This window comes from Ctenopharyngodon idella, chromosome 11 (genome assembly GCF_019924925.1).
Source record: "Ctenopharyngodon idella isolate HZGC_01 chromosome 11, HZGC01, whole genome shotgun sequence".
Classification (NCBI taxonomy): Eukaryota; Metazoa; Chordata; class Actinopteri; order Cypriniformes; family Xenocyprididae; genus Ctenopharyngodon; species Ctenopharyngodon idella.
The window spans coordinates 21,383,179-21,454,696 of NC_067230.1; the positions used below are offsets into that span (position 1 = coordinate 21,383,179).

Genomic DNA, 71,518 nt, shown 5'->3' on the forward strand with positions numbered 1-71,518 from the left:
AGGTGTCTGTTAGATTTCATTTAAGGCTAAATATACAGTAAAAGTGGATGGTTTCTCTGAACAGCCGTGGATTTTTGAAATGGCATGATTGTAACTGTACCGTCTTATAATGTTGATGTCTTGGCAGGGAGTAATTCACAATATGGTTTGAATTAAAACATGTTTGTGTCCATGCAAATATGTGAAACCTTGGCAAGAATTCAATGTAAACACTCAGGACAAAGACTGAAATTTGGACATTTGGCAAACAAACTGAGCATTTCTGTCGAAATGTGACTGATTCATTCTGATATTGTTTTTATATAAAAGTTTTGTTGCTGACACGTTTGTTTGCCAGATCATTTCTTTATTTTACTCTAAATAAATGACTATTACATTTACTATTATTTTTATTCAAAGTGACTTACATTTTATTCAAGGTATACATTTTCAGTATACTTTCAGTATATCAGTTCTTGCTTTCCATGCTTCCATGTTAGCGCCATACTGTTTTGAGCAACCGGAAGGCAAATGACTTCAAATCTAAATTAAGTTAGCTAATGTTGCTTTATAAAAAAACAAAAATCTGAATAGATACAGTAGATAGAAAGATAGACAGATATAGTATCCACAATCAGCATTGTAGAAAATAGGAAACAACTCTTATTGTGTTCTGTTTGTATGTGACCAAATATATAGTAGATTCTATAGTACTTGTGTAACTGGGATGATTACTGAAGACAATGACAGGATGGTAAACAAGTTACACATGTACAAAACTGTGAATGCTGTGATGGACACTTTTCACAGACTGCGATGATGTGTTTCCACAGTTATAAACATCGCAAATTAGTTTTTCAAAGTTTTTCATATTTTCATTTTTTTTTTTTTTTTTAAATATAATACACATTTATATTGATATATTTTGTTATATTACCTTGTCAATAAATGACAAAAACAAATTAACGCTACTGTGAGGATGTTTCTAATACAATGGCTGAGGGAATGACAGCAAATTTGTTTACCCAAGTTTACCCAAATATGATGACTTCCTCTTATGAGAACTGTGAGAAATGTGGAAGGGGTCCATAGAGCTGAATCATAGTTGCAATAGTTCTACATAGTTAGATAGTGTTTGCACAGATAGTTAAACATAACAAACAAAAACAAACAAAGAGTTGCTGATGCAGGGCTTGTTGCTGCTGTTTTCTTTAAGCTCTGTTAATGATTTCCAGGGATGGCAAAAGCTGTTTGGACTTGCAGTTGAAGGACAATATGATAAGCAGCTGGAGATTGAACCAACAACTAGTCTGAGATGTCCACGTACAACCGAGACCTCAACACATGGCCATGTTAGAAAATAAGCAGCTGTGTAAACCATTATAAACAGCAGTTAAATATAATAGTATATACAGTCTGTAGCTATTGACTCTGCAGAAAGTTGGTGACTTCTGTGCACTGTGCGCCTCAGCATGCACTGACCCTGCTCTGTTATTTTTCGTGGCTGAGTTGCTGTTGTTCCCAATTGCTTCCACTTTGTTATGATACCACTAAAAGTTGACCGTGGAATATTTAGTAGTGAGGAAATTTCACGAATGGACTTATTGCACAGGTGGCAACCTATCACGGTACCACGCTTAAATTCACTGAGCTCCTGAGAGCGACCCATTCTTTCACAAATGTTTGTAGAAGCAGTCTGCATGCCTAGGTGCTTGATTTTACACACCTGTGGCAATGGAAGTGATTGGAACACCTGAATTCAATGATTTGGAGGGGTGTCCCAATACTTTTGGCAATATAGTGTACATACATATTAGGCCTGGGCGATAAAACGGTATCGATATTTATCGACGGTACATCTTATTCGATAACGATAGAAAAAATGTTCGATATAACTCTCGATATAGTTGCACTTAAATGCATTAAAATGTAAACAGACATGAAGTTCGGTTGCATGAACAACTCTCGCTCCGTCCCTGGATCACAAACAGACGCGCTACGAGTGACACGCAAACATGTTGCAGTGGAGTTCAGTTGCGCAATCGCCACGTGAAATCAAAACACACAAACATGAAAATGAGTGCTGTACCTGCCAGCGACGAGGAGATTGTGAATAAAAAAGGACATGTCAGCTCGTCAGTGTGGCAGTTGGTTTCCTTACGTCTTACAGTTGATTTACTTAAAAGATCGTCTTAAGAGAGCAGTTGTCATGTACAGGTATCAACAGCTGCACAAACAGTGTTTTCAACCACACAATATCTTTATTTCTGTTACAAATATTCAAATTATCACAGAAGTACTGAGATAAAACTTTATAGTTCAGATATAAATACTAATGTCTATGTTATCGATCAAAATAGAGCAAATCAGCTTTTGAAAAAAACTCGAACGCGCTGAAAATGACGCATTAATCGATTACATTGTTTCACCACCAGGTGGCGACAAGTGACTGTTAAAAAATTTATTTGACTTGAATCTTTATTCAACAGATTCTTTCAAATACACTGATTCATCCAGTATTTATGGGCGTGTCATTGAATTATACATCCAAACAGATTTTTTTTATTTTTAAAATAATTAATTCAAATATATTTAAAATTTAAAAAAGACTGCAGCAATTAATATTTTGTCAGAACCTCTAGTAAATTACGTTATTTTGTTTAGTTGACATTCAGAATTGTGATCTTGGCTTGAAACAAACAAAAAAAAAATTCTCAATTTATCCAGAATTGTGCAGCTCTAAGTTTCTTTAACACTTATTTATTTAATCTTCATATAAAGTATAAGAAAGATTTGTTTACATTTTATTTAGCTTTGTTTTAAAAATTATTTGTTGTTGGCCTTAATTAAAAATGCATTGGTTAAATTCAAAACTTTTTCAATAATTATCGATACCGATCAATATGAAACATTATATCGTGATCATTTTTTTTAGCTGTATCGCCCAGCCCTAATACATATACACACACATATACATACAGTATCTCACAGAAGTGAGTACACCCCTCACATTTTTGTAAATATTTTATTATATCTTTTCATGTGACAACACTGAAGAAATGACACTTTGCTACAATGTAAAGTAGTGAGTGTACAGCTTGTATAACAGTGTAAATTTGCTGTCCCCTCAAAATAACTCAACACACAGCCATTAATGTCTAAACCGCTGGCCACAAAAGTGAGTACACCCCTAATTTTCCAGCACTGCCTTAACCCTCTTGGGCATGGAGTTCACCAGAGCTTCACAGGTTGCCACTGGAGTCCTCTTCACTCCTCCATGATGACATCACGGAGCTGGTGGATGTTAGAGACCTTGCGCTCCTCCACCTTCCGTTTGAGGATGCCCCACAGATGCTCAATAGGGTTTAGGTACCCTCAGCTTCTTTAGCAAGGCAGTTGTCGTCTTGGAGGTGTGTTGTTATCATGTTGGTATACTGCCCCGCGGCCCAGTCTCCGAAGGGAGGGGATCATGCTCTGCTTCAGAATGTCACAGTACATGTTGGCATTCATGGTTCTCTCAATGAACTGTAGCTCCCCAGTGCCGGCAGCACTCATGCAGCCCCAGACCATGACACTCCCACCACCATATTGACTGTAGGCAAGACACACTTGTCTTTGTACTCCTCACCTGGTTGCCGCCACACACGCTTGACACCATCTGAACCAAATAAGTTTATCTTGGTCTCATCAGACCACAGGACCAGTAATCCATGTCCTTAGCCTGCTTGTCTTCAGCAAACTGTTTGCAGGCTTTCTTGTGCATCATCTTTAGAAGAGGCTTCCTTCTGGGACGACAGCCATGCAGACCAATTCGATGCAGTGTGCGGCGTATGGTCTGAGCACTGACAGACTGACCCCCCACCCCTTCAACCTCTGCAGCAAAGCAAACATCTATTTCCCAAACACAACCTCTGGATATGACGCTGAGCACGTGCACTCAACTTCTTTGGTCGACCATGGCGAGGCCTGTTCTGAGTGGAACCTGTCCTGTTAAACCGCTGTATGGTCTTGGCCACCGTGCTGCAGCTCAGTTTCAGGGTCTTGGCAATCTTCTTATAGCCTACGCCATCTTTATGTAGAGCAACAATTATTTTTTTCAGATCCTCAGAGAGTTCTTTGCCATGAGGTGCCATGTTGAACTTCCAGTGACCAGTATAAGAGAGTGAGAGCGATAACACCAAATTTAACCTGCTCCCCATTCACAATTTGGACATTATAACTTAGGGGTGTACTGACTTTTGTGGCCAGCGGTTTAGACATTAATGGCTGTGTGTTGAGTTATTTTGAGGGGACAGCAAATTTACACTGTTATACAAGCTGTACACTCACTACATCGTAGCAAAGTGTCATTTCTTCAGTGTTGTCACATGAAAAGACATAATAAAATATTTACAAAAATGAGAGGGGTGTACTCACTTCTGTGAGATACTGTATAGTTACCACAGGTTTCCAGGATTTTAGTATTCATTCATTCATTCATTCACTCACTCACTCACTCACTCATTCACTCACTCTCACTCATTCATTCACTCACTCACTCATTCACTCACTCACTCTTTCACCCACTCTCACTCATTCACTCACTCATTCATTCACTCACTCATTCATTCAATCACTCTCACTCATGCACTCACTCATTCATTCACTCACTCACTCATTCCCTCACTCATTCACTCACTCACTCACTCGTTCACCCACTCATTCACTCACTCATTCATTCACTCACTCACTCATTCACTCACTCATTCACTCACTCATTCACTCGTTCACCCACTCATTCACTCACTCTCACTCACTCACTCATTCATTCATTCATTCATTCACTCACTCACTCACTAATTCACTAATTCACTCATTCATTCACTCACTCATTCATTCACTTATTCATTCACTCATTCACTCACTCACTAATTCACTCACTCATTCCCTCACTCACTCATTCACTCGCTTACTCATTCATTCATTCACTCACTCACTCATTTATTAGAATTGTTTTATCTGAGCTAAAGTACAAGTTTTTAAAACAGGAAAAGAGTGTTGTTTTCCAAAGGGTTTGAACTATACTTTGGTGTGTTATAATCACTGGATCATATTTCCTCACCCTGTCAGACGTCATGGACATGATGAGACAACCCCTATTGGGCAATAGCTGGTGTCCAGTTACAAATGAATAAGAGACAGGGATTTATCCACAGTTTGAAAATGTTTAAGTTGGCTTTGTCATATTAATCGAGTTGCAGTTTGGCCTTTGTTTGGTAGAAGTCAACCAATGTGTGTCTAAAGAAAACCTGTATCAACACAAGAACATTTCATTTTAACAAATTATTTCATAGGAAATCTAAGATTTCAGTGTCTCTTAATGTGAAGTAAAAGTATTTATTACATGGCAAGGAGACGGTGAAGAGGACCAGGAGGTGCTCGACACGGAGATATTAAAACCGTACACAAAGCTCACTTTTAAAAGGTGTTTTTCTCCTGAAGGAACATGGCTCTGCTCCCAGATATCTACATTTTACAACGTGAAAGCGTCACTAATGAGTCTCTGTTTCATGCAAAATTCTTGACTAATAAAAAGGTGGGTTCCTTACAGGCTCTATGCATTGAAATAACATTTGAGATCTAACCTGAACTAGCTGCACTAAAAGTATGCATGATATTTACATTTACATTTGAGCTTTTTCACATTTACATTTGATATTGGATATGGATGCTATGGTTTGTTTCTATACTTCAGGGCATGCACTTACAGAGGCTCCTATAATTTGGGCTATAATTAGCATGTTCACATGAGTAAAAAAGGAAATAACATGCTCATATCCTGTAAAATAAAAATAGACTTGCAAGTGCAAATTTGAACTATAATGCATGTGTGCAGTTATACTTACTTTTTTTTGACGGTTATAGAACACATCCGGCACACCAAGGTTTCGTCAAACACTGGTCACAAACTGTTAGATTGCTTTAGTAATTCAGATGTATAAAAGTAAATTGTATTATCAGCTCATGTGAAAATACTGCCAACTTTGTGTTTTGTTATTTTGTTACTCCATCACATGGTCTTTCTGTGATATTTGCTTTAAATTCTCCCCAAATGTGAGGCACCATGCACCCCCTCCGTCATGCATGTAGCTGCACATATGGAACGAGTCAAAGTTTCCATGTGTAGACTTAGGGTAGAGCTGACCTAGCAGCAGTTATTAAGTGGAAAACCTGAGGCAAAGTTTGGAAAGGAAGTAAATGACCTCATAAATCCACAGTATGCCTGTTCATGTCTCTCACACTCATCAGACTGTACTTGTACCATCTTTACAGTGGTCAGGTTATATATACATATGTGAAGTTTTGTTTTTATGTCAGAACCAAGTTTTTTTTTTTTTTTGCTAACTTTCGATAACAATCAGTTATAGGCTACAACTTGCATCATGCAACCTTTTTTAAGCATGTCTAGACATAAAATTAAACCACAGTCAAGTCAAACAAGTCTTTGTCACTGAACTTACTACTTAAAGCCTATTCCATCTGTCATGTAACTGTGGGCAATGTACTTTTTACAGCAGTTAAAAAGAGTTTACAATATTTTTGTTTTATATTATTTAAATTTTTTGACCCACTTATGGAACCTAGGGGTACTAGTCCATTTTAATATAAAATATATCAAATAAACATATCTACTTCACATGTTTAAAGACTGAAGAACTTCCTAGAAGCCATCACAATTTTTTGTTTGTTTGTTTGTTTTCTAGCTACATTACAGTGTAAAACATCCTTATAGCAAAAACGAACATAAGTCTCCCAAGGATGTATGTATTTTCGTGTTAACCTCAAAGTATACTGTATAATAATAGATCTAAAAGCACTAGTTTCAACTCTGTAGTAAAATAAAATACCTTTTTGCAAAAATATGAAACGTCTAAGAACTCACTGTTACGGTGACCTGCTTTCATCCAGTCCAGCAGATGGCAGTAACCTATAACCGACCGTTCACATACTGCATGTTTCTTGTTCCGGAGTTTGCATCATCAATCATAGCAACGAAAACACCGACTTACCTTCATAATGGCAAGTACATTTTACCACTTATTCTTGATAATAAGTGCTTATATTTGAGAGTACATGTTTGTTAGCTCGTTTTTGTCTCGGTTAAGTTTTTTTTGCGGTTAACATTGACTGCAGGGCGTTGTCATTCACGAGATGGCCCATACAGTAGCCAACTACTGCTCGAGTAAATAAAATAAACAATGCCAAATATGTATTTTTTCCCCCCGCAGATTTATTTAGGGATTTCACAGAGCGGCTGTTCCGAAGGATATTAGATATTGAGCAATGACATACAGCTGGTTTTACTGTTAATTTGTCTGTTTTAATCCATTAAGCGTTTATGTTGCAGGCTGAGGTGGAGGAGACGATGAAAAGGCTCCAGAACCAGAAAGGAGTACAAGGAATTATCATTGTTAATGCAGAAGGTATCTGGCAAATGAGAAATGTTGTAGCTATTATTACATATTTTAGTTTGGTTGTCATGTGCTTCAGCAGCAGCATGAAACTGATAAAACAAAGAGATCTTTGTTGTTGTATCTGCAGTTTTCCCCATGTGCTCTCTTTTAATAGGCATCCCCATTAAAAGCACCCTTGACAACGCAAGCACAGTTCAGTATGCTGCTAATATACACCAGTTGCTCATGAAAGCTCGGGGAATAGTGAGGGACATCGACCCTCAGAATGATCTGACCTTTCTTAGAGTTCGATCAAAGAAGAATGAGATCATGATTGCCCCAGGTAAAGAGAAGTACACTTATGTAATGCCAAGTTAGTTATTTAGGTTAGTGGAGTGGTTCTCATATTATTTAAACTGATATATAATATAATGTCCATTATGGTCATACTTTATATTAGGTGTCCTTAATTAATATGTTTGTGTCGTGCATAAAAAAATAAGTACAATATACTTATTGTGTTCATATTGTATTGCAAAGGACTTTTGCTTCTATTGAGATGGGATACGGGTAAGGTTAGGGACAGGTTTGGTGGTATGGGTAGGTTTAAAGGTGGCTTAAGGTGTAAGGGAAGGGTCAACAGTGTAATTATAGATGTAATTACAGAAATCAATTACAGCTGTAATTATATGTATTTTTAAAAATATAAACACAATGGAAAACATACACAATAAGTATGCATTGTATCAAATTATTCATTTAAATGTGAGTACATAGTGGTTAAAGACACCTAATATAAAGTGGGACCATTATTATTATATTAAAACAATCTAACTTGATTAAAATTCTAAAAAGATGATATTTGAGATGCAAACTTTTTTTCTTCAATGATTTTATCAACAGCCCCAGTTCCTTTTAATAATATATCATAGTTAATATATTGTAGCTATGTTAAAGGTTTAGTTCAGCCAAAAATGAAAATTATCCCATGATTTACTCACCCTCAAGCCATCCTAGGTGTATATGACTATCTTCTTTCAGACGAACACAATCAGTTATATTAAAAAATATATTGGCTCTTCCAAGCTTTATAATGGCAGTGAATAGTAACCGAGATTTTGAAGCCCAAAAAAGCACATCCATCATAAAAGTTACCCCAGGGGGTAAATAAAGGCCTTCTGAAGCGAAGCGATGCGTTTTGTAAGAAAAATATCCATATTTGTAACTTTATAGACTATAATTACTAGCTTCCAGCCTATGACGTAGGACTTGGGCTTGAGAGGGTTCCCTCGATCGAAAGCCTATGCATTTTTCCCATAGACCATGGAAAATCGCAAAAAATAAGCTCTGTGTTTAACAAAGGGTTATGACACTTACACGTTTTGTCTATCAAGATAATCTTTACAAGTTAACACAACATTTATACATTTTGAAGCCTAAATAAAGTCGTCAGATATGAAAAGCTGACAGTAGGCTATAAACGGACTACAGCACACCATGGTCGCTAATCATTGTCACCACCACCAAGCTTCCTCAAACTTTATTTAAAAACATGCTCGCTGATGTATGATACTTGGCCAATTTTTTCAAGAGAAATGCTGTCCAAATGTCCTGTTTGTCATGATGACGTCTAAAGTCCCCGCCAAAGGAAGTAGTCCCTTTTAGCAATTTGTTAGCAACCGCCATTTTTAAGACACAATAAAGGTTTAAAAAAATCACAAGTGGGTTATAACTGGTGTGTTTTATGTCATAGATCAAAACGTGAAAATATTTAGAGGCTTTGTTAACCACAGACCTTATTTCAAGCGATTTAGCAAAAAACCATTCAAAAAACCCATTGACTTCGGGGCGATGGAACCGGAGGTCCTAAAATGCTAACTCGCTTCCGGGTTTTGCCTACAAAAACACGTCATCCCTGAGGTACTCTATTCACTCCCGTTATAAAGCTAGGAAGAGAATATTTTTTAATATAACTCCGATTGTGTTTGACTGAAAGAAGAAAGTCATACAACTAGGATGGCTTGAGGGCGAATAAGTTATGGGATAATTTTTGGCTAAACTAACCTTTTAATATTATAATATACAACCCCTGGCAAAAATTATGGAATCAGCACACTTGGATGTTCACCTAGCTTTTTTACTTTATAGCAAATAAACAAATCACAGATATGACACAAATAAAGTTTTGTTCAATAGCTTAACATTCTGGCTTCATGAAACATACCTCAAACAAATTCAACTACATTTTTTTTTATTTTTATTAATGGCATGGTAATAATGGCATGTTCAAGTAGAGGAAAAAATTATGGAATCATATTTTAATTTGCATTTCTAAAACAAATACTGGGTCTAAAAATGCTAAGTTGAGATAATTTTATTTTATTTAAATAAAACCTTAACAGATGAGAGTCATAATATATTTTTGCTGCCTGTCGGCACAAAGCCAAATATGCATCTGGTATTCATCTAACATAAACTGATGATTATGATCATACAGTAGTAATGTATTTTATTCTGTTCTCTTCACAGACAAGGACTATTTCCTGATCGTCATTCAAAATCCTACAGAGTAGTCCTGAATTCTTCATAGTAGAATTGCCATAGTATTTTTTTTCTAAATAATGGCCAAAAGTGTTTCATTTCATATGTTCCAGTAAAGTGAAGTTTATGTAGTAGCACAGTTACATTTAAAGGAAGTTGCTTCCATCTTATTATAAATGTTAAGTTTGTATTAATCTTGCTTACCATTCCGATAATTTGCCTTTTTTCTGTAATTTATTGTTCTCTCATATTCTCTTTTGCAAGTACTCCAGCTTTTCATCATCTATATGCATCAACATGACACTATAACATACTGTACTTGTTTGTGTATGCTAAAAAGGACAATAAAACAATGCATTTCCTTTTATTTATTTTATGCCTATGTATTTTCATATTAAATGGAAAGTGCTCTTCAGTTTGTCTTAATTTAAAACATAATGTTTAGATTTATAGACAGATTTGATTGCACATGAATTACTGGGCTAGTTGCGTAAACTTAGTCACTATATTAAGACTGTGTCTTAAGAACTAGTTTGACCAACTTGCAGTTAACCAAGGGGTAACCAGTGTTATTTTTCCAATTACACCAATCTACCTTTTTATGTAACAGACTTTAAAAAATTAGGACCACTCTTCAAGAAAAGACTAGTCTAAGTGGTTTATGAAACCGGCCCCTGATGTATAATATGTATAATGTTCAAAAAAAGTTAACATCGATTATAAGGGGTTACTAAAACACACTATAGTTATAAAATGTTAATTTACAAGATTAGGATAAGAAAATTTTTAACTATATTGCTATTGCAGGCCTATGCTTAAACTGGGTCCTGTCCCTTTAAATCCTGCTATGACATCACGAACTTTAGTACATTGTCTCGAGCTGTTTTGCTTACAGTGAGTCAGGAGCTCGAAAAGAAGCGAAGTCGACCGAGGATTTAACATATAATAGCTCCTTTTTACCACATTCAAGTCCAGTTATGCCGTCTGACAGACCCTTCAAACAAAGACGGAGCTTTGGTAAGATGAGTTTTATTCGTGCTGTGTCAGCACAAGTCTGTTTGTTTATCAGGTTTGTTTTCTTACCTAGCCTTCTAGCAGCTTAGTGACAGTGTTTACAATTTTTCTATAAGGCTTTAAATGCTCGATAAAGCGATTTTAGCGATATTTAGTGATTAATATAAGATTAAACGACGGGTTTTTATCCAAAACGACAGGGGTCAGTTACTATCCAGTGAGATAGCCTGGCCTAAAGGCCTCCTGTTTAAATAACAACAAGAGCTTTAATCCACAGTTGATTTAGCTGATTTGTTAAAGATCATATATTTATATTGCTGTGTTGTCCTTTCCACATTTGGACTGCCATCCAGCTTTTGGGAAGATCAAAATTTAAAAAAATGTAACATTTATGATACAAATTTTTTTTTTCTCACAATGATACAAGTATTATTGTCTAACAGGTGATATTAAATAAACAAGCAGTCCATTTATGAATATAAATTGTGTTTAATAACAACATTAAAGAAATGGATGGACAAGACAAGATATTGGTGAAATGATGCTGTAATTTGAGCTTTTTCTTATAGTCCAGACTGAGGACAGGGTGTGGGGAGGGAGGGAGGGAGGAGCATAAAACCCTTGCATAATCTTCCTAAACATAACAAACAACATAGATCTGCTGTTTTAAACACATCTGTAAGTGTCCCGGTCAATATGTTCTGCATATGCTCTCATATTTGTCCAGCCTTTGGGATTATGTAATTGACATGACCCTGACATGGGATCAGTTAAGATGACACATTGATGGGGCTCTTACTCTACCCTAATGAGCAAACCGGTTTGAGTGTTTTAGCATTTGACATGCATGTTTTATCCCCAGTGTTGATTGAATTGTCCCAAACATTATGCACTTATGAAAAAGAAGGACTGTTCATTTAACTTCTCAAATACATTTGGGTTACTCCAGATATAATAAAAGTACTAATATCTTGTGAGATTAATTGTGTGGTTCTGGTTTCAGAGCAGTACTATATCCGAAAGTTAGATATTAAACTCTTTGAGAAGAATGAGTTTCATATCTATATATTATCAGTATCTTAAATATGGTGGAATAGAGTAGGGTGTCAAACAGCAAGGAAAAAACACATCAGCAATAATCAATCCTTATTAGTTTCCTATGCATCAATAATGTTAATTACCTGTTTCTGCAAAACAGGTTTTCCTTAAGTAATGCTAATGCAGTGACTGTAGTGTTTTGAGTCATGTCAATCATTTGCTTTTTGTCACATAAACACATCCTAGTATATGTCTTTATCCCTCAGTTTCACAGACAAGGCTTAAGCTTAGTCCAAGACTAAAATGCATGTTTGAGCTGTTTTAACTGAAAGCAACTTGCACTGACATATCTTAAAATATGTCAGTGCCATTGTTTTGTCTCAAGGTGCACAATAGTAATTTTTTTTTCTAAGGCACGTTTATAAAAGCTACTTAAATTGAGCAGGTCTAATCCTGGCTTAGTCTAAGCCCTGTCTGTGAAACCAGGCCTATGTGTTGTAATTAGACTGTTAAATGTGGTTATATATACTTCTTACTGTCTAAACGAGCATACCAAATCTTTTTTTTCTTCTTCTTCTTGTGTTTCAGCTGATCGTTGCAAGGAAGTGCAGCAGATACGAGAGCAGCATCCCAATAAAATTCCGGTGAGAAACTCTTTTGTCTTTTGGATGTCATAAATGAATTAGGGCTGAATTAACATTATTGCTTTCAAGATATTACTTTTGCATGTCAACTTGAGATTTCTTTTAAGATGCCAAGATTTATTACTCTACATTAGTGGTTTTTAACTTCAAATGGGGCCTCAAGATGACTTAAAATGATTTTAAATAAGACAATATTATAAAATAAACTAAAACAACTCAAAATCAATATATTTCTTATTTTAATTTGCCCCCTTTGAAGAGCCACAGTCCCATTGGTCTAGGTAAACATGTATATATGAGGAAACCTGTGAAAGTCATGTAAATTAATAAAATCTTAAAACTCCATGGGCATTTTTATAATGAATATAATTTTTTTTCTATAATTTTTTTAAACCCAACTCTGAAATATTTTATCAAACAACTGGAAAAGTCATAGTTATTGTTGGATTGAATATTTTTGTAAACAGTACTGGAGTAAAAAAGGTTGGGAAGCACTGCTCTAGACTTATTTCAAAACTTTCAAAACACTGTATCAATTTGTCTTGTTAATATTTTTTCTTACAGGTGATCATTGAGAGATATAAGGGGGAAAAGCAACTTCCCGTCTTGGACAAGACAAAATTCCTTGTCCCTGACCATGTTAACATGAGTGAGCTGGTAAAGATAATCAGGTAAACATAATATCCAGAGCCCAATTTTGGATCTTAAAAAATGCTTTTTTTTTTTTTTTTTTTTACGTGTTGAATTATTTTTGTGTAGATTCTTGCCTTTCAGTTGATATCAAGTGAATATGATATCAGTTTTTTGACTACGTTCAACTCACTTTGAGCCGTGAGTCCAATGTGTTTCAGCCTCATCCGGTTTGTTTACTCGTCTGGTGGGGGTTTGACGCAGGGTGGGGGAGGAGAATGCAATGGTGTGCCAGTTTAGAGTGTCCGCTGACCTCGTCATCCACAGGGGATTTCTACGAATGCTTTTAAACTTGAAAAGTGTTTTTCAGTCATTGCACAACATCCACATTCTTTGTAGTGTATATCCTTTGTGTTGTATTATTTTTAAAACAAGACCATAGTGAGCTAAACTTTCCTTTAAAGATAAGCTTACAGCTCAGTGTTGCCTTCCAGGTATTTTAACACAGGCTCAGTCAGATGATCAGACTGAGAACATTTTGTTGGACCCATGCTGTCTGTCATACTTCATAATCCTTGGCTACAAGTCATGGCTTCTTTATTTATAGTTCAGACTTGAAATAATGATTAAGTTATAATAAGAGTTTAAAGCTGAAGTGTGAAATTTCTGCTGCACTATAGCATCACGTTTATAAAAAAACAAAGTAAAAAAATATAGGGATATGAATTATAAGAATATTCCGGGTTCAATACAAGTAAAAGTTACAAGTGCGTAGTCTTTTCTTCTCTATTGTGACGTATATTCAAGTGAAACAGCTTCTTGAGCAAGAAAAAACGATTCTGGGATCGATTGCTGTGATCATTTGAGATGTTTAAATCATAAGTTATACAATCGTTTAAGGGTTTTTATGGCAATGAAATTGCAAAATAGGATATAACTTTACACAAATTTAGTAAATGATTTTTTTTAATATTAAAATCAGGGTACACAAATTGCTTATGCCTTGTGGCTATACAATTGAAACGGTGAGTATTTTAACATTTACAACCTGGCCCCATTCACTTTTATTGAGTGCAATTTGATTTTTGTGGTAATCCATAGTATGCCACAAATGCTGTTAATTGAGCTGAACTTGTACTGAACCCAGAAAATCACTTTAATTTGACTTGAATGTGCATGTTTTGTCATTATAATCAGTTATCAAAATGACTCTTTTCTAGGCGTAGACTGCAGCTCAACCCCACCCAGGCCTTTTTCCTTCTTGTCAATCAGCACAGCATGGTCAGTGTGTCCACCCCCATTTCTGAGATCTACGAACAAGAGCGAGATGAAGATGGCTTCCTCTACATGGTTTACGCCTCCCAGGAGACCTTTGGTTGCTAAGCAGGCCACTCGACCTTTGAGGGAGGGATAGCAGAGGGAGGGAAAGACAGCAACAGGAAGCAGGCTCACCCAAATGTACCCGTTCTTTCTCTCTCCATCATCACTGCTCCTCCCTTGCTGGTATGAAATGAAATAAAACCGTTGATTCTTGTCTGTGACACTACAGTGCAAACCACAGCACTAATGTAAACACTATTCTGACCCATTTTAAACTTAGTTGTTTTCCTTTATAAGCTCAGCGTAGGTATTACACTGTTTATACTTTGTATTTGGGCCTAGTAGCTTTTTTCCCCTTGCGTTTTATTACTTTTAGGCCGTTATGTCAAATAATTAGTAACACATATTGCTGTAAATAGGTGTGTGTGTTTTTCTTTTTTTTTTTTTTAGGATTAATTTGCTTTTCCTGTCTGTTTGCTTGTAGTAATTACCAGACCTTAGTGGTGCTGGTGTAAGATTGTACAATCTTACTTCAGAATTAAGTGCTTATTTAAACCAAGTAATTAATCAAGATGCAGCGTAATTCTCATCAAATTTCCTGTTAGACCCATTCTGTGGTTCTCAAAACAAAACGGTAAGGAGACCAATGGCTCCAAAGGTGTAATTATAAAAATTATTTGAACTATCAGAGGGTTTCTGAAGCCTTTATGAGCCTGTGTTTATTTCTGGGCTCCTGTGTAAAAATAACTCCTCATTAACTCATTGTAGAATAAAGATATTGCCTGACGGTAACTGTAGTCAAAAGCCACATTGATCTGTACTGTACACGTGTGAGCCAGAAGAACATCTTTTGGCATACAGTATTCTGCAGTCAGCCTCACATAATCTTTAGTAGATGCGAATAAAATGCTTTTTTTGCACAATTAAAACATCTAAGAGGACAACTTATTAGAAGTTCAACAATTATAGCACATAATTATAATCACATTTATACTTGTTTTTTTCCTCCTGTGTCACCATACGAGCTGTATGCCTTCTGTTAAATCTCAGATGAAAGGATTGTGATGCTCTACTTTGCATGTTTTTTCTCAACCTTTTTTATATTGATTTTATGCTATAGATTTAATTATTTCAGCTTTATTTAAAGAAAAACAAACTGAGACTTTTTATTAGATGTTTTGAAACCAAAAAAAAACCAAAACTGAAATATGTATGTCTATGTATGTTTGAAATGTTTGAAAAACATGTGTGTGTATAAATCATTGTACGAAATGATTATGATGTGTTATGTTTTTAATTTCTAGACATATAAGCACTGATGATATATTTTCCAGTACCTTATGTGAACCTCACAAAGTTCAGCTAGGGGAAAAAAAAAAACATTGGATATTTCCTTCAGTACACATCTGACAAATCTAGCGGGAATCTTTACTGTAGCTTAACAAAAATAGCAACAAATATTTGTAAGATGAGAGAGAGGCACAGACAATGACAATTATGAGACGTACAGTTAGCTATATATTTTGTTTCATGCAAATCATGAATAAAAATCGTCCATAAGGAGCAACAAAACTGCTCAGAAGTGCTAAAGACAGTTGAAACAATTAAATTGAGCTGCAAATGTTTCTGTATTTTGAAACAGTGAAAGATGCATATGTTCAGTCCTTAACAGCTGGGCAGTCTATATTTGCGATATGGAGGAAGTTGTGTAACATCTGTAATTGTAAAATGCACCCAGTATGTTTTCCCTTGAACTAGTCTTTATTGTTATTATGAGCATTACATGGTCTATACCCAGTGTTGGGGGTAACACATTACAAGTAACACGAGTTACGTAATTAGATTACTTTTTCAAGTAACTAGTAAAGTAACGCATTACTTTTGAATTTACAACACAATATCGGAGTTACTTTTTCAAATAAGTAACACAAGTTACTTTGATTTCCCATTTATTGACTGAAAGCTCTCCTGTCCGCATGTTGAGAGAAATCATGAATTCATTTGTGTTTCATTTTTTGTTTATATTGTTGAAGAGTGAGGAGTAATGCATTACTTTCCATAAAAAGTAACTAAGTAACACAATTAGTTACTTTTTTTTAGGGATTTTTTAAAAGTAACTTTCTCCAACACTGTCTATACCTGAGTGGTTTTCAACTAGGTGTTCCTGTGCCTGTGTACCACATGACACATGAAGCTGTAATGAACACCATTGAATAATGTGCATGCGTTTTAAGATAATACTGACCAGCAATATATGACAAATATATTGCAAAAGGAAAATCTAGCTTTAAATGCTTCAAAATGTGTCACATCATGTTTCATTATAAATGATAACAAGCTAAATGATTTACACAACTATACACAGAAATATAAACACATAAAGAAAAATACATGGCTAATTTTGGTCCCATTTTCCATCATGGCCAGTTAAAGTTCCTTTCAGAAGAGTCTGTAGCACCCTGTGGCCATCAGGTGGCAGTAATGTCTAGCAGGAGATGAGCAGAGAGTTGGTGAGAGACTGGTGACTCTCTGCTCTCTGTATCGTCTCACCATTTGAGAGGATCTCACACGCAGCCAGCTCATGATACAAAGCGTTGAGCACCTCCAAGATATGTGCTTTCCCTGGAAATCAGTTATAGAGACGTTGAGCTTTAGATGTACGTATGTGTAGTAATCTTTCAATTCCGTCAATTTTTTCATTATAAATTATCAGCGAAAGAAAAAAAGAAACAGCATGAGTTGAAAAGTTAATCTCAAAAAGAACAGTTTGATATGATTTGAATTGAAACTATATATATATATATATATATATATATATATATATATATACAGTATATATATATGTGTGTGTGTATATACAGTGGCTACGGAAAGTATTCAGACCCCCTTAAATTTTTCACTCTTTGTTATATTGCAGCCATTTGCTAAAATCATTTAAGTTCATTTTTTTTCCTCATTAATGTACACACAGCACCCCATATTGACAGAAAATCACAGAATTGTTGACATTTTTGCAGATTTATTAAAAAAGAAAAACTGAAATATCACATGGTCCTAAGTATTCAAACCCTTTGATCAGTATTTAGTAGAAGCACCCTTTTGATCTAATACAGCCATGAGTCTTTTTGGGAAAGATGCAACAAGTTTTTCACACCTGGATTTGGGGATCCTCTGCCATTCCTCTCCAGTTCTGTCAGGTTGGATGGTAAACGTTGGTGGACAGCCATTTTTAGGTCTCTCCAGAGATGCTCAATTGGGTTTAAGTCAGGGCTCTGGCTGGGCCATTCAAGAACAGTCACGGAGTTGTTGTGAAGCCACCCCTTCGTTATTTTAGCTGTGTGCTTAGGGTCATTGTCTTGTTGGAAGGTAAACCTTCGGCCCAGTCTGAGGTCCTGAGAACTCTGGAGAAGGTTTTCGTCCAGGATATCCCTGTACTTGGCCGCATTCATCTTTCCCTCGATTGCAACCAGTCGTCCTGTCCCTGCAGCTGAAAAACACCCCCACAGCATGATGCTGCCACCACCATGCTTCACTGTTGAGACTGTATTGGACAGGTGATGAGCAGTGCCTGGTTTTCTCCACACATACCGCTTAGAATTAAGGCTAAAAAGTTCTTACTTGGTCTCATCAGACCAGAGAATCTTATTTCTCACCATCTTTAGCAAACTCCATGCGGGCTTTCATGTGTCTTGCACTGAGGAGAGGCTTCCGTCGGGCCACTCAGCCATAAAGCCCCGACTGGTGGAGGGCTGCAGTGATGGTTGACTTTCTACAACTTTCTCCCATCTCCCGACTGCATCTCTGGAGCTCAGCCACAGTGATCTTTGGGTTCTTCTTTACCTCTCTCACCAAGGCTCTTCTGTCCCCGATAGCTCAGTTTGGCCGGACGGCCAGCTCTAGGAAGGGTTCTGGTCGTCCCAAACATTTTCCATTTAAGGATTATGGAGGCCACTGTGCTCTTAGGAACCTTAAGTGCAGCAGAATTTTTTTGTAACCTTGGCCAGATCTGTGCCTTGCCACAATTCTGTCTCTGAGCTCTTCAGGCAGTTCCTTTGACCTCATGATTCTCATTTGCTCTGACATGCACTGTGAGCTGTAAGGTCTTATATAGACAGGTGTGTGGCTTTCCTAATCAAGTCCAATCAGTATAATCAAACACAGCTGGACTCAAATGAAGGTGTAGAACCATCTCAAGGATGATCAGAAGAAATGCACAGCACCGGAGTTAAATATATGAGTGCCACAGCAAAGGGTCTGAATACTTAGGACCATGTGATATTTCAGTTTTTCTTTTTTAATAAATCTGCAAAAATGTAAACAATTCTGTGTTTTTCTGTCAATATGGGGTGCTGTGTGTACATTGAGGAAAAAATGAACTTAAATGATTTTAGCAAATGGCTGCAATATAACAAAGAGTGAAAAATTTAAGGGGGTCTGAATACTTTCCGTACCCACTGTATATATATATATATATATATATATATATATATATATATATACATATCTGATTGGCTGAGAGCTGTGCGATATTCTTGTAACAAATACTAAACAAATACTACACTTGTTATACCACGAACTGTAGTTTTTAGAGTTTTTTAGGTGAGAATGTATTTGTTTAGACCTGAAATATGGACTCATATTTAATCATAGTGCCTATTTTACAATTTGTTTAGACGTTTTCGGAGATGCGAGCTCCAGGGCGTCAGTGGCCGCTCAGTGCTCGTGTACCCGCCGAGAACAGCTTCATCTCGGCCAGTGCTTCGGGGATTTGCCGTTCTGTCTTATAGTGGTTAAACATGGGATATAATTCATTTTGGGTTCATAAAACAGGCAATCTTTGGTCTTATGAATCTATTGCTTTTTCCTGAGCAAATCGGAAAAAAAAAAATATTGCTCATATATATATATATATATATATATATATATATAAAACAAGAAAGTTTAATGGTTTTAGTTTTAGTTAATAACATCAAGAAAGATCAATATCACAAATTTGAGTTTGATTAGTGACCTACCATTAGTGTAGAATCTTCCATATTTTATTCATTTTACATCATAACATTTTTGTTTTGCTTTTTTTTTTTTTTTTAAATCCCAACAAAGAATCCCTGATATTTAAAGTGGTCTCATTTGTAGCACACTGTATATCTAATGCTCCAGACACATTTTCATTGCACACCAGGCCTGGTAAACAGTAAAGGTTTTATAAGAGCAAAGCTGGCAAGTTAAAAGTTATTGTGTCTCTTACCATGCTGAGGATCACTGCAGGACTCCAATGTGCTGAGTAAAATCTTTCCTAAAGATCTTCTCGAGACATTCTACAATACAAACAAACATTTTTACATAATAAATGTAAAAAAAAAAAAAAAAAAGTAATTAAATGGCAAATACTGTTTCATAATAATAATACAGTTCCCTATTAATATTATGAGGGGGAATTTTAATATTTATAATTTTAATATTTATATACATATTTTTGGGGGGTTTGTTCAAATCCCTTTGCCACACTATCAAACGCCAATAAAATAATTTAATTAATACATTTATAAAAGAAATATAAATCATTTATAATAAAATTGCAAAATACTCATTATTAATTAACCCTGGTTTAATGTGTCTTTATTAATAATGAATCAATAGTGTATTCAACCAGCCTGACATCACAGAAACTGAAAATATTAAAGGGTTAGTTCACCCAAAAATGAAAATTCTGTCAATAATTACTCACCCTCATGTCGTTCCACACCCGTAAGACCTTTGTTCATCTTTAGAACACAAATTAAGATATTTTTGATAAAATCCAATGGCTCAGTGAGGCCTACATTGCCAGCAAGATAACACTTTTCAATGCCCAGAAAGCTACTAAAGACGTATTTAAAGCTTCGAAGCTTTACGAATCTTTTGTTTCGAATCAGTGGTTCGGAGCGCGTATCAAACGTTATGTTACGTTACGTCATAAGTGTTTCAAAATTTCAATGATTCATGTGACTATAGCAGTTTGATATGCGCTCTGAACCACTGATTCGAAACAAAAGATTCATAAAGCTTCGAAGCTTCATGAAGAAGTGTTTTGAAATCACCCATCACTAGATATTGTTGAATAAAGTTGTTTTGTTTTTTTGGCATACAAAAAGTATTCTCGCTTCATAACATTAAGGTAAAACCACTGTAGTCACATGAACTGTTTTAAATATGTCTTTAGTAGCTTTCTGGGCATTGAAAAGTGTTAATTGTCTTGCTGGCAATGTAGGCCTCACCGAATCATCGGATTTTATCAAAAATATCTTAATTTGTGTTCTGAAGATGAACGAAGGTCTTATGGGTTTGGAACGACATGAGGGTGAGTAATTAATGACAGAATTTTCATTTTTGGGTGAACTAACCCTTTAATTGCACATAATACTCTACTTATATGGGAACAACAATGTACAAGCATGATAATCATATGTCCTTGCTTCGAGGCATATGTGTTGCTGACATCGTAAATATTATTTTAGGATCATCAGCAAATCGGATCTGCTGGATTAACGCCCATCTATTGTGTGAATCTCTATTGTGCTAGTAAACATTTACAGCAGCGAGAGTGGGCTGATGAGTCTGAAATCCCTCCAGATTCACTCCCTAGAGATTCCATTTGACTGACCAGCTCTCGCAGCTGCTGCAGAAGCTGTAGCACATCCATCAGTTTCTCCTCCACCAGAGACAAACGCACCCGCTCCGTCTCCAGCATCTGCAGCTCCAGGTGGAGCAGCTCCGTCTCCTCAGCCTTCTGCTGTAGCTCCTGGACTAGGGCATCCCTCATCTGCAGACACACGACACTTACCATTGACCTTGCGCATATTTAAACACTAAAGCTCCAACACACAATGAAATTCAGCTTAGGAGAATCCTTGCCAGATGTGCCGATAGCCCATAATTCAGCCGAGACACATAATTTCTCAGACAGAAATAGTTCAGATATGCTTGTTTTTGGCCTGTCTGACCATATGTCAAAAATCCACATCTGCTGCCTGCGCTCGCCCCAAACTGGTTATGCTTAGAATGTTCCAGGAGATTTTTCCATGAATATGTGTGGGGCCTTCTTAAAAACACTAGCAACATAGTTCACGTCTGGTGCATTGCAGCCGAGGTGTGTCTAACAGCTCAATATACATGTAATTGTGTAAGGCCTGGAGGTTTATTCCTGTGGTCATCTCAGGAAGGGACAGCGATTGGCTGCTCACATTGACACACACGCAGCTGGTTGCTTGGGTGGGAGAGTGAGAGCTGTGGCTTTTCTTTGAAGCCTGTCGTTCTCATAACCACTCAGTGGGCAAGTGCCTTGTAATCTAATTTTACACTCCTGCACCCGAAAGCAACCATAAATGTAAAAGTAAAACAGAACAGAAAGTCCTGGTTGGGTGATGTAAGGCGTTTAAAAGAGTTTATTTGGATGAACTTGTGCCCCTGCGAATTAAAATGTCTTATTAAGTATTTTAATCTCTGATACGTATTTTAACTGCTGAGTTACTATGTGTGTTTAATGTGTTCAATGTGACTCTGCTCAAATGAATCCAAATATTTAGTTATGTCAATTCACCTCTATGTTCTTTTCCAAAAATGCATAGGTATTTCTGGCTATGTAAAGTTAGCTGAACGAGCACCTTCATTAAAGGTGCAGTAAGTGATTTCTGAGAAATGCTGTTGAACACCGTTGATATTTGAAAATAAACCAAACATACACACCCCTCCCTTCATTGCTCCGCCCCCAAAACATACAAACACGCACTGCAAGACCGGATGTCTCTTTATCATAGCTGAAGCGAAGCAAAATAACATTTTGGCGAAAAATAAAGCGAAGATGTCAAGTCCTACAGGTTTGAAACGTCTTAAGGGTGAGGAAATGATGGCAGAATTTTCCTATTCTTGAGTGATATATTCATTTATGTTTTGCATATATATCATGATATAAAATGGTTAGTTCCTGTCTTTGATTCTAATTGGTCAATAGCTGTGTTTTATTCACAATAAAACACGGCTATGAACGCTTTACCCAACGGTTCTGTGTGTCACTGCACAACACCCTTAGCAACCACTCTTAGCAATGTAAACTGTATGTTCTCAATTGATATTGTTCATTGAAGCTTACTGTATTATGTAGAAGAGTATTGTGAGAAAAAGATAGATTGAGCAAGTTTATTACCTGCATTCAGATTTAGCATTTTCCTTTAGGTCAGTCCTATGTTCATAATAAAAAATCTGTTTAAATGTCCGATGTATTATCCTGTCCTTTTAACAGTTAAGGGGTTTTCCCGTGACTGACAGTGTTAGTCAAAGCATTTTTCAGTTGCGTCTTGTTCTGTGTTCACAACAATTCAGTCTTTTCAATGTAAAAGTCTTTGCTACTGACTGACACACTCATAAAGACAGTCTTTGCCGCCATCTAATGGTGTAGTAATATAACTTCTGTTGCTGTTCACGGTCAGGGACTATTTTTCCGGCGGAAGGAAGGCTTTAGTGAAAGTTTACTTTATGAAAGTTGCACTGATACATATTTTTGGTTTTAATAAGCCAAAAATATGTATCAATATTTTTGGCTTATTAAAAATACGCAAAAAAAAACGCATTCGCGTCGTGCCTAACAACGCCCTTCAGCCGAGACTTATTCACGATACAGTACAGCCTCTCGTACCTTATTGCTTACTTATCTCACAAGCTGATCATACCTGGTCTGTGTCCATCTCCACCCTCCTGGCCTGACTCTCCTTCAGTTCTAGTTGTTTGTTGAGTCGCGTGACCCTCTCCAGCAGCTCTAGCACGGCTGTCTGACTCTCTTCTGTGCGAGAGTCGCCGAAATGAGACAACAACTTCTTCACTGCTTTCTCATCACACCTGAGAGCACACAAAACAATTGAAGAACCTAAATTTGTAGGATGGAAAATACTGTCTCTCAGAATGTTTCCCTATGAGTGATTTATTTATTCATGACATGTTTGGATCTCATTTGATTTTGAGAGTGAATCAAATAATTGTAGACAGCAGTCCAAGGACACAGTCCAACTCATCAAATGATATAGTAGGGATGGGTGTACCTGTCTCCACAGCAGGACAGTCTGGTGAGGATTCGCTTCACCTCGTCTACTTGTCTCTGCTGCTCTCCGGTCCATCTCTCTTCCTCTTCATCAGACGCTGCCTGACCCTCCACTGAACGGAAAAGCTGCTCCTCCACTACGTAAGCATAAACATGCACGAAATATCTAATTACACTCGAAGCAAGGTGTCAAAATAAAAATATAATTTTGTTGGATTCATCTAATAATAAACAACATTTTTACTTGAATAAAACCAGATCATTTAGATGTTACCACATGAAGGTTTATACACTACCGTTAGAAGTTTGGGGTTGATAAGATTCTTTAATTCTTAAATAATCTAAGAAGTCTCTTATGCTCACCAAAGCTGCATTTATTTGATCAAAATTACAATAAAAAAAGTAATATTGTGAAATATTATTACAATTTAAAATAACTCTTTTATTGTAATATATTTTAAAATGTAATTAATTCCTGTGTTTGCAAATCTGAATTTTCAGCATCATTACTCCAGTCTTCAATGTCACATGATCCTTCAGAAATCAGTTTAATATGCTGATTTGTTGCTCAAAAAACATTTCTTATTATCATCAATGTTGAAAACAGTTGCGCTGCCTAATATTTTTGTGGAAAATGTGATACATTTGGACCAAATGATGACCATTCTTTGATGAATAGAAAGTGCAAAAGAACAGCATAATTTTATTTAAAACAGTATTTACTGTAATTTTTGATCAATTTAATGCATTATTTCCTTTATAAATGGTTGACGTCAGACTTCTGAACATTAGGTTACCTTTCATTTTTTTAGTTTATAGACATAACATCTGTAATATCATTGAAAACGGAAGTATCAACTATTTACAAGTTACTATTTACATCAACAGAGTCTCAAAAAGGGTTGAGTAATGTGAATATTTGTCTTACTGGTGTCAGGCACAGTCTCTGCACGTCCCGTCGGTGAGCGCCGATCCTGCTCTGTGTCTAGACAACAGCGTGGCGCAGTCTGACTGGCCCCATTATACCGTCTGTCCGGTTTACTGATGAATGAAATGGATGTTTTAGACACTTCAGATCTGTGAAGAACAAAATAACCGGTCAGAGTAGATCATATCACAATATAAAGGGTTGTTCTAGGTTCAGGCCAATATAGTAATGTACAGTAATGCTAGCAAATAAAAAGCTCAGGATTGCACTTTAATTGCAACAATTAGTATTTATTAGTTGATTTAAATATGAATTATTAACGTTTGATGATATATAGCATGATACATAGCACTAAACATCATTTCCACATCTTTATTTAACAAAGAAGTCAAGTAAAATTGATCAATGCAATTTTCATCCTCAATCACCATATTATTTTCACTGGCTCTTAAGAAGAGTTGTGAGCAGCGAAGGTGGTTGTGGGTAATTGTAGCCAGGCATGGTGACATTAGATCCTTCATAGTGAAAAAAAACATCAAAGATCATGAAAACTATACGTAACTAGACCATAACATAAAACACAGTATGCTTTTATGATGAACGTTTAACATACGTCTGACATACAACGCATATCAGAAGCCCAGATTTAAAAGTACATTATTTGACTTTAAAATAAACATATTTTGAGCATCTTTACTTTTGTCAGACAGCTGTAAGTGAAAGCAATCGATTATGTTTCTGTCATTTCAACACAACCGTTTTTCCCTAGCTTTGCGACAGCAGAAATGCAATATGGGGCTTTCATGAATCAAAGAATAAATGTTTCCAGATGACAATGTCTTGCCTGCAGAAGAGAAAAAAAGTAAAAGGCTGCAGAAATCCATTTGCTCCAGCATGAATCCCAGAGAATAAAAAAAAGGGAAAAGAATTTCAAGCCGGGTGCACTCATGCATATATCCTGCTGCCGTGAGGAACCCTTCAGTGCAGAGCGGCCATAAATATAGCCCGTATGAGCCCACAGAATCATCCCTTGCTACACTATGCTTTCGCACAGTTTAAGGTCAATATTTGGAATCCACATTGTCAGATGAGGGGGGGGGGTTTCAGGGCTCTCTGATGACCTAACAGCTGCCAAAGGAGAGTACCAGGGAGACCCTAAACAGGCCTGTCAGGGTTGCTATAGGAATCCATTGACATGAGTATGGTATTTTGGCCTAGGCACGATGATAAAGAGATTGCACATGCACAGTGTAACCAACTGGAGTTTAACTGACAAGGATGTTGAAGTTTGTGTTGGAATAATGTGTACCGTACTAAAAAAAAAGGGACTTTCCAAGAACAGGTTACACGTTTTTTATTTTTAAAACTGTAAATACATATTTTGTGGGACTAATTGCAGTTTAAGCTAATTTACCCTTCCATTCAAAAATGTTTTTTTTTTTTCACCAAGCATGCATTAAATTGATCAAAAGTGACATGAAAGACTTTTACATTGTATTATACTATGCTGTTCTTTGAACTAATCCTGGAAAAAAAAGTGTCACAGTGAGTTTTCACAAAAATATTAAGCAGAACAACTGTTTTCAACATCGATAATAATAGAAAAAATGTTTTGTGCACCAAATCAGCATGTTAGAATGATTTCCGAAGGATCATGTGACACTGAAGACTGGAGTAATGATGCTGAAAATTTTGTTTTACCATCACAGAAATAAATTAAATTTTAAAATATATTACAATAGAATACAGTTATTTTAACTGTAACAATATTTCACAATATTACTGTCATTTCAAAACCTTTTTACTGTATTTTTGATCAAACAAATGCAGACTTTTGATAACTTCTCTCAAAAACATTAAAAAAATATTACCAACCCCATTTTGAACATACATTTGTACATGTCCATGATTGTTATTTTCTAATAAAAAAACATATGAAAAATCTTCAAAATAAAACTAAGACAGGACAATATTGCAGGACATCTGCTCAATGTTAATTTTAGTCTTGTAGAAGCGATTAGAATTGTGTATATGACTAATACTGCTGAAAGGATCTGCTTTCTGTCAAACTATTTATGACTTAGAATAACAAATGAAGATGAGCTACTGAAAAAACTCAGTAACCCACCGTCGGCAGAAATGGATGGTGGAGCACACACTGAGAGCAGTTAAAAGAGCTCTCTAGACACCTGAATCCACTCCAGACTCTTGGAAAGAGTCTCAATATTATATCCAGTCATCTTGGCCCCTTCAAACACAGACTATGAAACAAGTCTGGTCAGAAACAAAGTAGAACAGAACAGTTGCATAAGAGGTTATGAAAATGCAATCAAAATGAAAATTCAAGGGTGGAGAAAAGTACTTTCTTCTTAACAGAATCAACTACAGGGGTATCACTAAATAATGGATTTTTGCTGAATTATCCACATTTTCAGGAGTTTTTTTTTAATTTTATATATATACACTATATTGCCAAAAGTATTTGGACACCCCTCCAAATCATTGAATTCAGGTGTTCCAATCACTTCCATGGCCACAGGTGTATAAAATCAAGCACCTAGGCATGCAGACTGCTTCTACAATCATTTGTGAAAGAATGGGTCGCTCTCAGGAGCTCAGTGAATTCAAGCGTGGTACCGTGATAGGTTGCCACCCGTGCAGTAAGTCCATTCGTAAAATTATGGTGTGGGGTTGTTTTTCAGGGGTTGGGCTTGGCCCCTTAGTTACAGTGAAAGGAACTCTTAATGCTTCAACATACCAAGACATTTTGGACAATTTCATGCTCCCAACTTTGTGGGAACAGTTTGGGGATGGCCCCTTCCTGTTCCAACATGACTGCGCACCAGTGCACAAAGCAAGGTCCATAAAGACATGGATGAGCGAGTTTGGTGTGGAGGAACTTGACTGTCCTGCACAGAGTCCTGACCTCAACCCGATAGAACACCTTTGGGATGAATTAGAGCGGAGACTGCGAGCCAGGCCTTCTCGCCAACATCACTGCCTGACCTCACAAATGCGCTTCTAGAAGAATGGTCAAAAATTCCCATAAACACACTCCTAAACCTTGTGGAAAGCCTTCCCAGAAGAGTTGAAGCTGTTATTGCTGCAAAGAGTGGATCAACTCCATATTAAACCCTACGGATTAAGAATGGGATGTCATTAAATTTCATGTGCACGTAAAGGCAGGCGTCTCAAAACTTTTGCCAATATAGTGTAGGTTCTAAGATAATATGTTGTTGGGGGCCATCGTAGCACCATGTAAATGTTACAATCAATTAATATGGTAATCATTTTGTAACATGGTACATTACTGTTCAAAAGTTTGGAGTCAGTCATTTTTTTCACAATTTTTTTTTTCACAAACTCATGTCATGATGAGTACAAACTACAACATGAGTATGTGCACTAACCTCTAGGCCATGGCTCTGACAAAACTAGAGAAATTTAATTCACAGTATGTAACATCTCATGCACACTAGATGCTGAAACATACTGGTTGTATTTCAAAGCGTTTACAGAGAGAGAGAACAGAGCATATATCTGGATAAGACAAACACAAAGCCCAAATTTGACACAACCTCCATCTGGCATACTTTGGCTCTCCTAGTTGTTAATTCCATTCTTTTTGATTCCATCTCCACTGTCTTCCAAACATTCACCTTATACAAAGCAAATGTAGTATTTAGTGAACACTGACAGGCATTTGTGAGAGGATGGGCTGATATTCTGTTATGTTTCTTTGTGATGCAGTATCATTTGAATTTAAACTGAAAGCAGAAGGTTTTATGCTCAACATTTATTGGAAACTAAAGAGAAACTAAAGAGCATCTCGATTTTTTTTCTTCAGTGGAAAGTAGAGGTGGATTGGACATTTCCTGAACAGTCTGGACTGGCTGTACTAGCATCTGCCTATCTGAATCACTCATATGAGCTGCCTGAGGCACTGATAAGAGTCTGCAGAGAACTTTACAAGCCTGAACAACAAACCGTTCTTCTTTGAGACACATAGGCTAAAATACTACCTGTATGTGTTTAAAGAGGAAAAAGGCAACATTTACTCATCATACTTCCAATATTGAGTTCTAGCAAGCTTTCTTACTCTTTTTTTTTAAATAAGAAAATTTAGAGCAAGTTACAAAACCAAAACAGAACTGTGGCAAAGTCTGTATCTCATTAGTCTGTGTATCACTTTTGGCTGCCCGTCTCATCTCTTGTTTTGAACAGTTCTTAGGACTCTATTTTGGTGGTCAAGCTGCTAACAATAGGTTTCTATCTTGTGACTATATTTACACTGGACCGGAGTGATGTACTAACATGGGGCGAGCCCAGCTGTTTGTGGTTTAGACGTGCACTTCCTGTGTTTATTACGGCAGGATCTGAACTTCCAGACCCCCTCTTGCACCCAGTTTACTTGAGAAGTATTTCAATGGAATGAAGACTCGGAGCACATTTTGAAGGATGAGACGATCATATATGGTAAACAACCACATAAATAACAAGATTAGGTATGTCCGGATGTTGCGTGGTCCTTGATAAATGCTTGATAAAGCAATCGATTTATCTTGAGACTACGAAACAGATGTCCACAATTAAGAGTAGGCTCATGGTAACACGATACCTGGTTAAGTAAGACTAGAGAGGCTGAGTCAAGCTGGCAGACATGGAACATGTGTGGACGCACAGACGCCGTTAATCTTACACTACGGTCTGAGACGCGGGAAATCACCTGATCTTGTTGGGGGGTGCTGTCCGGAACCGTCTGGAGATTCCAAACGGTCCAGACGGTTATTAATTGAGTCCAGAAATTTTGTTATTACGAGGGCAGTCCCAGTAAACACAGCTTTGAAGGAGGTGTTTACGCGTCTTAACAAGTCATAAACATGAAATGGACACATTAGGGAAGAATCCAAATGGACTTAAACTATTCCATTTCAGAAGTCAAAATGTTTGCAAATAGAACTGGTCGATCACTTGCAAATTGTTGACCATTACCAATTGCAAATTTCATGATAAAAATTGTACTTAGTATTGTAATCTATTACATTATACATTTTAGGTAATGTAATCAGACTACTTTTTGATTAGGTTACTTTTGACCTAACTTTTTTATCACATTGATTTGAATAGATAATCTTGTCCCATATTGATATAAAAATGGAAATAAAAATTCCATTCAGGGGGTACTTCAAGTAAATATATTAGGTCAAATAGGTACGGCTGACAGGAATCCCTGCATTACATGAAAATACAAAATGAAGACTTTCTGAATGTATATAAGCCTTTTTTATAAAGGAAAATTTAAAAGAAGAATTAGGGAGCCTTAATATATTATGAATAATTTACTGCCAATGTGTAAATTATATGTAATCCTGCAATCAATAAAAAAGTAACTGTAATCTGATTGAGTATTTTAAAATGTATTGTAATCTAATTACAAGTACTATAGGCATAATACAATCTAATTACAAGTACATTTTTGGAATCTGATTATATAATCCAGATCACATATAATCAGTTATTACCCAGCACTGTTCACAAAGAAGCAGGAGGAGAAAAAGTTTACATTTTCAAGAAAATTTCTCCCCCAACTTAGTAAGGTGGGCAGTTTATTAGCGCTGAGGTCTGCAGAGCAAGAGTATCAGCTGGCCGAGAGTGGGAGGAGAAAGGGAAATGTTCGTAGCTGTGTTTGAAAATGGAAAAAAAGTCAAGGTCTTGGGAGTTTTTCATTCTCAAAGTGCTTAGAAAATACTGGACCAAAAAACCCTGCCGTATAAAGACCTCCTAAAGACAACATTTTTATGAGGCCTCATTTTGTTGACATTTCTTTACCTTCTTCAGTCATAATAAAGGGAATTTTCAAAGGACTGTTCATTCCATCTGTCCAGCCCTGTTATTATGTGTTGAGGTACAACAGGTTACCCGGACACATTTTACATGAGTCGGCCACACCACAGCTGAAATAATACTTCTCTGAATAATAACTGATTATTTTTGAGCGGTTAGACGGCCTTACATTTAACATGTCAGTCTCTGTGATGTCAGCAGAGTTTAAAAACCAGCACAGACTTGATGATAAATGCAATGCTTTTCACCTGGTATGAATAGAGAGACATAAAGCACATCTGAAAGCTGAGCGATAAATAGAGTAAGATGGTGGAAATTCATTCCCACTGAACAAACAACTGAGTGTTTGCCTCTTCCTCCAGATGGCGGCTCTTGTCCCCCTCCCCTCTTTTTGTTCTTCTCGCACCGTCTGTCTCTTTTGTCCGGAGGTCTGCCTCGCTGCAGTTCTCTTGGGGTCTAGGCTGAGGGCTTCGGTCCATCTTGGATTCTGAGGGAGAGAAAACGCCTCCAGGCAGGACGCACACGGATGGTGTGTTTTTCAGGGTAATGAACTGAACAGATCAGGTCTGTTCCCACCACCTCCCCCATGAGACCTGGCCTCTATCTAAACCTCTTCCTCTTTCTTTATTAGGGCCAAGAGGGCTTCAGGAAACCTTACGCAATATCTGTGAGATCTACACTTGGACTTTCTCTCATTCTGGGTGATTGCAAAGTGTCGAATATGACCGGAAATGGCTCATAAAAAAGTAAATCTCCAGGGGCCACGTATCACAATAATTACTTTCAGTTGTACTACCGTTCAAACGTTTGAGGTCAGTAAGATTTTTTAAAAAGAAATTAATACTTTTATTCAGTATGGATGCACTAAATTGGTCAAAAGTATCAACAAAGACATTACAATGTTACATGTAATTTCTATTTCAAATAAATGTTGTTCTTTTGAACATTCTAATCATCAAAAAATCCTGGAAAAAAGTATCATGTTTTCCAATAAAACATATTAAGCAGAACAACTGTTTTTTTAACACTGATAATAATATAAGTTATTGAGATCATTATCATTATACCACATAACATGGTTGTGTGCAGAATCTGGAGGAAATTGTACAATAACTCAGATGCTTTGGTCGGGTCCAAGGTTGTGTAATCACACATCTTAAAGAAAGAAATTTGATGTTAAATCGTGTCTCTAGAAATGCAACATTTCCAAGACCATTACTATGAGGACAGAGAAAATTAGTTTAATAGACATCCCTTTCATGTGGATAAAGAGTCTAATATCGTTGATTATTGTCGTGCCAGATGGGGAGGTTAAAGCGGCAGGTGGGGGAACTGAAGTGAGCTATTAAAATGTGTGATTATTACAAGAACTGCATTAAGGTCTGTACAAAAAGGACATGAAAAATAGCCAGTGGACACACCTCTCTCTAGATAAAAGGCATTACTCTCAGTGTGAATGGGTCAGTTTGTGACCCACAGAGCATGACCGATATCCTCTTCGCCCACTGGCAGCTGCATCAAAAGCTATCCTCGAGCGTTTTTGTTTTCAGAGAGCTGTGTGCCCATTGGATGCACTCTAGAGACTTTTCAACACTTGCCCATGGGGCGTTCTGGCCTCAAAGAAAAAACCTTGCTCTGATCTGCCACAGACCAGCCAAAGCGCTCTGCACGTGCCTACGACACAATGAGCATTTACATTCCCCCCCCCAGAAAAGAGCAGCTGAAACACGAGACTCATGACTGCTACAATTACTTTCACTTTCAGCTTTTTAAAAGGAACAGGTAATCTATGTTGGTTCGTTTAATTCAATCCAGTAGTCTTTTGGCACACTTATGCTGAATCATTAATTAATTAAACACAACACTGACGTTTTCAAATCTATAATAAATAATGAAAGTTTACCAACTCATAGTGATCCTAACAGAAAGCCCTCTAACTGCCACTATTGCTAGACTTTGTGAACATCTGTTTGGTACCAGGCGAAAAGATGCAAAGTGACTAACTTGTAACATAACATGTTTGGTTATTGAAATGTTCATAAACCCTGGTAAAAACCACTTGTACATATGTATTTGTAATACATATGTACTTACTTTTTAAATGCCTTTGCTATATATACTGTACATACATACACACACACACACACATACTTGCTGTGACCAAGTAAGACATGCTGCTGCTGCTGTACAACATAGCATACATGGATTACACAAAGCAGGAGGAGCTGGGGAAGGTGGAGGGTAGGGCAGCACGATTTAATGCCTTTAAACCGCACGCGATCTGGCAATGGCTGTGATTATTTTATGCACAGCTTGTCAGAGCAGTACGGCTCTTTGATCAGTAGTAAGTGCTTCTTCATCTGAAAGCCAGGGGGCGCTCTTGCGCAGAAACTCTAAATATGCCCTGCCGCAGAAGAAGATAACACGCGTCATATCGCTGTAGCTAAATAAACAGAAGATTGAAATGCTTTGATTGATTAAACATGACTAATAAACACACGACTGCCTTATTCTGTGTAAGAAGCTACATCATCTCACAGAAGGATGCTCAACTGTCGTTATGAAGTGAGTTTGGAGTAAAAACATGAATTAATTTTGTTAAAAACATGACAACATTAAATGTTGTCTTTTATTAGACAAGATGTTAATAAATGTTTCTCATGTCTGGAAAGATGTTTGACGCGTGTTGCTTTTTCAAATGTACATTATAAGCGACTCAAACTCGCAGTGCTTTCAGATGGATTAGCATTTGGAGCCATACTTTATTGACAAGCTGCGCATAAAAAAATAATTGCAGCTTTTGCGATTTCATGATTGACCCTTCGCCGGGAGTTTGATTGACAAGCGATCTAACTAATCATAACGCCGAATCCGCCATTTTGTCCGACAAAGCAGTCAGGAGTTAGAAGATTAACCTCGGTGGACTTGAACTTGAAAAATGGTGTGTATTGACATCTTTCCGCGTTTGAAACAACATTCCTTCTCATGTTCATTCATGTTTATTTAATGCTATAAATTAACTAGTAGGAAGAGATGATCGGTTCGTGAGCCGCTTGAACTGAGGTGCTACAGCAATCTGTCACGACACATTAAAGAGCCACAAAACGGTTTTTATTGTTCGATTTTCTTAGAAAATTACACAGTTTGAAAGTTGGGACTTTGTTTAATATCATAAGTAACCTGCTCTGTCTTGTCTGTCGACGTGTTGTCAGTGTCCTCTTTGCTCCGCGATGTATTTTTCACTCTGTGTGGCGTGAGGGCGCCATGGCTTGTCGGACAAAGCAACAGTAACTAAGGGGGGCGGGTCTTTGCGAAGGGTCAATTGCACTAAGAATCATGTTTAAGCGTTAAGTTCAATGTTATTTTTTTGTATCGTGCAATAAATCGTGCAGCCCTAGTGGAGGGTTTCTGAAAGCACGCTGTACTTGCTAAGGCAAATGTTAACCAAGTATTTGAAGGTTGAACACGCAAGCTCATTGGCTACTGATACAGCAGGAACCAATCAGCTGTGCCCTATAGAGAATGATGCGATTGCAAACAGGTTAAGGACCTATTAGCCTGTGCCATCTAGAGTTTCATGACAGAACTTTATACACACACATTCATATAAAGACATGTACAATTAAAACTCTTCACCAAATATACATGTTTTAAGACCTTCTTCCTTTTGTTTTAACTTTGTTCAGGGGGCCTCAAGCATTAACTAGGGGAGATGGGTGTTCGCATACCAATTCATAAATATTTAATATGTTTATGTGAATATGCCCTTTCACTCTATTATAAAAGTGTGTGAGAGAGAGAGGAGAAGACAGTCTTATTAGCCTTTCTGGATTTGAGTTAGCTTTAAAATGTCATCTGGCCACATCACTGCAGTCCACCAAAAGGCACAATATCTGGCAAAATGACTTTGAATAACTGCATGTAAGTTTCTACCATATTCACTGCTATGTGAAGACTGTAAATATGGCATTGGGATGCGAGGTCTGTTACTGGTTATGGCTGAATATTAAAACAGCAGCACAGCCCAAGGAATTATTTACACCCAAACTAATAAAGTCTACAAAGAAAGCAGCGCTTCTGAATAACATACTCTTCTGAATCATCGCAACTATTTGGTATTTAACATAAAAACTAACAGGAACTTACTTTAAATATACTTATGTAGCATGCCAAGATCTCTAAACTTGTTGAGGGTGGTAGGAATTGTTGCTAGGATACAGACAGGGAGTGTTCATCCATTATTCTGTAGAGCGGGGAAACTGTTTGAAGATAGATGGGAACTTTCAATCTGTTTAGGTCAGGCCTTGCCGAGCTGAATGGAACTCTCCCCGAATGTGTCAGCACCATTGTGATCTGGAATGAATTATTTGGCTTAAGAGCATCAATGGAGGGGCCATAGAAAGGCTTCCTGGTAAAGTTCACCACAGACTTCACATAGATTAGTGCAGCCTGGAGGTATAAAAGTGAATGTTTATGAAAAAAATGTCAATGTGTTTCTGTCAGTAAAAACCACATCTGAATTGATGCCATGACCACTGCAACATTCATTAATATAATATTTTCACTCAATCTTGTCTATTTAAATCCATGAGCAGGCTAGACTTTTAATTCAAACTCTCTGACTTATTTGTGAAAGAGAAGGACACTATAGTCTTGAAATGGCTGCATATAATATCCCTCAATAACAATAAAAATGTCTCTGTAAATGAGAAGAAAAAACTCCAGACTTTCAGTAAATCCACTTTTATCAGGATTGCCAGGAATGCTGTCCCAAAATTAACATGCAAGAAATATGTAAACACTGATGACGTTAAGCTTAACTGCTTTTAAACGTAAATTAAATGGTTACGCGCTAGGAAAGTTCAATGACAGTCTAAGTATAAAACCCAAACTACGAAATGAGTGGCTTCCAGCAGTAGCTGTGCATAATTTCAGCTAACCAAAATGGGAGCCCAGCTGCCACACACGTTGACAACTAAATGAACCCAAACAAAACAAGGTCTGCACTCGAGAAGCAGAACCACATCAAGCCAACCTAAATAACATGTATGTTGGCACACGTTTGCACAATCAGGGCCAGCAAGTTCTGGCGGGAGCCATTTTAACCCAGAGGAATCTCAGTTCACTGTGATTATTTGAAGCTACATTATGTAATGAGACTGTTTACTACATTCAGCCTGGTTCAGATGACAATAATGCTTCTAGCAGAGTAGTCTCATAAAAATCCTGACAAACAAAATACAAATTGTCATTTTCCAAAAAGAACTTTAAAACAGCAGCAGCATAAAACAGTGATATTTAATAAATCTAGGGTGAGCTCTGCAATTTCTGTAATACCTTACAAACTGTTGAACAGCTAAAGTAAACATCCTCACGTGTTAGTATAGTTGCCAAATTGTCCTGTTTTGACAGAGTCTTATACATTTACAGTGAAATCCCCAGAAACAGATGCCAAATTGTGGTAAGTGAAGATAGTGTCTTCTTTATGCTTCATGATTGCTGAAGTAAGCTATCCCAATGTAAAAACAGATTACCTCACCGTGACAAACGTCTGTGGGAATATATGATCCCTAGTTAGGCCTACTGCATAAGTACTGTTAAAACTGCATGAAACAGTAGTTCAGTAAATAAAGTGTGATGCATTTTACTTGTTTTTGTTCCTTCTGGCATTTCATGTAAGTATTATACTAACCTGTAGTACAGAAGCTCCATCTCTAGCTGCTCCACGTGCCTCTGCAGAACAGGCACATGACTGGCTTTGGTCTCAAGCTCCTTCACTTTCTTGAGTCCACTCAGCACAGCTTGTCTGGCTTCCTCCACCCTCTTCCTCATCTCCACCTGCTCCTTCTTTAGAGTCCTGTTACATTCCTCCAGCATCAGCACTGTCTCGCGTGATACTCGCAGTTCTTGCTCCAGCTTCTGGTTGAAGAACATGGCCTCCTCGATCTGCACGTCCCTGGAATTCCGGATGAGCTCAACTTCTCTCAGGAAACTCTGGATGTCCTTCAGGTTCCCAGAAATGCTGGGCTTCTGGGCTGTTCGCCTTTGGTGGGCGATGAAACAGCCACCCTCTGGTTTATGTTTCGAGTGGCTTTTCCACAGGCCCACCTGTGACACACAGAAGCATGTCAGTAGAAAGTGATATAGAAGGCATATAGTATAGACCAGGGCTGGGCAACTCTGACCCTCGAGATCCACTTTCCTGCAGAGTTTAGAGAAGACCTTGCATAGCTTGTTCAGGTGTGTTTGATTAAGGTTGGGGCTAAACTTTGTAGGAAAGTGGATCTTGAGTTGCCCATCCTTGGTATAGACCATTGCCACTCATAGCCAGCATAAGTCAAAGTTGTCACAGAGTATAGTTTAAATTATACCTAAAACATTGTTGATAAAAATACTATTTTTTTTGATAATATATATGTAAATTTCTTTTTGTAAGCCTTTAGAGCTCAGCTTTTAATGTAACTCTTTGGTTGCTTAAAAGGTTGTAAAAGGCTGTAAGCAGTAACCAAACAAGTAGCTTATTTCCTGCCGCGAATACACTTTTGTGATCAAAAATCGCGTTCACCTGATAGTAACAATAGCAACATTACTTTATTACAACTTTATTACAACGTTATTACAACTAGCTACAGATTAACATATCAGCTGTAGGCTATATGTTAAAATATTTTAAAAGGCTACCAAAAGACTAGGGTTTGCTAATAAGCAGAACCAGAAGAACCCCAAAACTACCTAGAAATCGGCTAAAGTCCTTTAAAACAGACTTTATGCAGAAAATATTGTTGCTTGGTTTATATATTAGTATGAACTTAATCACAATGACTGTACCTGTAAGGCCAGTGATCGAGCATCACTGCTTTGAAGAGCCGCGCGCATGTCCTCCACCAATTCCCTGAGACTCGCATTTTCCTCCTCAAGTTTGGCTATCCTGTCCTCGGCCTCCTCAAGGGCCACGATTTCCTCGTAACACTCCCTGGTGCAGGATCCCAGCTGCCTACAACCTGATGTGTGTCTATCCTCAGTGGGAGAAGAAGGCTCTCCACTTTCACGCTTATTACTGGTACCCAACGACAGCAGCTTCTCGCGCCGCCTCAAAGGGCTCCGGAGTCTGATCTGCGTCTCTATATGCTCGCTCTCCTTGCCAACCAACAACCTCCCATTCTCATACTGACACCCAGCTTTGGTACTGAAATAACCGCAGAGTTTTGCGTGAAACTGCCTGAAGCTGAACTCTTTGGGTAGATTATCCAATATCCCCGCGCATTCCTCTAGATCACACTCTTTATTGAGTCCTAAAATCTCGCAAAGAATGTTAAAATCCTCGGCTGGTATTTTTCCATCTCCCTGACAGTCTAGATGATGAAATATCTCTTGGAGGTATTGATCCAGCCCGGTTGCGAGGACTATAATTTCGTTTTCCACTCCACGGTCTAGTCCGTAATGATACGCCAGAGTGCTCACTATCCATTGTGTCCTGCGCGCGGGTCGGCTGTATGGATCGCATGCGTCCGACTTTTCCATCCTTTTTCCCCTCACAAGAATTCCATTTATAGAGTCTAAATGGATTAATGGATTCAACAGATCCTCTAAGCACACAAACAGCATACCAAGTTCATGTCATCTGAACACCATACCGCCCCACTCTTGTAGTAGAAACTCTCGCGCTGTGCGCGTGGGGGCGTTGCTGTGAAGGGAGCACTGCCCACAAAATCTTAACTGCAGAGGGGAAAAAAACTTTTGAAAAGTTAACAATATAGAGGCATTTCGAGAGTCATTGTAGTATACAGGATATCTCATAAATATATACAGAAAATCAACCGATAATGTTAGCCTAATTAAAACTTACATGAAAATCTACGTTGCAACTTTAAAATAAGCCTATCTACTGAAATATACAGGTTGTAAAATAGATGATATATCAAAGTTAATCAAAATTGAAGTTTTCATGAATAATGTCAAATAACCTATGCACAAAAGAGACAAAAATAGCCTACATATGCCTACATACAATTAAATAATGCAATAACTAAAGAACAAAAATATAACATAAATATCCTGATGTAGGCCTACATAATATATCCATACAGTATTTTATATTTTAAAAATACTGTAAAAAATATGCCCCTATAATAGGCCTACACAGAGCTTTACTTTTCCTTAAGTTTTCATTGGCTGCAAGGGAATTGTTTTATACGTAGGCTATAGCAGAAATAATCTTTTCCTTTCAACCCTCGAGTAAGTAAAAGCTTTGAAGTGCCGGTGGAGTCGAATGTCGATTGGCCACTGTGTAACTGCTGTTGACTGTAGTTACTGTTCCATGAGCCGCTTGTCATTTCCTATTTACCAGCGCGCGCTCTTCACTATGTTCACGCGACTCGGGTTGTCAAGGCGACACAAAGCATTTGATACAACAAAAGCCAAGTTTCAAAAATCTCTAAATGCTTACGCGCTCAATTAAAACATAACAGTAGCGGTGAGGGGAATGCTGGAAAACTGCTGTCAGTTAAGGTAAGTTTTGTTGAACTTTATAAAATAATAGTGCTTATTGAACAAAAACGAATGAGTAAAAATGACAATAAGATACAGATGATTTTATCATCGTTTTCCTTTTGCACTGTGGTATTGCCATCTGAAACCATTAGTTACTGTACATTAGTACCATCACAGTATTTGTTGTTAATATCTTCTAATCCAGTACCTACATTTGATCACAATGGAATGCACGGACTCGTTACCTGACATGAAGAGAAGTGAAGAAGACCGCTTTCTCAAAGATTTGTTTTTAAAATCCGAACTACTCACAGACTGTGGACCTGATGCTGACAGAAGTGAAGAAGATCCATATATGGAGATGCCAGAATCCAGTTCTGTGGTTGAACAAACCATAACAACATCCACAACAGACTCCAGCTACATTGTCACCTGTACAGTCAGCATTGCATTAGCTATCTTTAAAGGTATGGTGGTGGTATTGTTTTAATGCAGTGTTTCAGACTTGATGGTTGGAATGCATTTTGATGACAAAATTATATTTCCTATGAAATAAACTGACAATTTTATGCCTAAATAGTCATATAAAATACTTTAGAATGAATTCTGTATCTTCCTAAATCAAGAAGAACATGAGGAGAATCTTACAGATTCTGAGGAAAGCAAAGAAGAGCCAAAGCAAGACCCATCCAGTGAAGTAGTGGAGGCCCCCAGAGCTGAGGGCTATTATTGCATTGAGTACAACATGCTGCCTGATGAGCCTGAACCAACCAGAGCAGATCTAGTGATGTTTGGTGCGGCGGCTAAACTCTACATAGCGAATAAGGTAAACTATTGGAATTAATTTAGAGGTTAAGACTAAGCAGAGCTTATAATCGCTCAATTATTTATATGTAGAATAATACTAACTACTACTTTGGCCTGATAACCAAACAGTTGTTGTTGTTGTTGTTGTCAATCTATGTTAATGCATTATGCACAAGGTTTTGCATCACTGACCCAAAGAAAGCTGGGCTAGAGTTTCAATTAATTGCCTTCTTGGACTTCTATTGTGCACCTCACTGTTTAGGGCAAGCACTTTTTTGTCTACCACTTAGAAAGAATACTTTGCTCATTTGAAAATCTTTGCATGTGTGATTTAATTGTTTATCATATATATTTTTTGTGACATTAAATGTGTTATACATGCAGTACACTAACATTCAAAAGTTCGGGGTTAGTAGAATTTTTAATGTTTTCGAGTTGTGCTCTCCAAAGGACAATTTATTTGATCAAAAATACAGTAAAAATATGAAATATTATTATAATTTTAACTTTTTTTCTATTTTAATATATTTAAAATGTGTCATGTGAAGCTGAAATCCTTCAGAAATCATTCTAATATGCTGATTTGCTGCTCAAGAAACATTTCTTATTATCAATGTTGAAAACATTTGTGATGCTAAATATTTTTTGGAAACCTTAATAAATTTTTTCTGCATTCTTTGATGAATAGAAAGTTGAAAAGAACAGCATTTATTTGAAATATAAATATTTTGCAACTACAAATTTCAATTTACAATTAATTATATGTTTCCTAGCTGTAAAACTCTCTGACCCCAAACTTTTGAATGGCAGTGCAATTCTATTTTTGTCTTTTTAAAATAGAAAAATCTTCAGATGATCATGTGTTCTGACAAGGTGCTGAAGCCTTGGCGAGAAGGAAACCAGGTGTGGGTGAGTTGGTCTCAGACTCTGAAAGTCAATGTGACCAGAGAGCTCCTAATTAAAATGGCCTCCCATAAAGTCACAGTTAGAGTATGGGACAGCAAAGACAAGATATCCTTCAAAGCCAGGAATGACAGACCCAAAGGCTTCAGACTACGACAGGAGAGGTCTGGAAAGGATCCAGATCAAATGGGTACGATCTATGCCACAGTTTTATTGAGTGTGCTTCCAGTGAGGTTTTCCTTTAGTCTGAACACCTCTATTATACAGCAAGATCTATTCTTAGATACTGCAGAGCATGAAATGAAATGTGGCTATTATAGTGAAATAAATAAAAGAATATTTGGCTTACCCAGTTACTTCAGGATGGGGCTACAGTGTGTTTTAACTGATTTAAAGACAGTAATTTACATTACAGTAGGCAGATACATGATTATGAATCTCACGTGTGAAATTCACAACGACAGGTGCTACCCCTGACTGATCTGCTAGTTACATCCTCATATATTATACTGATGTATCAAAGCACAATAAAACATGCAGCATTTGTAGTGATTATTCTTGGAAAATGTCTTCAAAGGTAGCATCAGAAAGAAGGTTTATAAGATGAGAGCTATCTATGAGAAGGAGAACAGCAAAACAAGGAAATTTATGAAACACAGCAAAGATCCAGAATCGGCTGACTATAGGAAGCATTTGGAGCTTCGCTGTGACACAGGGATGACATAATGCTAATGTTTATACTGTATGCTAATAAAAGACTTACTATGATCATGATTATGTTTTTCAACAATATGCATAGGTTTGATTGTGTATAGTCATAATGCCAAAGTAACATTATATGGAAAAAGTACAGTTACAGGGATTGGTAAGATTTTTTTTTTTTTTTTTTTTTTTTTTAAGAAATCTCTTATTCTCACCAAAGCTGCATTTAATTGATCACAAATACAGTAAACCCAGAAATACTGTGAAATATTATTACAATTTAAAGTAAGTGTTTTCTATTTGAATATACTTTAAAATGTAATTTATTCCTGTGATGGCAAAGCAGCCATTACTCCAGTCATCATTAAGTTGGCTTGAAAAAGCCAACTTACTGATCTGTTATATAAACTTCTTCTTCTTCTTCTTCTTCTGAGCCAAATTTTAGACTGCATCTCCTCCTAGAGCTTTAAAGCTACAGCCACCAAACTCAGCTCAGACCTTCAGACTATTCTGAAGTTAGTTGCTATATCTTTTCAGACTGATCCGACTTACGGTTTTCCTAAAAATGCTGATCAAAACTTGGAAAAATGTACTATTTATAAGCCATTTAAACTCATTCAAACTCATAAACTAACTATCTAACTAATATCTATCTAACTAACTAACTAACTATCTATCTAATATCTATCTATCTATCTAATATCTAACTATCTATCTATCTATCTATCCACACACACTCACACACTCACTCTCACATACTCACATTTACTCAGACTCACACACTCGCTAGCTTTTAAACTACTAAACTAAAACTTGAACCTGAAAAGCTTCAAACATCAAGCTTTTAAAACTACTCCAAACTTTCTGGCTAGGCTTTTTCAAGCCAACTTGAAGTTTGTCTACGAACTTTACTCATCTAGTTTATTATTGTAACTGTTGAAAACAATTGTGCTTTATTATATTTTTGTGCAAACCATGATACATTTTTTCAGGATATTTTGATGAATAAAAAAAGTTCAACAGAGAACAACATTAATTTTAAATATTAATCTTTTGTAACAATATAAAATACTTTACTGTAATTTTATTCAATTTAAAGCATTAGTTCACTTTAAAATGAAAATGACATTTAAAATGAGATTTACTCACCCTCAAGTCATCCTAGGTGTATATGACTTTCTTCTTTCTGATGAACACAATCTGAGTTATATTAATAAACATCCTGATGCGTCCAAGCTTTATAATGGCAGTGAATGGGGCCAAAGAGTTTGAAGCTCAAGAAAGTGCATCCATCCATCCATCAAAAACGTACTCTACGTCGCGTCAATTACGCTTTTTTCATAAGTTGAATAGGGAAGGCGTAGGACATAGAGTAAGCGTTTTGAACTGCGAGAGGCGTTACACTTTCTTCGTAAGCTGAATATGAATACTTTGTAACTTGTTAAATATGGATATTTTTCTTAACAAATGCATTGCATTGCTTCAGAAGGCCTTTATTAACCCCCCGGAGCCGTGTGAAGTATGTTTATGATGGATGGATGCACTTTCTTGAGCTTCATACTCGTTGGCCCCATTCACTGCCATTATGCGTCAAGATATTTATGAATATATGTCCGATTGTGTTTCAGAAAAGAAGAAATTCATATACACCTAGGATGGCTTAAGGGTGAGTAAATCTTGATGTAACTGTCATTTTAAAGTGAACTATTCCTTTAACGCATCCTCACTGAATAAAAGTATTAATTTCATTAAAAAAACCTACTAACCCTAAACTTTTGAACGGTAGTGTAAATCTACCATTTTAAGGATTGATGATTTAATACTTTTTAATATTTGTGATTGCTTATTAAATAGCTTGATACATCTATATACACACACTCTGTATATGCTGGGTTGTTTCAGCCCTTGTTTGGGTCAAACGGACAAACCTAACCATTGGGTTTAAAAATGTAATTAAAAAATGTAAACTAAAGGTTGGTTTTGTCCATATTTGACCCAAACATGGGTTGAAACAACACAGCATTTCTTTTTAGAGTGCACAAATTCCCTTATCACAATTTTATCATTGTCGCTCTTGAAATTGCATGTCAGTGGTCACTTTACTTCTCACTTTCTTTTAGTTCCCATTCAGAGTGGCTTAACAAAAGAAAAGAGCCAAATAGAATCCACTGAGGAGACACTCTTCCAGAAACCCACTCAGGAGATTGCACAACTCATGGAGGTGAAACAGGAAAAGGAGGCCGCCTCACTGGAACTTTGTTTCACTCCTCTTCTTGCAGGTAGTTTCTTCCTAGCAACCTCAGAAGTCTCTATAAAGTACATGTATGTTTGTTGAACATGTAAATATTCATGTTCTTGTATAGCATTACCATTAGACAGAGTAAGACACTTGCATTAAAATCCTTATGGTAGTTTTAGGGTCAAGTAGCCAAAAGCAGTTGTATTCTCCCACTCATATGGCTCTCATACACAGGTTTCCTGTAAGTGAATGTTATGTTTATACAATACATCATGAACATGACTTTAGCAAGGCAGCCAGCCATTTAGGGGCTGTTTCCCTTATGCCGGAGCGCTGTGGGGTGGATCTGTGTAAGGGGGCTTCCCTGCAGGGTCCTTGCTACTTAGCCACTAATTGGCTGTGGAATGGCACCAGCCAAAGCCGACCGACTGCTTCTTTAGCTTTTGATGTGTCTCATCCAGACCCCCAGCAGGAGCTCCTGATGAAAGCCTTCGCTTGGGAAATATTTTAGCCTTGTTCCCATAAAGCCGAGCCAGACAAATCACATGTAGCTCCTTTCATTGCAGGGTTGGATTTTTACAGGATGGAGGCTATCATCCAATCCTGTTAGTATTTTGCCAAACTATTATCCATTAAAGACAGAATTTTCATATGCACTTTATTAGAATTACAGCTATGTAGAATGATATGGGAGTGAAGGACATTCCCATAGTTGGACTATGACATTTACACTACAGATCGAAAGTAAGGTCTGTACTTTTTTTGAGAGAAGCCAATAATTTTATTCAGCAAGGAAGGATGCATTGACCAAAACTGACATTAAATACACTTATAATGTTACAAACGAGTTCAAATTCCTTTATAAATAAATCCTGCTCTTTTGAACTTCCTATAAATCAAAGACAATTATCACAATATTACTGTTTTTTACTGTATTTTTAATCAAATGAATGCAGCCTTGGTGAGCATAAGAGACGTCTTTCAAAACCTTACTGACCCCAAACCTTTGAATGGTAGTGTATATGTAATATATTTTTCAAACATTAGCTATCTGACTGTCATATACCCTCTCTTCATCTTAGGGAGTATGATGCTCATTGACTGCCTGGGATTCTGTTCCAGAGAGGTGAAAGAGGGATTCTGGAAAATCACTCTGGATCAGCCACTTATATCTGAGCAGCTAAAAGCTGAACTCAATCCACTAGTCATCACAGTTTTATCCGCTTCTTCTCTGCCATCGTCTCCCTTTCCTTTCCATGTACTTAAGGTATGCTATTTCAGAAATGATTAGTTGCATTATTCAACACTAATATATTACATTAAACACAGGTATAATCATATTAATCTTTCAACAGGAGACATGTCTTCCTGTCTACTGCCAGTACAAGTTCCACAACATGCCTATTTACAGAACCAAAGGTCATGATCACAATGGTAACTTCAAGGATGTGAATGTGATTTTTACCCGTCCAAGCACTGGAAAGTTGTTTGAGTTTCTTAGAGGTCCACCTATGGAGATCGAAGTCCATGATCGGGATAGAAAAAATGAAAAACACAGCACACCCACTGTATTTAGGACTGACCCCAATGACACCAATGCAGATCTATGGACTATTCATAAAGACAGATACTGAACACCATGATCCACATGGAATAGCAAAACTAGATCTTTCAGATCTTCTCCAAGGATGCTGATATTTGAATCTGACATTACCCATTATGTGTTCTCCTTCTGAGAAAAATGAACAGAGAAGTTCTTCTGAGATTTCCTCAGATATTGCAATGCCAGTTGGTCATTATCTTGAAGCTGACTCCCAACTGAAAGTCCAGGTGCAGATAGCTTACCCCCTCCATCCTGAAGATGGCGATATTGAAGGAGATTGTCCTTTTGGTTGCATCATTTATGTCTTTAAGTGTAACAATACTCACATCTTAGCAAAACTGACATCTGAAATTCTACAAATTAATGCAGATGCTTTCCAACTAAATCATTATCCAGAGGAAACCATTCAAAGTGTCCTATCAGATCATAAAATAAGTGCCAAAGAAAGAGAGAACAAAAGGCTGAATTTTCTCACTGGATTTCATATGATGGATAAGGCTCTACACCTTTTTGTTCTGGAAGGATTGAAGGATCAAGCAGTCAAAAGACTGTGGACTACTGTGCCTATAAAGTAAGAAAGTCATCATTTAAAATGCTCCCACATGTGCACAACATTTAACAATATGCAGCAAAGCAAAAATTCCTGAAGATCATACAGGCCGATCTGATCTTTTCCAGGTTGAATGGAGATGAGGAGGAACAGGTGACTGTGCTGTATAACTCAAAATTGAGTTTCTCAGAGCGACTACATGACATGCTTGATGTGGGCCTGAGTCCGATTTGCCTCAAGACACTTGAGACCATTATGATGGAGCCTCTGGTGTTTATCAGGAATTCGGTTCCTTGTGCCTGTCTTGAAGCCATGAAACGGTATAATTGCAATTACACCCAAAGAACAGATCTTCTTACAGGTTTCAGCGTGGTCCTTTTTTTCTTGTTTTTCTCAATAGGCTATAAGAAAGAACAGTGTAGTCAAACCATAATACTCTACTAATCCAATCAATTTCAACATCCAAGTACTATTTGTACTTGGATGCAATATACTTCACAAAAAAGCATATGGTGTGGTATTTGCTAAACCTAGAGGAACAAATGTTGTGAAATACAGCGATATTGCTCAAGAAAGTTTAAATGTTTGCAACTAACCTTTTAGTATGAGCCACATCCATCAAGCCAAGAAGCTTCAAGAAGCAGTGCACTTCAACCTGTTCCCGTCAGCCGACATGGTTCTCAGTTTAAGGAAGGAGTTTGGATCGGATCTCGGGATAGGAGAGTTATGCATGGCAACAGAGTCCCAGGAATCTCAGGATATACCTGATCATCGTAACATCAGAGAGAGAACTCGCACACCTCTAGACAACTTCAACACAGGATATCTCCAATGGAAACAGAATGAGGGCAATAATGTGAAAGACTTCCTTCAGGTAATGAATTACTGATATGTTTAACAAAAAATTACCACCTTATACAAAGGGGAGGAAATTGAGTTTGCAATTGATTAAATGCATTTTTTATTTCAGGCAAATATTGAACATGTCCATAGGGCAAGTAGCGACTTACGAAAGTCAAAGCCTAATGTGCTTTTGCATAATGTAACTGACGATCAGACCATCTATTACCACAATGTTCAAACAATGAACTCTCCAACTCAGGGTGGAGAACTACTCTACAGAGAACCATCAAAGGTTGGCATCAATTTCCATGAAATATATAAAAAACAACTTCTAAGCCTTTATTTAGCAATGCCAAACTGTAAGTGAAATGTGGCTATTTTTTCTCTTTCTAGGACTCCACTTGCATTCGCTTCTCTTACCTAGGTTTTAGGAGCAGTATTGAATCTAACCAACACCCAAAGTGCCCAGACAATGCTCGGATAGAGGAGCTGAGAATGGTGCTGTTGGGGTCATGCCATACCACTGTTACCCCCATCTGTGTCATGTTTCTCTCTCAGTGCAATGTCAACTTTATGGGCATTCCTAAGAGCTTAAGCAAAAAGATAGAGTTTTACTGATGTTTACCTACCTTGCCCACCTCTTTACAGATCTCCAGACCTTTAAAACAGTATTTATGACAAGTATGGTGACAGGGCTAACACTGATTGACTCATGGGACACAAAGCATTATCTAGAAGCATGTGGTTGGCTGAAATTGATTTATCTGCCTTTCAGAGTCTTTAACTTATTGTTCCCTGCTGAACATGAGCATAGCGCCCAAAAATGTGAACCTTACAGATGACAGATTGATGTTATCATTAGCAGTTTCTCCCATTTAAGCAACTGAATGTGTTATGTTTGTGTCCCCCCCCCCCCAAAAAAGGGAGTAGATGGACAAGTTTGACCGTTGTACTTAAGTCTCACGCCTGACATTATGTTCTAAAAACGTGGTGCTCAAGAAGTTCACCTTAAAAACTTACCTTAAAATAGCATACCTTAATATTTCTAGAATTGTGTTTTTTTTTATTCTACTGCCCAGCTGCGTTTCACATATTTAAACACAAAAATGTGTTCTGTGTGAATGTCCCCTAAAACAATCGATCTAGCAACATGAGCAAAACACTGCAACAACATTACGTTAATATGACTGAAGTTCTCTGATGTAATTTTCACTACAATCGATAATTGAGACGCAAGGTGGCGCCAGATGTGTTTGAATGCAACATGAAAAGTGGCACCGAACAAGCGGACTGAAATAACATTGCCATGGAAGATGGTGAATATTATAAAATATCGGACCGCTGAATGAAAAGACTAGTGATGGGAGAAACTAAGCTTTTCGAAACTTTGAATCAATCGAACCAATTGCTTCACTAACTGATTCACTGACACTTCAGCCCAAACATGAATAGCACCACCTCTAACAAACCAATTCAAGTCAGTCAATCTATTAAATGTAATGTAGCCTACAAATAATTAAATGCCATTAAATATAAAATTTGTATTCTTTTATTATTTTGTAATGCTTGTTTTGTGTTATTAGGCAGGGCTTGGCAAACTAGATTAATTAGAAGCAGTTAAATATAATTCTCCTTTTTGTATTATACACACATAAGTATTAAAATTCATGAAATGAATTAAAAATGAACTGACCCGGAATCAGTTAAAACCATTGGACACTCGTTCATGAGAAAACCAAATCAATGTCATCTGGTGACGAACCTTCGGAATTTTGAAATGTTTTGAAACCAAGGTTTAAAACAGTAAGACGTAACAAAGCCTTGTTTACTGAAATCACGTTAACTTGGCAAATTTGAAACAAGCTCCGAACCACTGATTCGAAACAAAGATTTGTAAATGATTCAAAAGCACCCATCACTAGCAGCGACTAGTCCAGCCTAAGACGTCACACCCACTGACTGAACGTTTGATGCATATGGCCAAAGACTATAGGGACTTTGATATGGCACTTAACTGGAAACACTTCAGGATTTTCGAAGTCGTATGTATGTAAAGTTCGGGGCTCCGCTGTTGCAGTAAACTTGCAAAACGTTCTTGAATGAATAATTTATTAGATGCACGGAGGTATGTCATTGTAGTGACACCAACTTTACATTTTCACGCCCCTAAACATGGCACGGAACAAACAAACATTGATTGGTTGCGTTACATGTCAATAAAACATCTTCTTGGGCGGTCCTTGGCCAATGAAAGCTGCGATAGAGTCCAGACCATCTGCCATCAGTCTGAAGACTAAGCAGAGACTGACCAATTAGAATTGTGTATTCCAGAAAGCTGTTATAATCATCAGCATCCTTGATCATTTGATACTAAAGTGACTCATTTTACCATGTATTTCGCTTAGGAGAGGCTCTCCATGAGGATTCTCAGTACAACAGGTGTCAGAGGAAGATGTTGCTTGGCGAGAGCTCAACAGGAAGTGGTAGACTTCCCGAGTTCAAATGTCACATGAAGAGAGCAGGCCTGGATAAGCTACAAGACATACTGAAGGACAAGCCAATGAAATATTCTCTGAAAAAGCCAGGAATGGCTTTAAAAGAAAAATAAATAAATAACCTTTCTTGAGATTTCCCAAAATAACATTACTGCAGAAAATAATAGTATGTATGAGTAAAATATAATTTTTTTAAATTATGCAAGTTTTATTGTTAGATAAGTTAATATGGATACTGATGTACATATTTTCTTGACAAACTCAACAAACTGTAAGAATTTGTAGTCTGCCTCGACCCAGATTCCACTCCAAAGTATATTTTAGAATGAGTTCATCCCCAAAATGGCTTAATTATCATAGAGAAGAAGAAAGTCAACAGTTATGTTGTTTCTGCATCATTTGGGATAATCACATCCTGAACAAATGGTGATCAATTGTAGAATGGTAATGGATGTGGGACAGTGGGAACCATCTCAGACAATGAGGTGTCACAACTTATTAACATACAGACCACAGCTGGTAAAACATGAGAAACTACATTTACATGATGAGTGGTAAACTGTAAACAGGATAAAAGGCTTGAGATTTGGATGTTCTGGGTTCATTCTGACACCGGTAAACCCAAGGTGCTTCATGTACTTTGTCACTGCTATGCTGCAATAAACTTCTTCATCAAGATCTTCAACGTCCTCATCATTTTTTCCTACAAAACATATTTCAGTATGCTTTTAAACAGTTTAAGCTTGCTATTCGAGATCTAATTCCTGTTTTTCCCCTCAGCCTATTCCCGCTATTTCTGTGGTCCAGCCTTCTGAAACGACTGGCTCAGCAGATAGGGAGGCCAATATTCCATTTTGTCCGGGACCTTTTCAGAACCACAGCCTGAGCCGGGACAAAAACGCAATTCCAAAGGTACCCATCCCAGTACAGCAAATTCCACTTCTGGTTAGAAATAATCCTTGTGCTTTCATTTGTACCATTTTAAATTAATATACCACAACTTGGAAAGGAACATGAACCATTCAGACAACTGATATAAACTCACTTCTTGGAAGTGTTTCTGGCATGGATAAATGAGAAAAAAAATGAAACAATCAACAAATTTTAAACCTTAACCTCATAACTGTTCTGACATTAACGCTTGGATTTTTAACAGGGATTACTGGAGGCAACATTCATTCCTGCACAAGCGAAGTGCTTTACTTTTCACGGATGAAGAGAAAAGCATACACTCCTTCCAGAAACCTGCTGTCCACAGACGCCTATGAAAAGTGCCCACTTCAAACACAGCAGAAACATTATAGAAATTAGAACTAACAAAGGCATCACCTTACATGTGCATTAAAGGTACTGCTTAGATTTTATGTCCTTCAACCAGTATTAAGCAGCACTTAGGTGGCACTATGTCATAGAAAACTGATATAAAAAGAACTAAAGCATTATAAAGTGAGGCTCAGTCATTACTGCTATTGTGAGAAACAAGTTATATTTAATTGAATAACCACAGGAGTTACTCTCACTTCTTTCGGGTTAAACTGAGACACATGGGTGTGGGAAGCCTGTCGGACAACGAGAGCCATGTCAAAAGGTCCTGTCCAGAGGATGTGAGCAGACATACGCCCTCTTGGATAAGACCTCCTGGGCGATCTTCTTTATGTTGGCATCGTTGTTCTCCGGGGAATCTGGAGAGAACACACAACCCAATCATTCACTAAATCTGAACGTTCTGATCTAATGCGTCGCATTGACTGGAGTTATTAGGCGGATGGTAATTGGAACAGCATGAAGAGCGCATGCAAGTGTTAGTGACTGACTTATGGTTTGTAAGGTTGTGGAGGAAATTCTACAACATGTGCAAGCGCTTTGTCTTGCTATGCAATAAAACGAGGAGGGCTGGTATCAATTATAGCTGTGCATTTTACTCACTTTTTTGAAGCTGAGTCAACAAGAAGTTGTTCTTGAAATGAGCATCCTTGCAGAAAGTGTTGGTGAGCAGCACCTGAAAGCCAGTAGAGATTTAACAAGGTCGTTTACATTAACGATTTTAAAATTAACGTGCAAGCAAATTTTCTTGATAATGAAGTTTTTGTTGGCAAAACTCTGTGACCTTAGAATAAATTTAACAGAAGGAGAATTGACAGAAAAACAACAACATGGAATTATGAAATTAATGTTTTAAAGCATGTTGGATAAAGCCAATGCAAGCAATCAGCACAGTCACAGCCTGACAAGTCACTCAATTATTTCAATTGTTTCTCTCATGCAAAATCAAAACCGCTCTGCTGCTATAAATTACAATTCAGCTTATTGAAATGCCTCCCAGGACTTCTGAGAAGAAATGCATTTTTTTTTTTTCACATTGCAACATCCACAAACAAGAAAAATCATCCTTTTAAGTTGAGTACTCTCTCTTCTCAGTTAATGAACCATTTCTTTTTTTCTGCCCTAATCTGTACTCATTCACCTCTGCATCCTTCATTTAAATGCTTTGACTGAACAATGAACAGAAAAGGGTGATGTATCGAGACAAGTCTCAATACTGAGAATTGATTTACAGGTCCAGGTTACACTTTGGCTGAGCTTGTGACCTCAGTGTGGAAGGTTTAAGAGTCTGTTACCTCATGGTCATGGTTGTGCAGGCCGATGCTGATGGAGCGACTGGTGCGGGACAGGACGGCTGTCATGGCGTAGAGGTTAATTAATACATCTGCAACTTTCTTCAGCACAAGCTGCTCCTCAACGATTGTCTGAAACAGGCCAAGTTACAAATGTTTTAATCTGTGATATTAGAGGTTTTTTTTGTTTGTTTGTTTGTTAAAAGTCTTTCTATAAAAATTAAAATGCTATGCAATAAAAAAAAAAAGTATTTTTTGTGTAATTTGGAGATTGTAAGTCTCTTATGCTCACCAAGGCTGCATTTGTTTGATTAAAAATACAGTGAAAACAGTAATATTGTGAGATATTATTGCAATTTAAAATAACTGTTTTCTATTTAAATATGTGTGACCCATGCTGGCAAAATAAGTCGCAATGAGCATTTTTTTTTTTTAACAATCTCTATTAAAATGGAGTCAGTAAAGAAAGAGAAAAATCGAGTTAAAGTTTTCTGAAGGTTCCGAAACAAAATCACCTAGCACCCATACCTTAAAATCCCTGTTAATAACACCAAATTTGGCACACACCAAGCCAAATACAAATATCTATAGGAAAAATATATATTCAACTTTTTTCAATATTTTACTTCAATATTTTGAAGTACTGTGATTCTGTTTATGTGTATATCGGGATCGCGCGCTGTCTGAGGCGGCTTAGTTTGGATCTGTCAGTCAGCGGGAGTAAGACTGATTTGTTTACTTCAGCGTGAATATGAAAATCACATTTCATTGGTCCAGACTCATGCCATCAAAAATTCGCTATGAATACTCAAAGTTGGAATGCTGCGATTTAAAACAATACCAAACTTGAGGAATGATGAGGAAGTTGCTGAGGCGAGAGGTGAAGTGAGCAGAGAAAAATGTCATTTTTCATGGACAAAGAAAAGGTACTCCTCTCAGAAAACATACAAATAAAGATACTTTTACATGTTTAATTGCTATTTGAAGCATTGGGATCGCTAGATGAGGGCTTAATGAACTCATTTTTGTGAAAAGCTCAAATTCGACCAAAATCGACATTTTTGACTTGTTTTGCCTGTAGCTCGTGCGCATTCCGACATTTCCTCATTATTACTCCAGTCTTCAATGTCACATGATCCTTCAGAAATCATTCTAATATGCTGATTTGGTGCTCAAGAAACATTTCTGAAAACAGTTGTGCTTAATATTATTGTGGAAACTAATGAATAGAAATAATTTTTTTTTGTAACATTATGTCTTCACTCATTTGATAAATGTAATGCATCTTTTTCTGAATTAAAGAATTAATTTCTTTAAAAATAAATAATATTTTACTGACCCCAAACTTTTGAACAGCAGTGTACACTACCAGACACACTTTACTAAATGTATGTTTCTCATGATTTTAAAAAACATTTTTGTTCTAAAAGTTTATGCTTGGAATTAGCTTTGTAGGTAAATATTAATTCTGTTTTAATATATACATTTATTTTCAAAAGTAATTAAAAAAAAAAAAAAAAGGTTTGTTTTGCTTAATTTATTTTTAGTCACTGTATAATGCTGTTGCTTTCATTTGTGTTATTTCACAGTTTTGATTACAATGAACAATAAAATTTAGAAAATAATAAGTATTTCAAACCTGTGGTAGTAAATGTTAATAATAAACATGTAAGCACAGATTTGTCTGTTTCTAGAATTGAACAGTGTCGGAAAATTATATTTCAAGATGTTTCAGTTGATCTAGGTCATTCAAAGTAGGACAAATCAAGGCCGTCCTTACGGTAATACCCATAAAGAGACAAGACGTGCCTGCCTTCTACAGTTCGTATTTCACACAGCATGTAGGCAAAAACTCTGCGGCGGGGGGATTTATTCCTTTAAATGTTTCCTGCAAACGAGAATGAATGAAGATGAAATGTGGTGCGCTCCAACAGAAAAAACAGTGCGTGGAAATCTGAAGCACTTCCAGGCTGCTCTCTTGTGACTGCAGTCTGATTACAATAGCAAGGCCACACAGACGTTCATTCAGAAAAGAGAGAGTGAGGCCAGCTGTGTCACACATGAACATTACCTCAGCCCAACAGGAAAGAAGGGACCAGAGACGAGGTCCCAGCAGTGCTAACGGCCCACGCTAATTGCCTTGTGCGTTACGATAGCAACCGAAAGAAATAACACGCCTGTACGTTAAACGAATGGTCATTTATTATTTTCTGGCAGTATCTGAGGAATGTGGACAAACTCGGATTAAAAACTGATGGTGGGGAAAATGTGAGATTGATGGGAATGGTGACTTTGAAGCTTGGCTTACTATAAATATAGCATAGTTTATATGCAGAAAGAGAGTTTTGCTTTGGCATGATATTATCCATCATCCAGAGTCTGATCAAAATAAATAAAAATTGTGAACACTGAAGTAAAAAATTAATAAAATTCAGTAAAATTATACAATAAATAATAATAATTTCTTTTATTTAAAATCAAACCAGCTGCAAAGCTTCAAAATAATGTAATAAATAATAAACTAAATAGTTTCATGCTAAACCTTACCTTTCCATATCGGTACAGTAAGCTTTCCACAGTAGAGCCGAAGAGTGCAGCGTTCTGCTCGAACATTTTGGCGCTCTCCTGTGGGAGAAAGATGACATCATCACTTCACTGAGAACAAGCTGGGTTCAATTACTCGACCACACGTGTTTTAAGGAGAGATCAGAAGGAAGGATTCCGCCTGATGAAATGTCACTGGCAGGAGAACTAGAGGAGATCAGATGTGAGGGTGACAGGACTTTTACTGGACATCCCTGAGCTGCTGTTAATATTACCATGACGTAGTCCGTACATTCATTTTATGACCACTGGTGTCATTTTACTATATATTATTGCTGATTACAGTCCTATAGAGCACAAGCAGCTTCTGTACCGTCAGACTGGGGTGCACAACACCATCTTTGCCGGTCAGTCCAAAGTCCACCGTTTTCACCACTGAGTCCTTTAATTTCTTTCCCAGAATCTCGAACACCACCCCCACATTTCCCTTCTTCATCTCCCTTTGAGAAGACAATATCGCGTGTTAAAAAACGCAGCTTACTCTTAAATATGAATTAATCATGAAGGATGACAAATTATAAATGTATATATTTCTTACATACTTTATTTTTCCTGTTAGTATTTTGCCAGCATACTGCATTCCTGTAAGTGCGATGTACATCCTCAAAATCTCATTAGTGCCCTAAAAACAGAGTGAAAAAGAGAAAAGAAACAGTATTATATAATGCATTTCTCATTTAATTGTTTTTGCAAGTTCATGCTGGAAACTTACGTTTGTCAACATGCCCCCTGGTGGACAAAAATGATTTATTCACATTTTTGAATTTACATTTATTTAAAAAATGTAATCTAATAACTTGATGCACCAATTATTTAAATCTAATTAATTGCAAATAATTACATATAATAATAACAACTGATGAGAAAAACAAGCCTCAAGTTAAATTGATCCCTGCTATTAAGGTTTAATATTAAAAGTAAGATAACAAAATTATTGCTTTTAGCCTAGTTTTTGGCCACTATTTCATGTACATTTCCGTTCAGAAGATTTGTTTTCTTGAAAGAAATTAATAGTTAAGTAAGGATGTGTTAAATTAATCAGGTGACAGTAAAGACTTTTAATGTTACAAAAGATTTATTTGAAATAAATGCTGTTCTTTTGAACTTTCTATTCATCAAAGAATCATGAAAAAAAAATCCCACAAAAATATTCCACAAAGAAATGTTTCTATAGCAGCAAATCAGCATATTAGAATGATTTCTGAAAGATCATGTGACACTGAAGTCTGGAGTAATGATGCTGAAAATTCAGCTTTGCCATAACAGGAATAAATTACATTTTAAAATATATTACAATAGAAAACAGTTATTTTAAATTATAATAATATTTCACAGTATTACTGTTTACTGTATTTTTGATCAAATAAAATGCAGCCTTAGTGAGCATAAGAGACTTCTTTCAAACATTAAAAAAGAAAATGTACAGACCCCAAACCTCTGTAATGTATATTAAAAGTAAATAAAATGATTTTGCTAATTTGATTTCACAGCACACTATCTTCACAAGTCTGAGCTTGTCACAAATTCTATATAAAGCACTGAGCTTACAAATAGCTGTGCTTCCATTTCAGGTCAGTATAACACACATATTACAGCTGTAACCATGTTCTTCTGTACCTCAAATATCTGGAGGATACGGCAGTCCCTGAGGTAGCGCTCATAGGGGTAGTTCTTGGTGAAGCCCAGGCCTCCTAAAACCTGCAGGGCTTCGCTCACACAGATCCAGCTGCCCTCAGAGCTGAAGACCTGTAAAATCACCACTGAGGGTCATCTGATGATAACAGGAGCAGCTCCAGTGTGTTGTTTTTCATTTAAAAGTTCAAGTGATGATAATTTCAAGTCTCTTTACCTTGACCATAGCGGCCTCCAGAGAGCAGTCTGGGACTCCAGGTCGGTCCATCATTCCAGCAGTGAGGTAAGCCATGCTCTCCATCACAAACGCATTTATGGCCATAGTAGCAAACTTATCCTGTGTCCAAGTAAAATAAAAAAAATATGCTGAATATTAATAAAGCGAACAAATTTAACAGAATAATAATTCAATATGACTAAAAACAACATATGTACCTGAATCATTCCAAACTCAGAAAGGCTCCTGTTGAATTGTTTTCTCGTGCCTGCATATTCTGATGTCAACTCTGAAAAAAAACACATGGCATGTAAATTAATTTAAATTGATTTTAACCCAAAGGATGTGTTGTGAATTTTCAAAGAATCATGTTCTCACCAATCAGCTTCTTGATCACCCCTGCACCTGCACTGCCCATGCTGAAGCGCCCATTATTCAGAATGTTCATGGCGACCTAAAGAAGACGACACGTCGCGTGTCAATGTAACATCTTGCTATCATAGTGTTATAAAATGTGCTGGGCTGTGTGTTTGGTTCACCTTAAAACCACCACCGACTTCACCAATAACATTCTCGATTGGCACCTTGGTGTCTTCAAATGAGATCTCACAAGCTGTGGAAAGTACAAATATTCAATGAATGTGCAAGCCCAAAAAGGGGCTTAAATACCCTTTTAACTTCATTCAATGAAAGAGTAAAGTAAGCGATTTTTTTCTGTAATCTAATTACAGTTACTTCTGATAAAATGTAATTAAATACTGTATAAACTATAGAACAATTCTATATAAAACAATAGTGGATTTAAGATCAAAATTAAACATCATATGTTCACAACAATATGTTTTTAATGTAAACTTCTCCCTTTAAATACTTTGGTCAATTCAAGAATAATTTATGCAATTTAATATTATTTATATAAAAGAATTAAAAGAGTTTCATGTCTATCCTTATAATTTTCACCAATACTGTATGTATGAATATATGAATATATATATATATAATGTGTGTGTGTGTGTGTGTATGTATGTGTGTGTATATATATATATATATATATATATATATATATATATATATATATATATATATATATATATATATATATACACACACACACACACACACACATACATATATATATATATCTATCAAAAGTTTGGGGTTGATAAGATTTTTAATGTTTTTGAAATAAGTCTCTTATGCTGCATTTATTTGATCGCAAAAACAATAAAAACTGTAATACTGTGAAAAATTTTCGTAATTCAGAAAAACTATCCTAATATAAACAGAAAAGTAGGTGAAAGTTCAAACTCACTGTTTGAGCCTCTGATGCCCAGTTTGTCTTCAGGTTTGCCACTGGTGACACCACCGAACTCCCGCTCTACAATGAAAGCTGTGATCTTATCTTTCTTTTGACCATCTTTGTCAACAACTTCAGTTCTGGCAAACACGGTCATGATGTCTGCCCATCCGCCATTGGAAATCCAAAACTTGAGAGCAAACATCAACATTTAATCGAAATACAGCCAGTGAAGAGATTTCACTAAACCAGACAGAATGATTTGATTGAAGAAGTCACCTTTGTGCCATTGAGCAAGAAGTGCTTCCCATCTTCTGTCAGCGTGGCCCGTGCCTGTATAGATGCAGCATCACTGCCGCTAACACACGAGAGTACATTTCATTTAAAATCATAATCATAGCAGATTTGAAAAAGGATCAGTTCTAAATCTTAGGTGAAATACAGTACCTTCCAGGTTCAGTGAGGCAGAAAGCTGCAATATGCTCTCCTGTTGCTAGTTTGGGCAGGTATTTTGCTTTCTGAGCATCATTTCCAGCAATCAAAATTCCCTGAAATGCAGCGGCTATGTAATGTAGCTTGTCTTTAAAATATCAAACAACATAGTAATTAATATAGGACCCACAATGCAACATCGAAAGTCGTTCGCTCACCTTCAGGCCAATGGCTTGATGTGCTGCAAGCGTGACCGCAATAGACCCATCTAAAGACGTGATCTCTCCTAACCTGGCATACATGGTGTTTGAGAGGCCCAGACCACCTGGAGGAAACAGGCAAACAAGCAGATGAAACTCTCTGACAGTATATTAGAAATGATCCCTCATATGAGGTCAGAGGTCAGTCTCACCATATTCTTCAGGTATCTGGATTCCAAACAGCCCCAGTTCCTTCAGCCCATTCAAAGTCTCAGAAGGAATTACAGCCTCCTGGTCGATCTTCTTAGAATCAACTAGAGGTGATATTTGCACAAGTACAGGAGAAAAGGACATTTCTTAATCATTTGTATGAATCCAGGAAACTGCAAAAGCTGAGATCAGGTATTTTATATATAAAATTTGAAAATCTTAAACTTTTTAATTTTCGTTGTACAAATGAAAGATCTCTTTGCTTCCACTGAAGCAAAAAAAATTATATTTGTTAATTATTAATTAACTGAATTGTTATTGGGTAACTTTTGTATTAAAAGGAATTAAATAAATTAAAATATTAAAAGGGATTTAAGGGAATAACGAAAAAAAAACAAAAAAAACAAGTACAGCAAAAATTCCATGTAGTTACGAAATCAATTTAAACTATTGGCAAATTATTAAGCATCATTAAAAAAATATATTCACTCTTATTTGTATTTGTATGTATGTCAAAAACGCAAAACGTTTCTTGTTAGACCGCTGAGGCAGACCAGCCTAAAAATGTAACTTTTAAAACTTTTTTTTTGTCATTCTAACAACAGAGCTGTGTATAATGGAGTACAAAATCATCAATATCATCAAATATTAGGAGGGGCAATTTGGTTATTTTTAATTATTGGGGTTACGGCCCTGCTTTGTTATGACAAATGCTGTTTTATATTGGAAAAATTGCACATTTTCACAAGTGGACTCCACTGTGAAATATCAAAGTACGTTAGTATAATAATCCAACATACAGCAAGCTCACAATAAATGGACAAAAACACAATATATGCTTGCTTTGTACCCACCATCTTCACTGAAAAACTTCTCCACAGGCTGAACAAGTTGGTTTATCTCCTCCAGTTCTTCATTGCTGATTTCTGGGTAGGGAAAGACTTCAGCCTGAAAGATGTATGCATATATTTATTTATTTTATGTAAAGTTACAGTCTTTTACAGAATATTTATTTATTACAGAATAATGATAATAATGAAGAATATTATTGACATCATTGTCGCCATTATATATATATATATATATATATATATATATATATATATATGGTCACATTTAAATAGGTATGTCAGTTATGTAAATCATAGTAATACAACAAATTATTATGCATTTTGTTTACATTACCTTGTTTACTTTGCCCAGAAACAGATCTTTAGCATATGCCAAACTCCTCGAACTGGATCTAACGGAGCGCCGCGACTGAAAGTTATGTAGACAATCTCCTGTTTGTGCGACTCGTGCAGCGAACACATTTCTCCCAAGCTTGACCGTATTTGTCAAAAGAGTAAGTTTGGTCAGACTCATCTTCAACGTAGATACACAGCCCGATCACCCTTCGACTGGCTGAAACACCTTTCACCCATTTTCGTCTCACATTGATGACGACACGAGTCTACTAGGGTGCAGTTCTTTTCATGCCCTGCAGATGTCAGTGTTTAGCTGCAATACACATTTTGTTTATTATTCATTTCAATTCTGAGTGAAAACATTGATCGTGAATTCTTACTAGTCGCTGAATTTATCACAATTGTTACTCAGATTTATGTGGATTCCTGCGTTCAGATATTATTTAAAAAAGTATTTAGTAGTTCAGCGGGTCTCTTTCTTTGGGCAGCGATGTCGCCGTTAGTGTTGACAATGAGGATTTAACTCTCAAAGCTGCTCTATTTATAGCCTACAGCAAGCCAGACAGACACAGACAAAAAGGGCACTGAGTCCCTTTCTCACCACCTGTCTGTAGGTCACACATGCATAAGAAACAGTTTATCCAGACATTCACAACTGAGGTACTGTGCAGTTTCTTCATGAAATACTACTACCATTCAAGTCTAGGGTTGGTGAGATTTTTTAAAAATGTTTTTTAAACATCTTATGCTCACCAAGGCTGGATTTATTTGATCAAAAAATACAGTAAAATTTTAAAATATTATTACTATTTCAAATAACTGTTTTCTATTTCAATATATTTTAAATGTCATTTATTCCTGTGATGGCAAAGCTGTATTTTCAGCATCATTACTCCAGTCTTCAGTGTCACATGGTCCTTCAGAAATCATTCTAATATGCTGATTTGGTGAAACATTTCTTATTATTATCAATGTTGAAAACAGTTGTAACCATTATAGATTTTTTTTTTTTCAGGATTCAAAAGAACGGCATTCATTTGAAATAGAAATATTTTGTAATATCATAAATGTCTTTAATAACTTTGTTCAGCAAGGACACATTGATAATCTAAAAAAAGAGGTTTTTTTTAATATACTTTTTTATAATTTTTCAAAGCATTTGTGTGATGTCTTGGCTCTTTAATGTCTAATTCAGACCTCATATGGATGGTTGCGTATAATGGAAGATTCCTTTGACATTCAAATTCCAGTACTTACCTTGAGATTGACGTTCACAAAAATAAAGATATTAAGAAAATCAAGCTCATAAAAGCTTTTAAAGAGTACTGAAAAGACTAATAGACTACCAGCTATTCATAGAATGCTTTAGAAAGAAATTTATAACTAAAAATATGTCAGAACGATAAAGACTATTGCTAGAATTCTTCTGAGAACCAACAAACCTTACAGAAAATCAGCTACGCAATGACCTTGCTGACTCAAATGTACTGTATGTTGAATTCAACAAGAGTTTTGAAGGCTATTTCTCATACTTCATATCTAACTACAAGAGTTTATTAATAAGATGGCTCTTGAGATACACCGAAAATGCATTCAAAATGATTTACATCAACATAATGTGTGCTTTAATGCAGAACAATACAAGTTCATGGTATATTGTTTTATTTCATGTTCTCAACATGGTCACAGTTATAGTTAAACATCAATAGGGTCTCGTCATCTACTTAGAAACAGAATGCATATTAAAACCATAGTTCTCCTCTCCTCATTTGGAAGTAAAAAAAAAAAAAAAAAAAAAGAAGAAGAAAGAAATGCATGTTTGAGTGGACGCACATGAAAGGCGGTGAGAGTCATGTAACAGTCGGCTTATTAAAGAAGATCCTATGACAAATTCAATAAGTACATTTGGTAGCAGAAGCAGTGTCATGTTAATATGAGTCTCTTCAAGGTGGAAAAGAACTACACCGTCAAAGCGATGGTTGAGCGAAAAACAAAAAAGTATAATACAGACTATGTACACGGCCATTCAGAAACCCCCTACACTTACACTTTCCCTTTATCATCCATATTAGATTTCTATATGATATGCTTTTTTTTTCTAATTTCTCACATTGGTTTGTGATATATATACAGCGACACAGGCTTTTTATAGAAAAAAAAAAAAAAAAAAACAGAAGTGTAATGATCTTTTTAGGGAGTAAACAAGTGATACACATGCCGAGAAGTGGCACAGAATAAAAAGTAACAGCAAGCCAACATCACAAACAAAACAGAAACAAACAATAAAACCAACCAATCGAACAAACAAAAGATGAGAAAGAGCATAATAAAAAGAAAGCACATTTCTTCATTTTTAAATAAGCTCACATTTCAACCAGAGGTGCTAGGCATCAGCTGCATGCAAAGCTTTGTGACGTTTTGACTTGACCGTCCAGTACTATACAGTACAAAGCTGAAGCACCACAATACATTACAAATACACTGCACTGAAATCCATAAAAACATTCAACTCAAAGGTGAAAAAACCTAAAAAAAAAAAAAACATATAAAAAGACTCTTTTTGGACAGTTCTCTGAATTTATGGTCAGAAATGGCTTCGGGTGATTGCATTCATACACAGAGACGGTCTGATTAATGTTTTATTGTACAAATTACTGGCCTCGGTGCATCTTGGGAACAAGCCAGGTGTTATGAAGTCTGATAATGACATAGACACGGATTTATGCTCTATTATCCGTAAGCTTTTATCACTACACGGACGTGCCCTTGCGGCACTTCATTACGATTATGCTACCGGCTAATATTTTCGTTCATAAAATATTGGATGATCAGTGTTTGATTTTTAAGCCCAGATAACAAACGGATGTCTTCTAATTGATTCTATTTTGGTACGAAACAGGATAAAGACATTTTGAATGAAGAGAAGTCTACAGATTTTAATATGTTCATCATCATCATCACTCATTTTACAACGGTCAACTGTAACACTGATAATATCTCTGGAAATATGCAATATCTAGAGAATATTTTGTACAATATACATGCAAGAGTACTTTAGTTGACATTCCTGACAGTATGTTGCAGGTAAAACAGAGACCAGGGAGAACAAGTTGTCGATGTGGGCGAGAAACAATATGGGGACAGATGTATATGTTGTTAGAAATATGATATAACAAAAACAAACCAACCAACCAACCAATTGGTTGAAATTCTGAATTTACAAAACCGAAACATACATATTGCACATGATTAGTTTAAAAAAAACAAACAAACAAAATCAGAAAAAAAGAGAAACAATGCACAGCAAATGTCGTAAATGCTGACATTGGTCTCGTATAAGAGACTGAGCTCATTTCAGCTGTGATTTCTGTACATTAAGTGAGTATTTACAAAGACAAGTGCTGTTCAGAAGCTCTGTGCTTGAGTTAAAAGAGCGTCGACACACAAAACGAATACATCGATCACAGCTCTGTCACCATTTATCTACTTACAGTATAAAACAAGTCAAAAATTGAACCAAGAGAGGGGATATGTGTGAAAAAAACATGTCCAAATCCGTTCCGAGTGAGAACACATCCATCCGACCCACTGCTACATATTATATGCAGTTTACATTACATTAGATTACATTACATTAGCTGTGTTTCTGAGCAAGTGAAAGGCATTCTCACAGGAGGACAGAAGAATATGTATCAAATCTACTTCATTTCCACACAGAAGAGGGCACACGCTCAGCCTGCTGAGAAAAATCTACGTCTCTGCACAAACTAAGCTTTGAAATATGGGGAGAGAATTCGATCAGCTTTGAAGTGCAGCCTGCTTTCCTCCGACACTACCACTAATGTTAGACGTCAAAATAGCCTTTTCATCGCACCGGCTTTACCATAAACATCTTCAAATGTACATTTGTTTCATATTGTTTTATTCATCTCTAAAAAAATAGTTAAAAAAATAAAACCATGTTGCAGCAGTGGCCGGGACCGACGAGTCGAGGCCGTGGAGGATCCATCAGTGTTCCGCCCTCCCCCCCTTCCCACAATCCCTGTGATTGGTTAGCGCTACGTAGATCCCAAAGGAGGTGGAACGAACACAAGCCGGAGATTCCGGGAGAATCTTCCAACTCCAAGGCAACCAATAATTTCCACGTTGTTCAATTGGCCACCTACTGAGTATCAGTGAAAACTAGTAACTCCTACGTCGTGAGTACACAGAGAATACTGAGATTTTATCTGAGGCTTCGGATCGTCTTTGTTCTATACCAATAATAACAATAGTTGCTAATATTATTATTATTATTATTATTTTACAAAATACTATATGCACGACATACACAAAGCAAATCTTTTTTCTTTTCTTTTTTCTGAATAACTCAGTCACTGCTTTTTAATAATTGGCACGTTATAGTCCCCTAACTATATCACAGAAATGTGTGGTCTACAGCTACATTAAATACTGGAACACCACTCGTTGTGACTGACTTCGACAGACCGATCTCTCAAACCGTTCTTCTAGCAAAAACATAGTTTCTGCAAACTAATAAGCAGGCTATTTGTTAATGCATTTAGGTAATTAAGTACAAGAAAACAGTTGCCACGGTCTTTTGCGCATGCTTTTGCTTCACCGCCAAAGTCGAGAGGGTTGAAAGTCTCTAAAATGGAGCAGCAGCAGCAGCTTTGTCTGGGGCTCTACAGCTTGAGCAATGACTGGTAAGAACTGATGATTTGAGTTCTAGCCGCCCCAGAAGGCCGGTGCTACACATTGTGGCTTCCTTTTCTCAGAGGAAACGGGATGAGTTGAAACGTGAGTCAAGGTGCCCTTTTGTTCATGTCCTGGTAGGCAGCAACAATCCGTCACACGTTACAATCTAAACAGAGGCCCAACGGTCACCCCGCCAAAAATGGTCCCATTCCCAAGAGGAAAGAGTTTATGGAGGGGCTCAAACCACAGTGCTGATGCCGCTGTGTTTGGGCTTGGTGCTGCTGGCCGCCGGAGGAGGAGCCGGAGGCTGGCTGTGGTGGTGTGGTGCATGCTGGGAGTGGGACGGGTGCGGCCCGTGGCCGTGGGGACCGTGCGAGTGGCTGTGAGAGGAAGAGGGGCCGGGTGGGGGGTGGTACTGGTGGGGCGGGTGTTGAATGTGCGCTGGGGGGTGGTAGTGATGGTGGTGGTGGTACGGAGGGGGATTCTGCATGTGGCAAAACTGGGTGTGGTGGGGGTGCATCTGGGCTTGGGTCTCAGTGATGGTGACGCCATCGCGGGCCGTGTGGTGCAGGTTGGTAGGGTGCGGGGTGTGAGAGATGAGTGTCGGGTGGGCGGGGTGGGACGACTGGGGAGGCAGAGAGGGCGACTTGCCCCGCTTGGTGCCGAATAGGGAGCCAAGGAGAGAGGAGGAGTTGGGGATGGACTGCTGGCGGGAGGGGCAGTCGCGGCTGGAAGGGGTTCGGCGCCGTATGTGGGGGCTGCTAATGATGGACCCCTGCAGGAGGACGAGGGAGAGAGAAGAACGGAGAAGTTAAACACGAGATGTGTACAGCATGCTCAATGAGTCAAGAGCACAGTTCCATTTATTAATATTCCACATTCTGCATTCTGAATGTTCATTTAAATGTGTAATTATCAGGGTTGGGAACCAATCCATTTTTCCATTTAAAAGAAATAAACAAACACCACCGATGATTTTCATGTTAACGGTTTCTTCGATGTCCATAACTTTGGACCAGCATAGTCCAGTTCATTAACAAATGACTCTTATAAGCCAGTTCATTTTAATAAATCATTAAAAGGACTCAAATGAGTTCTGGACTCATGAGGTATTGGTTTTAATCAGTGTAATGGCTCACTCGCTAAATAAATCGATTTGATTCTTGAACTGAAGTCATTATTTTTGTCATGTCCAAATCAAGAAGAACCACAAACTGTTACTGTGACACTTAAATCAATGGAGTTATAGACTAGTTGTGCATTGTGTAAAGACACATTCAGAACAGAGCTTTGACATAATAAATTGCACTTTAATTATTCATAAAAAAGTTTTAAAATATAACTAAAAAGTTTTAGTTTAGTATATTGGTTGAAAAAAAGGACCAATTTTTTTTAAATACTAAAAGAACTGTTATTGCAATCAATACTGTGAACCGTCCAGTAGAATCAGAATCAAAATAAGTGTAATTCAGTTGAATTCTGAATGATTCCCATCCCTAGTAATTAAATATTTCATACATTTTAAGTCAGAGAACATAAATACACAACCGTTCAAAAGTTTGGGGTCTGTAAGATGTTTTAAATGCTTTTGAAATAAGTCTCTTATGCTCATCAAGGCTGCATTTATTTGATCAAAAATAAAGCAATGCATGGTTATTTTGTGAAATATTATTACAATTTAAAATAACTGTTTTATACATTTTAAAATGTAATTTATTTCTGTGATTCAAATTCAAAGCTGAATTTTCAGCATCATCACTCCAGTCTTTAATGTCACATGATCCTTCAGAAATCATTCTAATATGCTGATTTGGTTTTCAAGAAACATTTTTTTTTGTGGAAACCATTTTTTTTTTTTTTTTTCCCCAGGACTCTTTGATGAATAGAACAGCATTTATTTGAAATAGGAATCTACTGTAACATTATAAATGTCTTTACTGTCACTTTTAATGCGTTTAATGCATCATACTGACCCCAAATTTTTGAAAGGTACTGTAATACAGACCAGAAAGTTAATACCCCAAATAGTATCACATAAAAAAATACTGTAAAAAACATTCCTTTTATGTCAGTAATAATAAAACAAGGACCCAGCACTCAAGCAATGCATCATGACCATCCATCAGCAGTTAATGCATTTATAAAAGACTGAAGCAGATCCCTGAAAGCCATGCATTGCATGCAAAAGCTGGAACAGGCAAGATTGAGTTAGCATTTAGTGATGTTAAAGCGAGCATATGGGCTTTCCTGCATTCTAGGATAGGCTGTCAATCAAACTGGCACACAAGATAACCTATACGGACAAAATGGATGTCAATCCAAATCCAGTTTAATAAAGCATCTCCTTTGCTATACTCCCTCGTGTTTATTATGCTTATCTGCACATAGATGGGAAACTATTTCGAGGCATTCCGAGAGGTAAAAGGTGCTTAGGGCAGAAGAGGAAGAGGTCAAGTGGTTGGAGGTTGGTGAGGAAATGAAGACTTCGCACTTTTTGAAGTGCTCTAACGCAACACTATTGTTCACTTGCAGCGGCCAAGTGAAACATGCCATCAGGAATCAAATCAAAACAATTTACAAAGTAAAAAGACACACGCAGCCCACTGTACGTGACATGGGATGTTTGCATTAGTTGAGTCATGCTGACTAAGTTGGACCGTGGAGATGTTATGATATGTGATGTGAGCCACGGGGGCAGAATTCCCCATCATTCCACATAAGCTCCACAGGAACAGGCAGCTAATGCATGCAGGGTGGCCTACTTATTTCAAAAACAACACCACACACATACAGATAGTTGAAACTACTGAGCAAAGAAGCAACCAAAAAGAGAAAGATGGTAGAAAGACCAGAGAAAGAAAGAAATAAAGCAAAGTTGCAGTTTCAAAATGCAACATTGTCACACAGAATAGCGGCCTGTTGTAGGTTCTTGCATCCTATATCACGGTACTTACTTCCATATTGCTGTCTAGAGATCCTGCACTGCTGCGGCGCCCCCGCTTGCCTGAGCGAGACATGCAATATGATAGATTAGAGCACGCTCGAACAGTCAGATATATAGAGGCGCATGTAGAAGCGTATATATCCTGCCTGCCTACAGGGGCGCTATTGAGACATGAAGCAAGCAGCCGTAGTCTGAAAAGGGAGGAAGGGTAGAGCCAGGTGGGTCGGGAGCTTTTAAAGGGCCAAAGGATGAGGGTACACTGGTCCTAACATCAATAAGCATAGAACTACATCTTCAACAAGTGTCTTAAGCAAACTGGGTTTTGATGACTACGAGCAAACTGAAGATCCCTACTAGGGCTGCACGATATATCAAATTAAAATTGATATCGCTAAATTGTCAAATTGCACAGACTACGATGCAATTAAATAAATAAATGCGCTACCGGCTTCAGAGCGGCACTGCTCATCCACATGTGTGAAGCCCATGATACAGAGCCAAGAGGTGCCCACAATCACACTGAATTGAATTCAATTGAATGGAATAAAAGCTTGATGGTTTAATGATTAAAAAATGAAGAAATTAAGATATAAATATTAGTATTAGAATTTTACTACAAAATAAAATATTTTTTTATTAAACAATCGATTTCTTATTTTACAGTACAACAGTTACAATATTACAATAGATTTCTTATTTTTGAAATATACACTATAAAAAATTATTTTCATGATTTGTTATCACAACATTTCTTCTTTGTCAAATCAACTTAGATAATTAATGTGGTTCAGATAACATAATATTTTGAGTTTCTGTTGATTAAACCAATCTCCTTCATTGTATTAACTCAAATTTTTTATTTAAATAAACTCAAAATTTTAAGGCAACCAGGTAACTTACTTTTTTTAAGTTAGACCAATTTTTTTTTTTTTACAGTGTGTTATTAATAATAATCACAATAAAAATCCCAATTATTTATACTGAATTGGTCAAAAACAGTGGGAATGTGTCCTATGCAAACTCAAGTGGAGATATATATATATATATTATACCAAGTATAACATTTTTATACCAAGTATTTTTTATATACCAAGTAAACCCAAGTGTGAAAATAAATAAATAAATAAAATTAAATAATTAAAAAAATATTTCAGCCCTAAAAGAATGGTTTCTAAAAAATGTCTTCAGGAGATTAAAAAAAAAAAAAAAAAAAAAAAAAAACATTTTCCAGCTTTTTAATTAATTTATATTTTGCAATCCCCAACAAAATCACCCCACTCATTCTAAAATTATTCATTTGCAGAAAATGTAAATATCGCAATGTCAGTTTTTTCCAATATTGTGCAGCCCTAATCCCTACACTAGGTCACAAAAGCAACTGAATAAAAAAAGCAAAAACAGTAAAGAAAAAAAAAAAACATTATCATTTTTGATGTATGGTCAAATACAAATGTGGCAGCTCAAACCGGCAGTATGAAACAATCGTCAATCTGAAATAAGTACTGAATGACTGAATGACAATGTTAGCAGAACTATTAACTGCTATACACGTAGATTCTTCTTAATACATTTTTATACAAGATACTACACACATTTTCAGTGCTGTACAGGATTGTTGGGAGTGGGATATTCATAGCTTTGCCAGACATCTCTCAGGTTCATATGTGTAGTGCCTCCTTCCGTCAGTCTCAGCGACCAGCTTGGTCGAGTTCAATTCACACTTACGGAGTGTGACTACGCTGTGAACTGATTGTTCTAACAGAGAAGGCATGTGAGGACACACTTCACACTAGTGTAGTGACTGCCATGTTTAGGGCTCAAAACCATCTGCTAAATAGGGTGAGAAGATATCACAGCTCACGAATTGTGTGAAGGTTCAATTATAGAGTGGGGAAAAACTAATGTGGAGGATAATATTTGTCAGGATGCGTCTAGCTTCATTAGCCATGGCGAAGGACATCCATAACAGGGCTGGGTGATACAGGTTACTATTATTTTTATTATTATTAATACATTTTTTAGCATTTTATTTTTTATTTAATATAATAAATATTATAATTGCATTTTATATATATATATATATATATATATATATATACACATATATATATACACATACATATATATATATATTTTTTTTTTTTTCAATCACAGGAGCCATCATTTCATCCAAGCAGCCATGGAGATATAAAAAGTTTAATGTAAATAAATACATAAATAAATACAGTAAAAATCTGTGTTATTTTTGTATTATTTATATACTATTATAGTATGTATTCATATTTTGAATTAGCTTTTTTTATTTTCAGTTTTTCTAATTTTTGTTTTTCATCTATTATTTATATTTTACTTCAATTACTGAAACCAATAACACTGGTAAAAATCTACTTAAAATAATCAAAGAATGCTTTCCTATACTGATTTTCACTAGAAAAGGACCATGAAACTAGTCAAAATGACAAAGTCTTTACAATATCTAATAGTCAAATAAGAACACATTAAACAAATCCAATGATTAATTTTAAATTGGCAATAAAATCCTTGAATACTGTAAATATTTTATATATCACCCAGCTATAATTGATAAATAATTGAGGCTACACTAATGGTTGTGGACAAACATCAACTTAGAAGCAAGCATTCAGCGATCTACTTTGGCAAGAGGCAAAGTATTGTTTGGACAAGACTGCACAAAATAATCAGAGTTTGTGACAGATAAAGCCAGAAGCAGGTCGTGTCACGTGGATCTGTACACTCACCTGCATCTGAAAGGTCACGTAAGGAGCTGCTGAGGGCACTTCTCTTGAGGCCTTCACCTATGGCGTAACTGTCATCTAGACTGGTGCGACTCAGATTGCCATTTCCTGTCTCTTTCTTCAGCCCTGAGCTCTGGGAAATGCTGGGACGCACCACACCTTTTTGCTTCTCCAGTTCAGCTGGAAAAAAAACACCACATCATCTTCACTGATCATTTCAATGCACCGAACATCAGACAGGGTTTGCAGTGCAAGTTATTTGAAAAAACACCACATTTTTAAGGCCCATATGACTTTATTTTGTGGACTATCCTGGTCACCCTTTCCAACATAATGAAAGTGAATGAGAGCCGCTTACACTCTATTCTGTACTTCTCCATCTCCTGCACCTCTGCGATGGACTCCCGCAGGTCATCTGTGAACTTCTTGCGGTCTTGGGGGTTAGGGGCATTGAAGTTGATGAGAACCTTGATGTCTGCGCCTGGAAGAGCTGAAGTGAGACGCACTCCATTGGGGTAATCTGAAAAGCAGCAGCGGGAGAGGAATATTTACAGACTGGCGGATCATGACAGCACTCAGACGTGCCCTTTTCAGAGGGACACACTAATCGATATTCTCACATTTCACAATCGCATATGACAGAGATTTTAATCTTTTTGTGGGAGAATAAATCGTAATACACAATACTTTGAGGATTAATTTGTTTTCAATCAAAAGCAAAAGTATTTCATGACCTTTAACACTTGTTTTCCTGTGTAGTGAAAAGCCTGGTTTTTACTTGACACGCCAGCACGAAACAATCAAACTGTATGAACATAGTCCGGAAAGGGTAATATGGGGTCAAAAGGGCTTTGACTCTTCACTTACACTGGTTTTCAAACAGAAGCACCTGCATCCCGTATAGAGAGAAGGACTGCCTGAAGCTGTACGTCACCGAATTCTTCTTCTTCTGGAAAATCTTAGTGACCTGAATCAAAAGCATGTCACATTAGGACCCCATCTGTTCCTAATTATCTTCTCTTCGAGCCTCCGGAAAAGCTGAGTAACACTTTCTGACTGTCTTTTAGACACATGATGTACACTTACTGACCTAGAATTAGACTAAATATGTCTTGCTGACCATTACACCATCATAACAACAAGAACATAACAACATAACAAAAGACGCTATGATGTAAGACTGTTCGGTCTCATTTTGTCCTGTTGTTATGTGTTCTGTTTTGAGTCATTGGGCTATGATGTATGTGCTTTCTTACCACCAAAAGGTCATTGAACAGGAAGATCTCTCTCTGGTGGAGACCCAACTTCTGAGGTTTGTTAGGGTCCGGCACTTCGAAGAGCCTGCAGTAACATACCAGTCTGCGATGTGGTAGGGACAGCACCTGTATGTGGGCCACAAATATCGATTAGCTCGAACTTGGTCCATAAAGGAGACCCTAGACATGTACAGAATATCAGTAATATCAAGTATTGCTGCATTATATAGTGCGTATGTATATACTCTGCACAGTATGCACATTTTCTGTATGTATAGAATAACCAGATGACACTGGCTAAAAAAGCAGTAGCCTATACTACAGAGCCTACTATATAGAGAATCCCAAAATGCAATGCACTCGACTTGACCTGCCATACTAGTTGTGGAAAAATACA

General features: G+C 36.9%; 6 protein-coding genes and 2 long non-coding RNA genes across 25 annotated transcripts in view; 5 read left to right on the plus strand and 3 right to left on the minus strand.

Annotated features, from left to right (window-relative positions):
* Positions 1-6,921: 6,921 nt before the first annotated feature.
* On the plus strand, positions 6,922-10,320 carry dynlrb1 (dynein, light chain, roadblock-type 1). Its single transcript, XM_051912771.1, has 4 exons — positions 6,922-7,038; positions 7,367-7,442; positions 7,588-7,755; positions 9,942-10,320. The coding sequence occupies exons 1-4, from the start codon at positions 7,036-7,038 to the stop codon at positions 9,983-9,985; spliced, it is 291 nt and encodes a 96-aa protein (XP_051768731.1). The 5' UTR covers positions 6,922-7,035; the 3' UTR covers positions 9,986-10,320.
* Positions 10,321-10,788: 468 nt separating this feature from the next.
* map1lc3a (microtubule-associated protein 1 light chain 3 alpha) lies at positions 10,789-15,875 on the plus strand. Of its 2 annotated transcripts, XM_051912770.1 has the most exons (5): positions 10,789-10,970; positions 12,594-12,649; positions 13,214-13,320; positions 14,500-14,666; positions 14,726-15,875. In XM_051912770.1, exons 1-4 carry the CDS (start codon positions 10,931-10,933, stop codon positions 14,660-14,662), a joined length of 366 nt encoding a protein of 121 aa, XP_051768730.1. In that variant the 5' UTR covers positions 10,789-10,930; the 3' UTR covers positions 14,663-14,666; positions 14,726-15,875. The 2 variants fall into 2 exon arrangements, with proteins under 2 accessions (XP_051768730.1, XP_051768729.1); XM_051912769.1 differs by having other exon boundaries at positions 14,500-15,875.
* Positions 15,028-38,120, minus strand: efcc1 (EF-hand and coiled-coil domain containing 1). 3 transcript variants are annotated; one of them, XM_051912764.1, is made up of 8 exons: positions 37,270-38,120; positions 36,134-36,549; positions 24,598-24,710; positions 23,671-23,806; positions 23,305-23,470; positions 21,243-21,401; positions 19,848-19,917; positions 15,028-17,221 (listed from the first exon to the last, which is right to left on the minus strand). In XM_051912764.1, exons 1-8 carry the CDS (start codon positions 38,044-38,046, stop codon positions 17,085-17,087), a joined length of 1,974 nt encoding a protein of 657 aa, XP_051768724.1. In that variant the 5' UTR covers positions 38,047-38,120; the 3' UTR covers positions 15,028-17,084. The 3 variants fall into 3 exon arrangements, with proteins under 3 accessions (XP_051768724.1, XP_051768725.1, XP_051768723.1); XM_051912765.1 differs by having other exon boundaries at positions 21,312-21,401; positions 24,598-24,746; positions 37,270-38,119; XM_051912763.1 differs by having other exon boundaries at positions 24,598-24,746; positions 37,270-38,117.
* Positions 24,762-32,688, plus strand: LOC127522623 (uncharacterized). Its single transcript, XR_007932639.1, has 3 exons — positions 24,762-29,073; positions 30,804-30,984; positions 31,073-32,688. It is a non-coding gene; the product is annotated as an uncharacterized LOC127522623 (long non-coding RNA).
* A 2,465-nt stretch (positions 38,121-40,585) lies between the features above and the next one.
* On the plus strand, positions 40,586-41,409 carry LOC127522747 (uncharacterized). The gene is made up of 2 exons (XR_007932680.1): positions 40,586-40,831; positions 41,219-41,409. It is a non-coding gene; the product is annotated as an uncharacterized LOC127522747 (long non-coding RNA).
* Positions 41,410-44,315: 2,906 nt separating this feature from the next.
* Positions 44,316-49,026, plus strand: cfap92 (cilia and flagella associated protein 92 (putative)). The gene is given in 3 exon segments (XM_051912795.1): positions 44,316-44,849; positions 44,938-45,176; positions 45,178-49,026. Coding segments are annotated over 3 exon segments (1,143 nt in total). The 5' UTR covers positions 44,316-44,528; the 3' UTR covers positions 45,761-49,026.
* A 231-nt stretch (positions 49,027-49,257) lies between these two features.
* acad9 (acyl-CoA dehydrogenase family, member 9) lies at positions 49,258-59,727 on the minus strand. The gene is made up of 18 exons (XM_051912794.1): positions 59,466-59,727; positions 59,135-59,228; positions 58,283-58,384; positions 58,089-58,195; positions 57,886-57,986; positions 57,718-57,796; positions 57,454-57,628; positions 56,681-56,754; positions 56,520-56,595; positions 56,360-56,430; positions 56,142-56,261; positions 55,910-56,038; positions 54,835-54,914; positions 54,606-54,732; positions 54,236-54,313; positions 51,692-51,820; positions 51,000-51,072; positions 49,258-50,755 (listed from the first exon to the last, which is right to left on the minus strand). Exons 1-18 carry the CDS (start codon positions 59,643-59,645, stop codon positions 50,655-50,657), a joined length of 1,896 nt encoding a protein of 631 aa, XP_051768754.1. The 5' UTR covers positions 59,646-59,727; the 3' UTR covers positions 49,258-50,654.
* Positions 59,728-61,112: 1,385 nt separating this feature from the next.
* The window catches only part of iqsec1b (IQ motif and Sec7 domain ArfGEF 1b), a 181,268-nt gene continuing 170,862 nt past the window's right edge, over positions 61,113-71,518 (minus strand). For 14 of the 15 annotated variants that reach the window (XM_051911869.1, XM_051911868.1, XM_051911874.1 and 11 more), the window contains 6 exons: positions 71,122-71,247; positions 70,733-70,832; positions 70,224-70,385; positions 69,869-70,045; positions 67,120-67,169; positions 61,113-64,940 (listed from right to left, as the gene is read on the minus strand). In XM_051911869.1, coding sequence (XP_051767829.1) covers positions 64,404-64,940; positions 67,120-67,169; positions 69,869-70,045; positions 70,224-70,385; positions 70,733-70,832; positions 71,122-71,247 — 1,152 coding nt within the window. In that variant the 3' untranslated portion in view covers positions 61,113-64,403. The remainder of the gene's footprint in view (positions 64,941-67,119; positions 67,170-69,868; positions 70,046-70,223; positions 70,386-70,732; positions 70,833-71,121; positions 71,248-71,518) is intronic. The other variant, XM_051911876.1, reaches the window with a different exon arrangement.

Bases quoted from the DNA above. Each gene is read 5' to 3' on its own strand.
- dynlrb1 (XM_051912771.1), top strand. The intron at 7,443-7,587 runs GTATCTGGCAAA...CTCTTTTAATAG, and splicing joins TATCATTGTTAATGCAGAAG to GCATCCCCATTAAAAGCACC. The intron at 7,756-9,941 runs GTAAAGAGAAGT...TTCTCTTCACAG, and splicing joins TGAGATCATGATTGCCCCAG to ACAAGGACTATTTCCTGATC.
- map1lc3a (XM_051912769.1), top strand. From the start codon at position 10,931: ATGCCGTCTGACAGACCCTTCAAACAAAGACGGAGCTTTG. The intron at 12,650-13,213 runs GTGAGAAACTCT...TTTTTCTTACAG, and splicing joins AGCATCCCAATAAAATTCCG to GTGATCATTGAGAGATATAA. The intron at 13,321-14,499 runs GTAAACATAATA...ACTCTTTTCTAG, and splicing joins GAGCTGGTAAAGATAATCAG to GCGTAGACTGCAGCTCAACC.
- acad9 (XM_051912794.1), bottom strand. From the start codon at position 59,645: ATGAGTCTGACCAAACTTACTCTTTTGACAAATACGGTCAAGCTTGGG. The intron at 57,987-58,088 runs GTGAGCGAACGA...GCTGCATTTCAG, and splicing joins ATCAAGCCATTGGCCTGAAG to GGAATTTTGATTGCTGGAAA. The intron at 54,733-54,834 runs GTATGTAAGAAA...GTCTTCTCAAAG, and splicing joins ATACTAACAGGAAAAATAAA to GGAGATGAAGAAGGGAAATG.
- efcc1 (XM_051912763.1), bottom strand. From the start codon at position 38,046: ATGCTGTTTGTGTGCTTAGAGGATCTGTTGAATCCATTAATCCATTTA. The intron at 21,402-23,304 runs GTATGATCAGCT...GTGTGTCTGCAG, and splicing joins TGGAGATGGACACAGACCAG to ATGAGGGATGCCCTAGTCCA. The intron at 19,918-21,242 runs GTCAGTCAAATG...TTTGTATTGTAG, and splicing joins TGCAGCAGCTGCGAGAGCTG to AATGTCTCGAGAAGATCTTT.